The sequence below is a fragment of the Miscanthus floridulus genome, chromosome 16, assembly GCF_019320115.1.
Source record: "Miscanthus floridulus cultivar M001 chromosome 16, ASM1932011v1, whole genome shotgun sequence".
In the NCBI taxonomy this organism is placed as follows: domain Eukaryota; kingdom Viridiplantae; phylum Streptophyta; class Magnoliopsida; order Poales; family Poaceae; genus Miscanthus; species Miscanthus floridulus.
This window is the reverse complement of record NC_089595.1, coordinates 42,922,449-42,994,537: the sequence shown is the minus strand read 5'-3', so window position 1 is coordinate 42,994,537 and position 72,089 is coordinate 42,922,449. Positions and strand designations below refer to the sequence as shown.

Here is a 72,089-nt window from a genome sequence, read left to right as displayed (position 1 = left end):
GACCCCAATGGCTACTTTCTCAGTGGGGCTTATAAATACAACCCCCAATCAGCCATTTGAGAAGTGTGGAGCTGAGGAAACATACCAAGGGTGTTGATACACCATTTTAGTGATCTCCACATGCATAGTGCTTAGTGTTTTATTAGGTGATTAGCATAAGTGCTTTGCGAAGTGCTTAGGTTGATTAGACCACCACTCATGCGCTTGCTCTAGGTGTTTGCCTAGTGTTTAGTGAGGTTTGCATACCTCTTGCCACCCCGTGCTTGCGAGCACAAGTGTTGTACATCGGAGGGGCTTGAAATCTTGCGAGATCACACCAACCGCGTTTGTGGTGTGGCCACCACCGTGTACCGGAGGGAACAAGGCCCACGGTGTTTCGGCCAGAAGCTTGATAGTGAAGACGGCGGGGAGCATCCGGGAGAGGCTTGCCAAGAGGCACATCGGAGACCCACTTGCATGTGGGGAAGGCCCGAGGCTATCCATGGAGTTACCCGACCGGGAGCTTAGCCCTTGCGAGGGATTCCTTGCGAGGGGCTCCAACGAGGACTAGGGGGAAGCTTGCACGCTTCTTGATACCTCAGTAAAAATACCGGAGTCATCGATGGGAGTTTGCATATCTCTACCTTGCTCTTTAGCTTCCGCATTTACATTGATTACTTTACTACGTTTACGGTAGAGATAGCAACATACTAGCAAAACTATAGTTGCACATCTAGATAGCTTATCTATTGCATAGGTTTTGCTAGGGTTAGAAAAGAGGCCATAGTTTAGAGTTATAATTTTAAGTTGCCTAATTCACCCCCCCCCCTCATAGGCGTCACGGTCCCTTCAAATATGACAGCAAATTTTCCAAGTCCCAAAATTAGTGAATTGTTGATTCTTGTGAGCTCAAAATGACTAAGCTAGGCACTGAATTAGCTCATGACCCAAAAATAAAATTTGTTGACCTAATCAAGTACTACAACTTTGCTTAAGGGTGCTTTGCCATGCAAACTCTCTATGACATAGTTCAACCTAAGTCAAACATACCACTTTCAGATGATGACCTACATTACAACTATGACTTAGAGACCAAATTAGCCTTAGTCATGAATACCAAAGTTGTTCATAGTGACATTCTAAACATGTTTAAGGTATTCCTAAGGTCACACAAGCATTTCATACATTGGTTACATATAATACTTCCTAGGTAAACAAGCATATCATCACTTAGGAGCTTAATTAGATAAAGTGATCTACATGAACATTGTTCCATTAGTCATCCTAAGTGTAGCTAAGGTGTTTTAGTGACCAACATCAACCACTTACACTTATTCACACATGATCATAAGCATACACATAAGGAAACATAAAATAACAAGGCATGTTTCACATGCTTCAGTTGTATGTTTCATATGTAAAAGCTTATATATGAATGCTTGATGATTATGCTCATGCAATGCAAGTGAAATTATGCAAGCCTAACACCTAGGGTGTTACAGCCCCTCCCCCTTAAATCCCATCCCGAGATTTGCAAGACCTGTCATTCTTTGAAAAGGCGGGATAAACCTCACGTAAGTAATCCTCCCGTTCCCACGTGGCATCTTGTGTATTGTGGTTATTCCATACCACCTTGTAGAACTTAATGACCTTACTCTATGTTACTCTTTCCATCTCTTCTAACACTCAGATTGGTTTCTCTTCATAGGTCAAATCCGATTGGAGCTCAATGTTGGTGGGTGCAATGGCTTCCTTAGGTATGCGAAGACATCTCTTCAACTGAGAAACATGGAAGACATCGAAAATTGCACTCATCTTTGGAGGAAGTTGTAACTTGTAAGCGACATTCCCTTTCTGTTCAGTAATCTTGTATGGCCCTAAATATCAAGGTACAAGCTTTCTTTTCACTCCAAATCTATGTACTCCTTTCATGAGTGACACTTTTAAGTATACATAGTCTCCCACTTCAAAAGTTAGTGGTCTTCTTCTTTTATCAGCATAACTCTTTTGTCTTGACTGAGCTGCTTTCATATGCTGTTGGATGATGCGCACTTGCTCTTCAGCTTCAGTGACAAAGTCAATGTCAAAGTACCTTCTTTTGCTGGGCTCAATCCAATTCAAAGGAGTTCTACATTTCCTACAGTACAAGGCTTCAAAAGGAGCCATCTTGATGCTTGCTTGATAACTGTTGTTGTAGGAGAACTCAGCTAAAGGTAGCCATTTTTTCCATGAACCCTTGGAAGATATAACACAAGCTCTCAGCAAATCTTCTAAGATCTAGTTTACTCGCTTAGTCTATCTAGAAGTTTGTGGATGGTATGTTGAACTTCTAATTAGTTTAGTCCCTAAGGCTTGGTGCAAGTGTTCCCAGAAATGAGCTATAAACTATGGTTCTAGATCTGAGATTATAGTCCTGGTATTCCATGTAGTCTCATGATCTGAGAAACATATAGTTCAACGTACTTCCCCACGTGATACCTTATGTTCACTGGTATAAAATGTGCTAACTTGGTGAGGCAATCTACAATGACCCATATGGAATCATGACCTTGCTGTGTCATCGAAAGGCTTGTAGTAAAGTCCATACTTATTTCTTTCCATTTCTAGCCTGGAATAGGCAATGGCTAAAGTAATCCGGCAGATTTCAAATGAACGGCCTTTACTCTACTGCAATTATCACACCTAGCGACATAGGCGGTGATCTCTTTTTTCATCTTGGTCCACCAAAAATGGGTTTTCAAATCTTGATACATTTGGCTACTACCCGGACGGATAGACAACTTGGACGAATGAGCTTCATCTAAAATTTGATTTCTAAGCTCACGGTCTTTCGGTACCACAAGTCGGTCCTCAAACCATAACACACCCCTTTCATCTAATCTGAAATGCTTGGTTTCTTGTTCTTGTATCTTTCTCTTGATGTGAAATATACCTACATCTATCTTTTGCAGTTCTATGATTCTACTCTCAAGTGAACAACTATAGTGATATTGTGCAGCACAATCGGATGTAACAAATTAAATCCATCCTCTAACAATACTTCCAAAGTGTTGCAATGAGTCTTCCGACTAAGTGCATCTGCTACAACATTGGCTTTCCTTGGATGATAGTGCACTTCCAAATTGTAGTCCTTGATCAGCTTTAACCATCTTTGTTGTCTCATGTTCAGCTCAGGTTGAGTGAAGATATACTTGAGACTTTTATGGTCCATGTATATGTGACATATGTAGTCCAACAAATAATGTCTCCATATCTTTAACGCATGAACTACTGCTACAAGCTCTAAATCATGCATAGGGTAATTGACTTCATGCTTTCTCAACTACCAAGAAGCATAGGCAATAACTCTTCCTTCTTGCATGAGCACACACCTTAAACCTATACTCGATGCATCACAGAACACATCGAAAGGTTTTTCAATGTCGGGTTGTGCTATAATAGGAGCTATAGTTAACAAGGTCCTTAAGGTATGAAAAGCTGCTTCACACTCTGGTGTCCAACTAAACTTTTCATCTTTCTAAAGTAGTCTAGTCATGGGCTTAGCTATCTTGGAGAAATCCATAATGAAATGACGATAGTAACTTGCTAACCCTAGAAAACTCCAAACTTCATGAACCGAAGTCGGGGCCTTCCAATCCATGACCTCTTGTACTTTAGATGGGTCTATAGATATTCCATCTCTAGATAAGATGTGACCCAAGAAAGGTACTTTGCTCAACCAAAATTCACATTTGCTAAACTTTGCATATAACTTATGTTCCCTTAATCTGGACAAAACAATTCTCAGATGTTCTGCTTCATTCTCTGAGTAAATCAAGATATCATTGATAAACACAACCACGAACTTGTCAAGCTCGGGCATGAATATTGAATTCATCAAGTACATGAAGTAGGCAGGAGCATTCGTCAGCCTGAAAGACATGACCAAATACTCATATAAGTCGTACCTAGTGGAGAATGTTGTTTTAGGTATATCCTTTGGCCTGATCTTTATCTGATAATAGCCTGACCTCAAGTCAATCTTGGAGAATACCTTTGCTTTTGCCAATTGATCGAACAAGATATCAATACGAGGCAAAGGATATTTGTTTTTGATGGTCATAGCATTAAGTGGCCTATAATCCACACACATTCTCAAGGACTTGTCCTTCTTTACAAACAATGCTGGACATCTCCATGGAGACGAACTAGGATGAATGAGACCTTTGTCCAATAGTTCTTGTAACTAAATTTTAAGTTTAGTTAACTCATTTGGTGGCATCCTATAGGGCCTTCTTGAGATAGGTACCGTACCTGTCACTAACTCAATCTTAAATTCCACATCCCTATCAGGTGGTAAACCTGGTAACTCATCTAGGAATACATCAGGAAACTCACAAACCACTAGAATATCAACAAAGGGTAGTGGCTTGGATAGCACAAGACAAGTTTTGGAGTTCAAAATTTTGGGAAAGTGGTACTAGAAAAGCATTACATCCCTTTGGTTCTCTCAACATAATTGTACGAGTACTAGTGTTAATGAGAACTCCATGATCGCTCATCCATTTCATGCCTAAGATCACAACTATAGATAATCTGGGCAATACTATTAGATCCATCGTATACTCCCTCTCTTGTATAGAGATGAGCACATTTCTAACCATCTTATTTGAAGAGATAGTAGCCCTAGCTAAACTTATACTATAACCACCCTTGCTTACCTTAATTACTTTCTGATCATTTTTAGATGCAAATGCTTGGCTCATAAATGAATGAGAAGCTCCAGAATCAAATAAAACAATGGTGGGATGTTTGTTAACAAGAAACATACCAGTGGTGACAACCTCTCCTGCAGGAACCTCTTCAATAGTGGTGTAGTGCAAGTATCCAGGACGTGCTTTAGGATTTGCCTGTCTCTGATTGCTCTGGTTCTGATTGTTGTTCTTCTTAGGATGGGGGCATTCCTTGGCCTAATGACCCACTTGATTATAGTTGAAGCACAGTTGATTGCTCTTGGGTCCTGCTGAGCTTCCTTGCCCTCCATTCCCCTCAGGTAAGGCAATGGTGAACGCCTTATGAAACACCTTCTAAGGTTGGTTGGTCTGAGCTTTTGGTGGAGGAGGCCTGAACTTGGCCGTTGGCGGTCAAAACTATGGTCTAGCTATCACTGGAGCTTTGGACTGAGAAGACCCTAAGGCACCTGCCTTAGCTACCCTCTTGCGGCCTTTTGCTACTGCATGCAGATTGTCGTGGTTCTCCTAAGTCAAGGCATCACTAATGAACTCATTGTATGTGGTGCCCCTTGAGTTGGCCATAGTTTTCATCAGCTTAGTGCCAAGACCTCTCTTGAAGCTTTCGATCTTCTTTTCTTCTGTAACAAAACCTGGGCATAATAGGATAGATTGTTGAAAGCATGCATGTACTCAGTAAGGGTCTTGGTCCCTTATGTGAGTCACATGAACTCACCTGCCTTCATGTGCATTAGCCCTGGGGGAATATGATGTCCCCTAAAGGCTAGCTTGAATTGCTCCCATGTGACCTATGCATTGGTAGGTAAGGAGGACAGGAAATGGATCCACCATATCCCGGCCGGTCCCTGCAGCTGATGGGACACATATTCTACTTTCTAATGTTCCATGACCCTCAGTAGATGGAACTTTTGCTCAATAGTGTTGAGCCATTCATCCGCCTGGAGCGGTTCCTCGGCCACCTTGAAGATAGGAGGCTTGGTGTCCAGGAAATCCTTAAAAGTGTTGTACTAGTTCGGTTCAGGCCCCTGTTGTTGCTGATAGGCGTGAGCCGTGTTTTGTGCAATGAGGCGTAGGGTTTCCTCCATAGTTCTCTGACTTCCTAGGAATTGTGCAAAGAACTCATTAGCAGACGATGGTGACTGTGGTGGTAAGTCACCATCATTGCCCTCTTGGCTGCTGCGTGCTTCAGCACGAGTGCGAGTCATCTGCAAAGTTGCAACATTAAGTGATTATTGGATGATGTCAAGAGATTGTAGATGAATTGTATAATCATGCCAAACTAAAATTATTGGAGAGGATCTTAAATTCATACAATAAAATAGAGGCATAATAATTCATTCTCACAACATGACATCACCAATTTAATCACTAATTGGGCTCACAGCGCGTTAACATACAAGTCATAATCACCAATAAAATGAACTGGAATTGCATTAAAGTTCAACCCAACGTGAAACCATATGTAGAGTGCCAATATTACACAGAAGTCCCAATGCAATTACCAAACTTCAACTACAAGTCCATTACATAAATAGTAGGGATACATCTAGCGCTTTAACTAGTCACTAGGTGATTCTAATCTTCATTATGATCACTGTTGAGGTTAGAGATAGCATCATCCTCATTCTCTGGATCCACTTCTTCTTCATCCCAACCGTCATCTTCAACTAACATTTTTGGATCTTCTTCTTCCTCATCAAGGATCGGGTGCAGTTGGTTGTTTAGATAATGCACCTCATGCTGAAGATCCATCGCTACATGTTGGGTCTGTGCAAGCTGCTGGCGCAAGTCCCTCTCAACATGGTCCTGCTGGATGCTCATGGCATGGGTCCTATCTATTTCTACTTCTATCATAGCTGCATAGTTGTTTGCTAGGATCCACTGGCGCGTAACTACGAATGCCTCAGCACGGGTGGCCTCCAGCTGCTCCCGTAGTCCTGCTAACATTGCTTGATCATCTGCTCTTGCCTCTTGGGCAGCAACTCTTTGTTGATCAACTTGCTCCATTTGGGTGTGGAGATTTCCCAAAGCTACATATGCTTGATCAGTTTCCCATCGAGCCTCACTTGCTGCCTTTTTGTGCTTGCACACATGCTTCTTCAGCTTACGCTATGCGGCTTCAGCTCTCATGAACTTATCCATGCAAGTAGTATAGGACTCCTACCAGAAGTCCTTGGTGTCCTGACGAGTGTAGATCATCTTCATCACTGCAAACATGGCGCTCATGGTGGGACTAGAACTAGCTGCCCACTCATCTCGATCTTGGATCAATGCATTGCAGTTGCGCTATGCCCACACTATTGTGGACGAAACCACCCGAGTAAAAGTACTAGCGGCACTGCCGGTAAGCTCATCCCCATACTACTAACAAATCTGACTAAGTACCTCAAAGACTACTACTTGGGCAGCCTCCCAAGGAGTTCTTCCTTTAGATTCCGCCTTCCATTCCTACTAGAAGGGTGCTTGGGTACGAGCTGGTATGGTCAGCCACACTTCATACCATGGTTGTCCCTCTAGGTATACTTTATTCCAGTAATAGAGGGGTGGTTCGTAATACCCCGCATAGTGCAAGACTCTCCAAAGCAGAGCAGGAGTTCCAAACATCAACAGGAAACTCTCACTTCCAGCGGGTGCTGCCATCTATACCAACAACATATGCAAGTCTCGTGAGACAAAGTCATAATGGATAAGAGTTACATAACCGAGTAAGAGATCTATAAGGGAAGAAACAATGCAAGTATTGAATACTGAGTTATCATGATGCATGCACATTTCGTATGTCCTTACAAACTTAGGAAAAATTATTTCTAATGACATACATGGTGTCATACATATGTTCTCTCATATATAGTGTAGTTAGTCAGGCTACACGTTTCGTTGTTAGTGTACCTGCACAAGAATTTCATTTCAGCCCAACCCACAATTATATGCAGAATGTAAATCTGGGTTCTAGGTTGTAATTTAAATACTTCCATATATATACCCATATATATATATACTTCCGTATCAAAACTACCCGATGACAATTATTTACCCACAATTAAATACACACCATACAAACATGCAAGCATGCATGCATAGCCGTATCAAAGCTAGCTCTCCCCGACCACACGCTCACATCTTGTGGTCATGCCACTCATCAACTTACCTTCTTACCTTGGCGTAGAGGCATTTGACCCATACATTACCACTCAAGTGAATGATATCCATACAATAGCACATCATATGGATGACGAAAGTAAAAACCCCCATGTTAGTACTTAATTAGCCACCTGCAGTCCTTAATTGGGCATAAAGGAAGTGATCACTGACACACTTTAGATTTCAACTCTAGGTTTTAAATAACTATTTATATAGCTATTAGTTGCTAAAAACTGGTTTTGGAAAACAAAAATCTTTGTTTTAAATACACATGTGGTAATTAATGTTGAATCTTGCTCTGATGCCAGCTGTCGCAGAACCGACCAATTTATAAAAGCACAAGTACAATGGCAGCCCGCAAACGGTCGCACTATCATACTTGAGCCCATATAAACCTGGTAGTCCATCGAGTACCACGAAGGGTCTCAGTAAACGATCCACATACAACCAAGATCGTACATGATTCAACATACATGTCACATGTTACATAAAGTTCACAGATATAGTTCATTCATTAGAGTATGAAATAAGGTTATTACAGACCAAGTTTGATAAATAGTAGCAGAAGCAAATTAACATTCGAAACTAACATTTGCCAACTTAGTTCAAATACAGTGCCAACACATGATCACAATCCACAAAAGCATATGCGAAGGATTATTAAAGATGCCTACCCAAGGCTCACTCCTCATCCACGGCGGGATAGAAGCACTTTTATAGAGCGAGGCCTGGCTTGAGTTGAGCTACTCGGCTTCATGGTTGGAATGAGTTATCTGGCCAACTAAGTGATAGACATGCGTTCAATCTTATCAGAAGTGCCAATAATGGTATGGTCCTTAATCGGCATAGACAAAATCACATGAGTCAACCTACACATAGACTCGAGCCGGTCTCCATTTACATTACCCTATGGTTCTTTTCCATGATAGCAAATATAGCCAACCGTACTTCGGTATCCACCTATATCTCGTAGGTGACAGGAAATCACCCGACTTCTACTGGCCTAAGCATGGCTAAGCATATATTTGATCCTAGACCTACACAGGGTTAAAGGTATATATTACATGCATCAAGTGTTTCTAGTCAACTCTTACAATCTAATGCATCAAACATAAAGGACTCAAGTAGTATTTTGTAAAATATGGGAGACTTAGAATGCTCCGGGGCTTGCCTTTTAGGAAAGAGGTGGGTCGGTGATCTAGGCACTCAGGGAGCTCTTCGGGAGTCTTCTCCTCTTCTCCTAGAGCTATGGCTTGAGGAGTCTCTTGCTGATCCCCTTCCTCTTCTTCGTTGAATTCCAGCAACATTATCTCCTCGGTCGATCCTATATGCATGAGCATGGAATAAGATATCATGAATGCATGTATGATGACACATATAATATGATAAAACATGATGAATGCATCTTCGTAAGTATTTTCAATAGCATGGTGTTAAGGTAATAACAAGTGCATCCTATTCTATTGAGTAGGTGCATATCTCTTCTCTATTACGTAAGCAAACACTTCTATAATTTATTTTCTGAACTACAAAACAACATCTACTAGTTTTGACCCTAACCGAAGTTATATACATCTAAATAATATGGTTGTGGACATTCTAGAAATCTTATAAAATTGTCTATAACTTTCTTTTAATACCCTTAAGGTGATTCAATAGTTATCTAGGTCAAACAATTCAGTTAATCAAATCTATTCAGAAAGTAAACCTTTTGGACAGCAACCTTCTAACAGCCAAAACTCTTAAACCCTAAGGCCTATGACTATGAAAATTTAACACAAGGTAGATCAGAAAGTTATATACAACTTTGTTGTTAACAAGTTTTATAGAAAAGGCCCTTATCAACATGAAATCATCAACTCGACCAAAACTATGCATGCTGCCATTTATTTGATTTATAAAGCAATAATTACTTAGTTGCATACAACCAATTGCTTTTAAGGCTTACTATTAATGTCAACAGTTTATATGTATCACAAGTACCATAGAAAACATCATGTTCAAGCACAATTTATTTATTTAAATGCCATTATTAATTTAATTAGATAATTAGGGGAAATAACAAACATATACCAAATGTGCACCATAAATTCTCATAACATTATAGTAGCTTCCAAGTGCTCCCAATAGACTACTGTAAAAATTTCATACCATTTGGACATGTATAACATCTTCTACAAAAATGACAAGCTAGCAAGGTCTATTTTAGTGAAAATAGTTAACCCTATACAAAAGTGTCAAAAAACATATTATATATTTTTCTTAGCTTCCTACTAGGGCCATAATACTGTACAAAAATTTGCAGAGCAAAATGTTACTTATTTTTATCCCTATAATTTTCTTCAGAAAACACCATTTATTAATAGATAAATAGAAAGATCATATTTCAATCAAGTTTACTGCAAGTTTATTATTTTTTCCAGCTAGAGCATGTCAGCACAAGACCAGCAAAGTTAGAATCACAATTTTATCACATTCCTAGCTCAAGTTACACATTTTACAAAATTGTAAACATTCAAAAAGCACTTATCTAGCTATATTTTATTCACCTAGAAAACTACTAGAAACAGTGCATCTCATATTTTTATAAAATACTATACTTCATAAGGAACACAACAAAATTTAGTTCACCAAAATTGGACATTCCTAGCTCTAGATATGATTTCCCAAAGTTAGCACAAAAATGTGTAAAAGAAATAACATAAACCCTAAATCGCAGTCGCTGACGGAGGGGACCCACGGTCAGTGGGGTCCACCGATCAGTGAGCCGAAACAGGGCACGGTGGTCGACCGGTGCTATCTCGCCAACGGCGAGATCTCTGGCGAAACCAACCCCACCTACGGGACCTACTCACTAAGCTACGTCGACTGGTACCCGTGGTGGCAGCATAGATGCAACGGAGCATGCTCGTCGCCGGCCATGGTGGTACGGCACCTGCATGGAGGTGTGCCAACAGTCTCTAGCCATGGCAAGGCCAGGCGAGGAGCACATGAGCATCATGGTGACTACACAGATCCAACAAGACGACCTAGGCTAGGTGGGACATGCCGAAGAGGTCTGCCCACATGCATGGTGATGCGGCGGTGAGAGCGCGGCGGCGCTACGCATCATGTTCCACGCCAGCGAGGCAGCTATTCACAGTAACGTCATGCCATGAGCTAGTACACATCCTAACCAAGCCCTAACATGAGGAAGCAAAAGCAATGTGCATGCGAGTCGAGCAGCGGCGAGCTCACCATGGAGGCGGCCATGGAAGCCGAGCTCTCCAGTGAGGATGGGAACGGCGATTTCTCCCTCACCGTAGCTCGTCTGGCACTGCAAACGCATCGAGGAGGTAGAGGGGAACACGGCAAAGCTGCTAGCTAGATGGAGGCGGCAATGGCATGGTGGAGCAGACGCTAGGCGATGGCGGAGCAGCGTTGTGGCTTGGCGGTGCTCGGTTCTCCGTGGCGAGAGCGAGAGAGGGCAATGGAGAGGGAGAGAGTGAGCGCATGAGTGCGAAATGAGGCATGCGGGTTCTCAGTTAATGTGCGCCAGCACACTGCGGCAAGCGCCCAATGTCGGCCAGCGGTGGCCACATGATGTCTAGATGCTACGCACGATCGGCCATGACACGACGCCACGCGGCAACCATCAGAGTTCGATCTCGTGTCTTACAGCGCGATTTCAAGCCTTCCAATCTCCTAAACCAAAATGAATTTGTGCATGATGCCAAAATAGAAATTGTAGAGATACATACCAGCTACAAAATTTCTTTAGAACTCATCTCCTAATTCACAACAGTTATGGAGTTAAATCATCCCAAAGTCAGACACATCAACACTGTCAGCTCAATATGACAGCAAATTTTCCACGTCCCAAAATCAGTGAAATGTTGATTCTTGTGAGCTCAAAATGACTAAGCTAGGCACTGAATTAGCTCATGACCCAAAAATAAAAGTAGTTGCTCTAATCAAGTACTACAACTTTGCTTAACGGTGCTTTGCCTTGCAAACTCTCTATGACATAGTTCAACCTAGGTCAAACATACCACTTTCAGACGATGACCTACACTACAACTATGACTTAGAGACCAAATTAGCCTTAGTCATGAATACCAAAGTTGTTCATAGTGACATTCTAAACATGTTTAAGTTATTCCTAAGGTCACACAAGCATTTCATACATTGGTTACATATAATACTTCCTAGGTCAACAAGCATATCATCACTTAGGAGCTTAATTAGATAAAGTAATCTACATGAACATTGTTCCATTAGTCATCCTAAGTGTAGCTAAGATGTTTTAGTGACCAACATCAATGACTTACACTTATTCACACATGATCATAAGCATACACATAAGGAAACATAAAATAACAAGGCATGTTTCACATGTTTTAGTTGTACGTTTCATATGTAAAAGCTTATATATGAATGCTTGATGATTATGCTCATGCAATGCAAATGAAATTATACAAGCCTAACACCTAGGGTGTTACAACAACCTATGAATCCAAGCACTACCAGAAGCTTGCTCGTCGCGAGGTCTATACGGCCGAGCCAGCCATGCCTTCCTTCCTTCAATGGTCGGAGTTCACCATAACCTTTGATTGGACCGACCACCCAAAAAGCGTCCCATAGCTAGGAAGATACCCACTCATGGTCGACCCAATCATTGACATGAAGTGACTCACCAAGGTGCTGATGGATGGAGGTTGGAGGCAGTGGCCTCAACATCATGTACGCTGAAATGCTAGATGCCATGGGCATCGATCGATCGCGCATCTGGCTGACCAAGGTGCCTTTCCACATAATTGTGCATGGAAAGTAGGCCATGCCACTAGGGCAGATTGATCTACCCATCACCTTCAGGAATCTGACCAATTATAGAACGGAGACCCTTATCTTCGAGGTGGTTGGGTTCCATGGGACCTACCACACCATCCTAGGATGTCCATGCTATGCGAAGTTCATGGATGTCCCCAACTACACCTATCTGAAGCTGAAGATGCTGGGTCCATGTGGGGTCATCACCATCGGCACCTCCTTCTAGCGCACCTACAAGTGTGAGGTCGAGTGCTACAAATATGCTATGACAATTATCGCCTCTAAAGAGCTTGCGGCCATTGGGGAGGAGGTCATCAAAGAAGCGTCTGACCCCAAGTGGTTGGCCGGGTCTTTTGAGCCTGTAAAGGGTGCCAAGGAGGTCCTAATAGACCCCAGCGGCTCCAAGGGCAAAGTGGTGCGCATCGGCACTATGCTTTCCTCCAAATAGGAAAGTGCGCTCGTCGTCTTCCTCTACGCCAATAGAGACATCTTTGTGTGGAGTCTCTCGGACATCCTAGGAATTCCAAAAGAAGTCACCGAGCATGCCTTGAAGATTAGGCTAGGCTCCAAGCCAGTGAGCCAACGCCTACATCACTTCAACATGGAGAAATATGGGGCCATCGGTGAGGAGATTGCGAAGCTTTTGGTGGCCAGGTTCATCAAGGAAGTATACCACCCTAAGTGGTTAGCTAATCCTGATCTTGTACAAAAAAAGAGTGGGAAATTGAGAATGTTTGTTGACTACACAGGTCTCAACAAAGCATGTACAAAGGATCTGTTTCCTTTGCCATGCATAGACCAAGTAGTCAACTCGACCTCAGGGTGAGAAACCCTTTGCTTCCTTGATGCGTACTCTAGGTACCATCAAATCGTGATGAAAGAGTCCAACCGGCTCGTGATATCTTTCATCACCCCATTCGAATCGTTCTTCTATGTCACAATGTCGTTCGGCCTAAAGAACATGGGGACTAGGTACCAATGCTACATGCTCAAGTGTTTCGGAGATCTCATCGGGCAGACCATCGAGGCCTATGTCGATGACATCGTGGTCAAATCAAAATCGACTAACCAAGTCATAGCCAACCTAGAGCAGACCTTCATGAAACTCTGAGCAAATAGTATCAAACTCAACCCCAAGAAGTGTGTTTTAGGGTCCCAAGAGGTATGCTGTTGGGTTTTATCATCTCCAAGCATGGCATCGAAACCAACCTAGAGAAGATCTCAGCCATCACGAGGATGGACCCGATTTAGAACATAAAGGGGGTACAGCGAGTTACTGGGTGCCTCACCACGCTCAGCCGCTTTATCTCATGCCTCAGTGAATGAGGTCTCCCCCTCTATCGGCTTTTGAAGAAGGCCAACCGCTTCGAATGGATGCCTAAGGCCTAGGAGGCACTTGACAAGGTCAAGTAGCTCCTGATGAAGGCCCCGGTCCTAGTCCCCCAACCGACGGGGAACCGCTTCTGCTCTACATTACGGGCACCACGCAAGTGGTCAGCACCGCCCTGGTGGTAGAGTGAGAAGAAAAGGAACAGGCCCTCAAAGTGCAGCGTCCTGTGTACTTGATTAGCGAGGTCTTGTCTGATTCCAAGACTTGCTACCCCCAAATCTAGAAACTCCTGTACACCATCCTTATCGTGAAGAGGAAGTTGTGTCACTACTTTGAGTCGCATCCAGTGATCATCATGACGTCCTTCCCTCTCAGCAAGGTTGTCCAACACCAGGATGCCACAGGAAGAATCATGAAGTGGGTGCTCAAGCTGATAGGTCAAGGCATTTCATATGCCCCTCGGACAGCCATCAAGTCCCAAGTGCTACCTGATTTTGTTGCGGAGTGGACCGAGATCCAAATGCCGCTAGCAGTCATCGACCAAGAGTACTAGACGATGTACTTCGATGGATAGCTGATGAAGAAAGGTGTCGACATGGGGCTGGTCTTTGTTTTGCCCCTTGGGGTATGCATGAGGTACATGGTTCGCATCCATTTCCCCTCCTCCAATAATGTGGCCGACTATGAGACACTCATCAATAGCCTGCGCATAGCCATCGAGTTGGGTATTCAATGGCTTGATGTCTGGGGTGACTCCCAGCTGGTCATCGACCAAGTCATGAAGGAATCAAGCTACCACAATGCTAAGATGGTTGTGTATTGTTGAGAAGTCTACCAGCTAGAGGACATGTTCGATGGTCTTGAGCTCAATCACATCCCGAGGCATCTCAATGAGGCAGCCGACACACTGGCAAAAATGGCATCTAGCTGAGAGCCGGTGTCGATGGGTGTCTTTGCTAGCAATCAGTACAAGCCCTTGGTCTACTACGAGGAGGCAGAATAGACCAGTGATGGGCCACCTACCCTAGGCTCAGGGGCTAACTAGCCGGTGGCTCCATCTGACCCCAAAGTCATGGATCTTGATGAGGATCTAGCGATAGAGCCTGACCCTCTGGCCGACTAAAGACGCCTTACCTCGACTACCTCCTCCGTGATGCGCTGCTAATGGATAAAATAGAGGCTCGGTAGCTCATGCGTCGCACCAAGTCCTTTGTCATTATTGAGGGCGAGCTCTACAGGTGAAGCCACACCGAGATCCTATAGCACTGCATCCCATTGAACAAGGGAAGCAGTTGCTGAGTGATATCCACGGTGGGGTCTACGGGCACCATGCCACACCTAGGACCCTGGCTGGAAACATGTTCTGACAAGGCTTCTACTGGTCGACCGTAGTAGCCAACGCTGAATAGATTGTGCGCACCTATGAAGGGTGTCAATACTATGCTCGGTAGACCCACCTACCGACCCAAGCGCTCCAAACGATCCCCATCACGTGGTCGTTCGTGGTCTAGGGGCTCGATCTGGTTGGACCTCTCAAGAGGGCACCCGAGGGCTATACGCACTTGCTTATCGTTGTAGACAAGTTTACAAATTGGATAGAGGTTTGATCGATCTCTATGATCAAGTCCAAGCAAGCCATGTTGTTCTTCCTTAACATCGTCCATCGTTTTAGAGTCCCAAACTCCATTATCATGGACAATGGCACATAGTTCACTAGGAAAAAGTTCCTCTGATTCTGTGATGAATACCACATCCGCGTTGATTGGGCCACCGTGGTGCACCCCCGCACGAATGGGCAGTTCAAGTGCACGAATGACATGGTCCTACAAGGCCTCAAGCCTAGGATCTTCAACTAGTTGAACAAGTTTGGCAGACGATGGGTCGCGGAGCTTCCTATGGTGCTCTAGAGGCTAAGGATGACCCCTAGTCGGGCCACTGGCTACATGCCATTCTTCATGGTCTATGGTTGCGAGGCTATCCTCCTGACCGACCTTGATTTTGGAGCGCCAAGGGTTAGGGGCGTATGACGAATAGGGAGCCGAGGCATCCTTGAAGGATGCCATGGACCAACTAGATGAAGCATGTGATGTTGCCCTCCTCTGCTGGGCCAAGTACCTACCAACGTTGCGCTGATACCACAACCATCGAGTGTGGGGTCAGGCCTTCAACGTCGAGGACCTGGTGCTCTGCCTCGTCTAGAGCAACAAGAACCACCACAAACTCTCTTCATCGTGGGAGGGACCATACGTCATCACAGAGGTGCTCAGACCAGGCACCTATAGGATCAAGACCATCGATGGTGAAATCTTCATCAACACCTAGAACATCGAACAACTACATCGCTTTTACTCTTAATCTACGCATGCTTTCTCTTATCAGTTTCGCTATCAACTGCTCGATCTTTAGTGACACCTGACCCCAGCAACGACAAGGGGTCAAGCCTCACTCAGGGGCTGATAAGAGCATATCTATCTAGTAGATATTCTCTATGCCCGACCCTTTCTCACGTTAAGATCTAGAAGCAAGGGTTGCAGAAACAAACGCTGAGTAAACCTGGTCGGACCTCAAGAAACCTACGCCCCAGCGACTATGGCATTTTTGCTCACCAGTGTGATCAGAGTTTTTTGCCCGCACCCTGAGCTTTTTAGCCTTAACTATGGAAAGAGTCAGAACGCATTAAAAAGTATATCTATCCGGTAGACATTCTCTATGCTTGGCCCTTTCTCATGTTAAGATCTAGAAGCAAGGGTTGTGGAAAGAAATGCTAAGCAAAACTAGTTGGACTGCAAGAAACCTATACCCCAGCGGCTATGACATTTTTGCTCACTAGCATGATCAGAGTTTTTTGCCTGCACCCCAAGCTTTTTAGCCTTAACTATGGAAAGAGTCAACACATTAAAGAGTATATCTATCCAGCAAACATTCTCTGTGCCCGACCCTTTCTCATGTTAAGATCTAGAAGCAAGGGTTGTGGAAATGAATGCTGAGTAAAACTGATCGGATTGCAAGAAACCTACGCCCCAGCGGCTATGGTGTTTTTGCTCACCAGCGTGATCAGAGTTTTTTTACCTGCACCCCAAGCTTTATAGCCTTAACGACGGAAAGGGTCAGAATGCATTAACCTTTTTATACAAAAAGGGGAGAAGAGCTAAAAATCTATTTGGCCATAACAAAATTTAAGAGTTTGTCCACTTATTACAAGTTCGCCGCCTGGCTTATCTACCTAACTAATTTCTTGGAGGGATGATCTCATCCTCTATGTCGGTAGGTAAGTCCTCTGATAGAGGGGCCATATCCTTCTCGATGTCGTCTAGCTCGGCATTGGTGTAGATAGGCGCGAGAACCGTCACAGGTAAGAAGGGATACGGAGCTAAAAATGCTCCTACGGCCTATTCAGGCCTAGGAGTTCGAAGATTGGCCCTTCGACGGGTTCACAACCACTCTGGGGCACAGTGAGGGGTGGAAAGAGATGGTCCCACTAGCGGCCAGTACCCGGGCGCATGAGCGACATGGGCATCCCGACCCACGTTCGAGTCTTGGTTGGTTCCCAGTCCATGGTTTTTCCTTGAAGAAAGGCAACGAGCCCTTGGGACCAGTCCAACAGACCTGAGAACTATATGGATTGGCCACTAAGAATCTGGAGTCGGTCACTAGCTGACCCATGCTGGACCCCCATGAACAGGAAGTTGAACCCCACTCAAACTAGCTCGTTAACAGCTAACCGAGCACCATGTTTCGTCCATCAAGGAAAAATGTGGCACGGCTCAGCCCCTCCATTTTATCAAAAAAATGCTTGAGGGATGGTGATCACAAAGGCGAGCTGACCCGTCGACCGAACCCCTACAACATGCGGGGGCTCAAGGGAAGTTAGACTCGTAAGGGGACCGAATGCGTGGTCATAGGACGATAGCTTAGATCCTAGGGAGGGAAAGGTCATGTGCTAGGGGGCCACCTCCTTCTCGATGTCATCCAACTCGATGTCGATATAGACAGGCGTGAAGCCTTGGCTCATCATCGCTAGATCGATGTTCTTGTAATGAGAACGGGCGATTGCGAATCCATGGAGGATGGAGGCGGCTATAGAGAAGCAAAGGCGGCGGTGGAGAAGCAGAAGCTATAGATCTAGGGCTCTGATAGTGGATTAGCAAGCACGGCAGATCCGAACAGTGATGGTGGAGAAACGGAGAAGGTAAGGCTATGGTTTTGGTGTGTAGAAACATGAAGGGGGAGGCCGCTATTTATAGGATGGAGCGAGGTGAGAAGGCGAACCGTCCGCCTAAGTTCACGCGCCTGCTGCGCTGTGTCACATCACCTCTATCCAAAGATCGTGCGCATGCTATCTCTAGCCGCGCCCTCAAAGGACACATTGGATGACGGTTCGCCCGATTGATGGGCCAAGAACCATCATAGGTAAGGAAGGATATAGATCTAAAAATGCTCCTATGGCCCATTCAGGACCAGGAGTTCGAAGGCTATCCCACCGATGAGTTCACAGCCACTCTAGGGCACCCTTAGAGCGAGGGGTCGAAAGGGATGGGCCCACTAGCTCCCTGTACCTAGGCGCACGAGCGCCGTAGGCATCCCGACCCATGTTCAAGTCTTGGTCAGTTCCTAGTCCATGGTTTTTCCTCGAAGAAAGGCAATGAGCCCTTGGGACTGGCCAAACGGACCCAAGAACTATATGGATTGGCTGCCAAGAGTCTGGAGTTGGTCACTAGCTGACCCATGCTGGTGTTCCATGAATGGGAAGCCAGGCCCCACTCAAGTTCGAGTCTGCCTCGGCCTCTAGGACTAGTCCACCTTAAACTGGTCACCCAGAACGCATCCGGGCTCCGTTTTCAACGATCCACATATGGTTGGAAAGCTAATTTGATAAGAAAGCCAATACAAGTGGTCTCACATCAAAAGACCTTTGGAATCAACAAGAATCATCGAAACAAGTCAGCATCCAGAATCTGCCAGGGTGCTGCGACACCGTCTTTTGGTCCGTTGGACCGTGTATCGTGTTTGGGCCCATTAGGGGGCGCGTCCAGGGGGTGACGCCCAAGACTCTATAAATAGCAGCCATCACTCTCCTTAGGGTTTGGGTTTTGTTTAGTTCTTGATTTCCTCATGAAACAGATATCATTTTGCTGCAACTATGTCGCCAAGGCTGCTTGCTATGAATTAGGGCCCCAGTTCTTGATCTTGTTCGCCTATGGCGATTAGTCCTTTCGAATAAAGACTTGAACTCCTTCTTGTTATCATAAGCCTCATATTTATTTGCAATTTCAGATTGCGTTCATCCCGTTCTTGCTTGTGTTCTCGATTCGCTTGCAGAAAAGCCTTCTCAGCGAGGTCAATCGCATTCGCGTGATTGATAACCAACGGAGCAGTGGTGTAACGATTGCAGGGGTCTGAATCAGTCTTGGTTTGAAGCCTAGATCATGAACGTTGAGTCTCCACCAATCGACGCTATCATACCTTTTGGAAGATTGGGCATAGTCTACATCAAGTGGTATCAGAGACCTTGTTGCCTATTAGGTATAACTTTGTTTTTTTCCTTTGGATTGTTAATGTTTTTGCATTACCTATAGTCCAAAAAAAGCCAAAAAAATATATCCACTATCACATATCTCTAGTCCTATAGCCCCGTTGTGCCTTTGCAATTTGTTTAGTTTCAGTTTGCTTTATTGAACTATCGTCCCTCGCATGTGTCTTAGTGTTCGTTGTGTTCTGATCTTGTTCTTGATCTAGTGTCAAGTCTTGTCTTCCAGTGTGGTGATAGTTTGTTCCTTTTTGCCAAATCGTGCATCCTTGTTGGTTGTTATGTGAGCAAATTGAGGGAAAAGAATAAGTCAAGTTGAGAGAGACATATAGTACAAATCTTTATCCTGATCCTTATTTCCACGTTTAAAAAGGATATCTCATCTGATCTCCACGGTTGTACCTGGTGGAATATTCTTGCGCACAGTTAGAAAGAAAGGAAAGCATTAATTGGCAGTTATAGTCTCCTTTGAAAATAATATGCACACAAGATTTTCTACTGTTGGTTAGTTGTGATCCTTGTTGGGCATTTCTTTGGTTTTTCCTTGCGCTTATCCAAAAGGAAAGTTCCTGCCAGGGTGTCCACGCCTAGGCAGTCCTACTGCTGATATTGCTTTGCTAGCCGAGAGTTTAGATATGCTACAGTGCAGCTTCTTGATATTTTTATTAATAATTATTTTTGCAGCACTTTACTGAGTAAAAAAAGAAAGAGTGAAAGGCAAAGAGGTGCAAAAACCAAAAGAAGGGAAAAAAGGCGCACCTAAAAAAAGAGAAAAAAAATAAAGAAGGAAAGAAAAAGAAAGTGAAAAAAAAAGTTCAGAAGTGCTTGCATCCTTTTGAGTCCTTGTGCTGAGTTGTATTGTATTGTTTGCTTGAACTAGGTCTAGGACGAGTTTAGGCCAACAACATAGACTAGCTTGGGACTACTTTTCAATCTTACAATTTCTGAATTAAATTATTGTTATTCCTTGCTACTATATTGTGCCTATCCAAGCTCCACTTTCTTCTAATCAAGTACAGGTTCACCTTGCAACTGTTACACTCAAGCTACAACAGTATCACAATCATCGACCGATTGCACTACCTGTTGCTTTGGTAAGAACACTTGTAAGACCGTGGTAAGACGCTTGAGAGTTGAGTGCCTTGTTTTTCCTTGTCCACAACCTAAGTAGTTGGTAGGGATAATACTTTTGTGTTGTCTTTTGCTGTCTTCTAACAATGACAGGTTGTTCATATCCACCGACTTATGATGGTATGGGTGCTGATGAGTACATGGAGTGGGAAATTACCATAGATAACATATTTGCTACTCGCTTTATGTGTCCAAGGAGGAAGGTAAAAATGCAGCTAGTGTTTTGCGACATTCTGCTTTATCTTGGTGGGAGTCTTTAGATCCTTCTGATAAACCTCAAACTTGGAATGATATGAAACTCCTTATGCGAGAAAAATTTGTTAATCCACCTCCTGTTTTGACTTTATATGATGAGGTGCACCATTTAGAGGAAGGGTCTGTTGTTATTCCTCTTGCTATGCCTAACCTTCTGCAGGATAATGTACATAAGCGAGAGGATGATAGGGAAGAAAATGAGGAGCTCACAACCTCATATGCAAATTCAGAACCATCACTTCATATTGCACCTATTACTCCTGTGAGAACACAGGTAATGCCCATGGTGCTACACTTATTTTAATGTACTAAATTTTTCCACAAACCATGCTATCATAGAGCAATTGTTAGTGGAACCCTCTCTTGATTTATCTTTGTCTCATGATAATTTGCTTGATGTTCCTTATGATAAAGATGAATTGGTTGATGATGCTTCAGTCTTACATGTTTTGGAACTAGTCACTTATGTTAAAAATAAACATGTTATTCATATTACTACTAAAACTGATGAGTTCAAACTGTTGTCTTCTTTACATACTTTGGGTTACATTGAATTTGATGTTTTGTGTAACCTAGATTGTTCGGAGGAGAGCCTTTTTAAATATGCTAATTTACCTTGGTTTTCTAAACACACATATCATGTTATTGGCAAATATAACAACAAGGGACAATATATGATACATCGAGTATACATTCGTAGTAATATAAATTTTCCTTTTGTTGTACAAGATTATGATCGTTTAGAGGGCAGCCATAATAATACAAACATTTTCTCATGTTCCTTAAAGAAACAAGTTCACTTCCAAGAAGGGGAGCATTGTTGGTTGCTACCTATGTCTGCTAGACCATCTATTCCTACGTTGTCTTTGGTTAGTTCTAATCTTTTGCAGGATAGTGTTGACATACATCGTGTGCATTCGGATCATGGAGTCTACATGCTTGCTGAAATTTGTATGCGAGATGACAAGCTAGAAACTTGGAAACATGGTCACGTTCCTTCTAACAATTATTTCAGTTCTCTTTGTCTTTGTAACCCTGTTCTCCTTTGTGTTGTGCAGGATCAGTTTCAAGCACAATCGACACCGAAGACGGCTTTTCGTTAAGAAGGGGAGGATGATGAGGACATGACATCCATGCATATGACCATGTTTGGCACATGGTATGTTGGGGGAGGAGGCCAGCAAGGGTGTCCAAGTCAAGAAGGAGGTCCGAGGCTAATTTGGTTCGAGTCCCCGAGGTGGAGGCCCAAAGCAACTCAAGTTCGAGTCTGCCTCGGCCTCCAGGACCAGTCTGCCTTAAACTGGTCACCCAGGACGCATCCGGACTCCGTTTTCAATGATCCACATATGGATGGAAAAATAATTTGATAAGGAAGCCAATCCAGATGGTATCACATCAAAACCTCTTCGGAATCAATAGGAATCATCGAAACAAGTTAGCGTCCAGAATCTGCCAGGGCGCTGCGACATCGTCTTTTGGTCCGTTGAACCATGTATCGTGTTTGGGCCTATTAGAGGGTGCATCTAGGGGGGTGACGCCTAAGACTCTATAATTAGTAGCCATTGCTCTTCTTAGGGTTTGAGTTTTGTTTAGTTCTTGATTTCCTGGTGAAACAAACATCGTTTTGCTACAACTGTGCCTCCAAGGCTGCTTGCTGTGAACCAAGGCCCCAATTTTTTTTATCTTGTTTGCCTATGGCGATTAGTCCTTTTGAATAAAGACTTGAACTCCTTTTCATTATCATAAGCCTTATATTTATTTGTAATTTTAGATTGTGTTCATCCCGTTCTTGCTTGTGTTCTCGATTTGCTTGCAGGAAAACCTTTTCGACGAGGTCAATTGCGTTCGCGTGGTTGATAACCAACGGAGCAATGGTATAACGGTTGAAGGGGTCCAAATCAGTCTTGGTTCAAAGTCTAGATCGTGAACATCAAGTCTCCACCAATTGACGCTATCATACCTATCAGAAGATCGGGCCTAGTCTACATCACCCAAGATCGTGGGCTCTATCTCGCCTGACCTTGAGGCCACGGGCTCCGTCTCGCCCGACCTCGAGGCCGCAGGCTTCATCTCGCTCGACCCCTTGGGTGAGGGCTCCATCTCGCCCGACCCCAAGGACGCGGGTTTCGTCTCGCATGACCCCAAGGACACGGTTCTATCTTGCCCAAAGTCACGGGCTTTGTCTCGCCCGACCTCGAGGCCACGGGCTTCGTCTTGCCCGACCCCAAGGACGTGGGTTTCATCTCACCCAAGGTCGTGGGCTCCGTCTCGTCCGACCCTAAGGATGCGGGTTCTGTCTCGTCCGATAGGGACCCATACCGCCGCCAACCACTTCAGATCCAAGCATATGGGCCTGGGTCAAAACACTAACGCCAGGGAAGAGGCTGACACGCCTCGATATAACTCGTGGCCATGATGGGCCATACCAGGGGATTCACACCAAAAACAGTGTCAGGTGTGCTGGTGCTGTTCTACCTAATCCTCATACGGGCGCTGACAGGCGCATCAGTTCACCACGACGTCTGTCGGGATGGAGTGGAACGCCATGATCGACAGATGACAGCTACGTATGGCACTAGTGACAAATAGGGCTGCGATATAGAGCCGTCCCTATTAACATCTACAGGATCGGCAGGACCCGTATGAAGGCGAAGAAGGCTCCGGCAACCCTAGAAGCCTTCTTCTCTCTCTCGTTATTCTCCTTTTCCTTCTCTATAACCCACGCTTTCCCTTCATCTATAAAAGGGGAAGCAGGGCGCCCCATGAAAAAGGGAGATCTGGACACAAGAGCATGACATGAGCACACGGCTGAGCGGCAAGCGAGCTCTTAGTCCCTGTTCACTCCTTCCACCAGAGATTTGGGATCCTCTCCCTCTCTCGCCTGTTTGTAACTCCTACTGCAAACCAAGTGTCGGTCACACGAGCAGCAGCGAACTGGACGTAGGGACGTTCCGCCCAAACCAGTATAAACTCTTGTGTACTCCAAGCACACCATCTGAGCTAGACGCGCAAATACAAATTTACTCGTCGGTGGTCCGAAAATACCGACAGATTGGTTATACTGATGCTGGTTACTTATCTGATCCTCATAACGAAAAATCCCAAACATGATTTGTATTCCTATATGGAGGTATAGCTATTTCATGGAAGTCTTCTAAGTAGACTCTAACAGCGACTTCTACTAATCATTCTGAAATTATTGCTCTATACGAGGCATCATGAGAATGTGGATGGCTTCACAGAATGATTAACCACGTACAACAGTCATGTAATATTGGTTCAATTGAATCACCTACAATTATCTATGAAGATAATTTTGCTTGTGTTACACAGATGCAAACAGGTTACATAAAGAGCAATATCACTAAGCATATTGTTTCTAAACTGTTTTATCTCCATGAATTATAAGAAAGCGGAGAAATAAACATCTTGCAAATCAAGTCATATCATAATCTCGCTGACCTATTTACTAAGTCCTTACCAACTTCTGTGTTTCAAAAATTGGTACATGGAATTAGTATGCGGCGACTTCGAGATTTGCCAGAATCAGGAGAAGACATCTCCTAAATGTTGACCTGTACTAGCATCATATTATACTCTTTTCTTTCACAAGTTTTACTCACAAGGTTTCTTGTTAAAATTTTTAATGAGGTAATATTAACATAAGCATGTGTCATATTTTCTATTTTCTCCATTGGGGTTTTTGTGGGAAATATCAAAGACACATATTGCCCCCACAACTCATCCATAGTTTTTCCCTGAAAAGGTTTTTCATGTGTTATCCTAGAGGCAATACCAATAATGTGTCGTCATATTTTCTCCTAATTTTTTCACTGGATTTTTACAGGAGTTTTAGCGGCATATCTCCTTATATTGCTCGTCATATTTTTTCTGAAAAGATTTTTAGGGGAGTTATCTATATGTCGTATCTCTAATATTTTTTCCCCACTTGAGTTTTTAATGAGATACCAATGACATAGTGGTTTATTTAAATCACACAGTCATATGCTATTTTCTCCTTATTTCCTATAAGGTTTAAAGGAGTTTTTATAGCATATCTATACACATAAATTCCTCATATTTTTTCCACGGGGTTTTTCAATGAATCTCAGCTTACAGTTGCATTGATCTCAAGAAAGATTCGATCAAGGAGTGTTGTGAAACAATGCCAGTACACCAATAGGCGTCCTTCTACAGATGATCACATCCGTCCGTACGGATCCGTATGGCGTCCGTACAAGTAGTTAGGATTAGAGATTAGATTTATAGTTAACTGTATCACTGAAGGGGTATGTCTCTTGATGAGGAGATGTAACTTCTTGCATCGGTTGTGTCTTTTGAACATACCCTTATGAATATACCCCTATATATTCTACAAGATCAATGAAACACGATAGGTGTTGTCAAATCTTTATTCATTTACATTCACATTCAACAGGAGCATAGTAACGAGGGCTGCGCGATGCAAAATTGCAAATAGACAGTGCCTTGCCAGCTTGCAACTTTGGCAAGTTAATGGGCAGATTTAGCCACTCCTTAATAATTTATTTATAGAGTTTCTTTATTAACTTGTTGGAGAATCATTTTTTTTTTGCCTAATTTTTTTCCCCACCGTTTTCCACTTTTGGTTGCAACTCTGTTTGCTGGCTTGTTCTCCCGTCCTCTCTTTTGGTTCGGTCCTCGAGGGCTAAGACTATCTCCAACAATAATACCCAACATATAAAGACATTCAATATTTGGGTAGCGCTACAGTCAAAAAATTCAATACTCATTCGATATTTTCTTCAACTACCTATTTTAAATTTAGATGCCCATATAGATCATCTATTAGAGATAGTCTAACACGGGCTCATTAAAGCGGCCTAGTAGCCAGGCCTACTAAGGCCCCCACCATAGTTAAACTAGGCGCCTTCACTTATCCACCCAATTTGGCCAACAAGAGATTGTCCGACCATCATCCTATTCGCTTGATAGTTTCTGTACCTTATAAATCGATTGATGTTGTTTTGCTGTAAAAGAAAAATATTATATCATAGCTGATAAACATAACGAATACGATCAACCATCCATTAGGTACGAATTCTTCAAAAAAAAGATTTATAAAGTTCAAAACGTTAATATGAGTACGAGACAATTGTTAATCAGTATAACAATACACTAAATGACCATCTAATAAGTACACAAATCACACCCGAAAAATAAATAAACGAACTGAACAAATCACACCGGAAAAATAAATAAACGAACTGAACAGAGCATTTGTTCGTAAACAAAAACAAAAACTTGATTTATCGCTTGGTGGATATTTGATCATGCAATTTGTTTCCTACAATCCAAATGGCTTGTATATAGGTCCTAAATACCGACGCAACACAGCGCATGATTTGTCTCCATGAATTTGCATGCTGTCACGAATTTGTATCATGAAAAAAAATCATGCAGACATTACTATATCAGGAAAAAAAATCAAGTCACAGCAAACAATCATCTGCACGAATTTGCTTGTTGTCACGCCGTACCCTTTTCAGGTAAGATCTCGAACGAGCAGGACGAGAACATAATCTCCCAGCTGATTCATTCCCATTATTTTCATTACAAACAAATAATGTACCAAATGCAATGAGCTCAAAAGGACTGAAGCCTGACGGTAAAAATCTGTATAAAATATGGTCCAATTCCATTCAGTGGCATAACTAGGTACTATCCCCCTCTCCTTATGGCTGCATCCCAGCCAACAATAGCATGCCCACCCCCAAAAAAATTCCCATCCAACAACAAATAATTCGATTATTGCAACATAACAATTGGCAAGTAAGCTAAGGTAAAATGGTACCAGACTTGTCTCTATCAAAACCAACTACCATGGTGCGAAAGCAGCTGGAACGTTATTATTCGAGTCAAGCGATAATAGCATAGAGCGGTCAACCCTGTATCGGTTGGTTGGCATTCCTATATGCCAATCTTCTTCTCAAGCTTCTGGATCTGATTCAAGAATATCCAGGTCATCTGCATTCAAATTATCATTGGATGAATATGCTAGAGTTAACAGATTGAAAAATAAGGTAAAAGGTGGACTGTCCAGCAGAGTATAGACAGGTATTATTCTCTATTTACCATGACATGGGGTGCAATCCTAACACAGTACACTGGGAAACCAGTGTAGAACTTGAATGGACCACCGCTCTTGAAGGTCTTCACGGCACAGTCCAAAGACCCTGTGTACGGGTACTTGCCATTCGCATCAGGTTGCATCTTCTGAATCTGTGTCTTCACATAGTCAAAGGGCAAACTGCATGCTGAGGCGAAGAATCCAGAAATAGCACTGGCTCCTGTAATCAAATCGGACGATTGCATCAGGAAACTGACAGCAGGCCTAACATGGCTACATATAGAGATGGACGAAATTAAGCACAATGCCAGTTGCATAAGCTAAGAAAATGGGCATTAGATTTCAATAACACAGCGCAAAATGCACAAGGTTTCTAGGCACTAGAATCTTACCAACAACAGTAGAAATTTCTCCTGCACCAAGTTTGTCCCTAAATAGCTCGATACTCTGGTCATAGGAAGCAAGCATACCCATATTGAGTGCCATAGCTCTCACCACAGTTGGACCCGCACCCTTCCAAAGCGCAAGGACTCCCTCATCAGCAGTGATTCGGTAGAGTGCATGGAAAGCATTCTTATAGTTGCGTCGTTGTGCAGCCGGCAGGGTCGAATCAGCTTGCATTCTAATGAGTGCCAAATCAGCAGGACTACCAACAGAAGCACCAATTGCTCCAGCAGTCAGACCAATAAAAGCTTTCTGAATTAGAGGCAACGGCTTCCCTTCATTCTTTTCAACTGCTTTGTTAGTTAGAACCCTGGAAAAATGTATCCGATGTATTCAATTAAAATTAAATACTAATTATAGTTGGAAACCAAGATAAAATAACTCCAATATTCATTGCTGATTTTCGATCTGCATGCATGACTTTGATAAAAAGAAGTTAATTGGGCATTGCAACATTTCTTCACGCTATATAGTAGTTCACTCCAAGATCATATAGTTCACCTAACACCAAAAATAAAATAAAAATATAAGCCCCTTTGTGGAACAGAATTTTATATTCACATCAAACAAAACTTTTAAGTAGCATCATTCCTTTATGAAAAACTTTGTACAAAAAAAGGTGCAGATAAACGAACAACCATCAACCTCATGGGTCATGGCACTCCAAGGGTGAAGTCATTTTGAAGACAGCACAGCTCATCAAACAAAGTTGTATTTGCAACCATATATTTGATAGGGGCTAACCACTAGCTACCAATATGTAGGTGCAATCTCAACGCTACAAATGGAAACCATATGCTATAACAAGCTGATTCAGATATTTTTGTGCAAGCAAATCAAAAGGTAATGACTGGTCGATTGATCGTAAAACAACACACTATACAAACCTGAAGGATCCAAGACGAGCTGTCGTGTACGTCGCTTGCCTTAGCAAACCGGCAGACAAACCCTGCCAATGAAAAGCGTAGGAGAAATTAAGCTATATGTCAAACCAAGTTACAAATTAATTGCAAATGTCATATGAACACAATTATGCAGGCTTAATGTCATGTAATGTGGAAGCGGGTAAAATTGACATATGCTGGATTGCATAAGGTCAAGCAAATATTGTAGTGTTGCAGTATGCAGCATCATGTGCTAGATTGGAAATATACATATTGCATTAGATAAATATCTAAGAACAAAATAGGCATTCACAAGGTCAAATACTAAAACTTAATTCATGGTTCAGTTTCTCTGGACTAAAATATGTCAATTGCAATAGCATAGGGTCAGTAACAAAGTTACAAGTATTAGAACTTTGTATAAGGAAAAGTTACAGAGCACCAAGGAAAACAAAACAAACCTTGTAGAAGGAGCGGACACCCTCATTTGCAAGCATGTTCCTCGTGACCTGACCAGCAGAGCCCTCACCCAACTGGATCCTCACCTGAAACCAAAACAATAATAGGAATTAGTACAAGATGGGCTCCACGTGCAAAGAGCCCTAGAGTATAAAGCTCCAAAAAGGCATGCCATCAAGACTTCTGACAGTGACATGTACTTAGCAAATTTTCAAGTTGGAACAGAAGTTAAAAGCCTGGTTCCCTTTACCTATGACCTTGGCAAGGGGGCAGGTCACTGAAACAATTCCAACGAGTAGATCCTCACCAACAAATTACAATGGTATTATGATAACATATTTACATTTGCTCGAGTCCACTCATACATAGAGGCAATCAAAGACTAGTTCACAAATTGAAACTATCCTCTCTTCTAAGAGGAAATCATCACAGGGCATATAAAAAACAACCAACTACTACAAATGAAAATGCATTCAATGGTTAGCTAACGACGTCCATAGATACCCAGATCTTACCAAAATAGAACCGAGCACCAGCGCACAGATGGCGACCTCACATCAATTAAAATCACAGCACAGAAACCGATCTCCATGGATCCAAGTAACTACAGCTAGCAAATTGTACCATCCATAACAAACAGATCGCGCGACCAAGAAAACGCACAGCTCCAATTTCCACCAACCCACGCATACATGATCCAGACACGGCAATTCCGACGGATCTAAAGCAAACCGCACCCAAATACCTAACAGCAAGCTCAGTTCCACTACGCCGACCCCAAGGCCACACTCGATTCATCAGAACCGACCAAAAAAGCGTAAACTCCGCGGGTACGCATCCAACCCACTGCTTCGCGTGGCAAGCAACCACCATTCCCGTAGATCTAAGCCCGGCAACCCCGGATCCCGCCACCCCACCCCAGCTCACACATGACACGAGCACTACGAAGGAAGCCGAACGGAGAGGAGTGGCAGAGCGGCGCGGCGGTACGGTACCTTGACCATGTCAATAGGCTGGATGACGCAGGTGGCGAGCATCCCGGAGGCCCCGCCGTTAACGAAGGGCTTGATCGTCTTCCAGACGCCGGTGGTGGCCGCGGCCGCCTGCTGTGGCTGCTGCTTCGCGTCCGCCATCCCCACCTCCGGATCGGGCTGCGCTCTGCTCGGCTCGGCTCGGGGGCGGAGGGGAGCGGAGCGGGGCGGGGCGGAGGCGAAGCGAACGAGGCGGCGAGAGCGAGGGAGATGGAGCAGGAGGCGGCGGCATAGATCGCTGGGTGGCGTCGCGCTTTATTGCGCGATAGAGAAAAAGAAAAAAGAAATGGTTGTTGCAGCCAAGCAAGGTGCGCCGCGGCCTCGTGGGCGACGTCGCGTGCGGGATCGGCGTTTCGGCGCGTGGGCGCGGTGCACGGACGGTGCGGGGTCCAGCGGTGGCCGCGGGTGGGGTCGAGTGCGGAAGGCAAGACCGTAAGAGCCAACCAATAGGTAGGTGTGGTGTACGGGTTGGTGTACGGAGCGAGTGCGGTTAGGGAGAGCCGGAGTGGGCTCCAAGGGCAGAGCCAACTTGCGGCTACGGTTGTCGTAAAAAAAAAAACTTGCGGCTACGGTGGGAGTCGGAGTCGGAGTCGGAGTCGGAGTCGGAGTCGGCTCACGTCCGCGCCCGTGTCCTGTAGTCGCCCTTTTACGCTTCCGTCAAAATGAACTTTTGGTTAAAACATTGTGCGGCTGTGTCTGTGGTTCGTTACTGGCTAAAGTGCTTTGCTTTGCGTCCTATGTTTAAGTTTAGGGCTGGTTAATCAAAGTCATATCCGTACAGCATTGAGGAGGATTGCCCTGTTCGTTTTGTAAAAAAATGACTTATGCTGATGCTTATATTGATTTAGGGTATGTTTGGTTGGTGATCAAAACCTACTCCACTAAAGGTTCATCGTGCCACAGTTTCTTCGGTAGCTGTTTGGTTCACTGCCACATCTATGGCATGCCATACTTTTTTAGGAACCTGCCCCGCATGTCATAGACTCATTTTCCTGCCAAACTTTGCCACAAGTGTGGCTTCGATTTTGGTCGCCATATTTTCTTAGGCAGCCATAATTTGCTGAAGGTTAGGCGTGGCAAGTTTTGGTCACCAACCAAACATGTCCTTATTGTGAAAGAAAAACAATATTCGTTCGCTAAAAAATACTGCTGAAGTAGTGCTGACGAACAGAGGCTATCCTCCCTCCTATTGGGACATAGAGATATGAGTAGCGGAGGCCATTGCATAGCATCAGTTGTTTACATGTGTGATGGTGCACAGGTACACTAGGAGGAGCCTTCGCCACCGACCGCATGCGAGGCGGAGGCCAAGGCACAGGTACACCAGGAGGTGCCTTCGCCACCAACCGTAGATGAGGCAGAGGCCAAGACATAGGAACGCTGAGGAGAGCCTTCGCCTTTGACCCAAGTAAGGCAAAGGCCCAAGCACAACTCGGAGGATGTCAGGATAAGTTTCCTAGCCGAGGTCACGGCGCAGAGACAAAAGCTCAGGTAGCTCGGACGGAGGCCATACGGGCCCTATTCAAGAGAAGAGAGCTCGTTACGGCGCTGCGGCCTAGAGTTGGAGATGGGCTTCTCGTAGGCCGGCGGCTAAGGCCCAAGAAGCAAAGATGATGTAGGAGGAGAAGACCTAAGATGCCCCTGAAGATCAATATTAAGTCTAGGGATATTCTAGGAATGTACCTTAGCTGTCATAGGACAAAGATGTACAATGGAAAAGTAACAAACAATGCCCCAAAAAAGGGGAGCCAGATCCTATGTAAAAGGCAAAGTTGGTGAATCCATTTATGAAACCCTAATTAAGTCTAGTCCCACATACCCACTCACCTTCGACTAGAGTCTTCGCTAGGGCAAAGGCCCTATTATCCATCGTCTATCAAAAAACCTGTTTTTCAACATTGACACCCACCGCGTGTAGGCTAAGCAAAACCCACAATGGCAAGAAAAAGAGCAGCCTCCGCTAGAACACCTCCAGAGCCTACCAGAAGGGGAAGGCCCAGGCATAGTGCCGTAGCACATATGCTACCGCTACTGAAGAGACAGACATAGAAGAAGACGCTGGGGAGGATCAACCCGTGGCGACCGAGGAGCAGCCGGTGCCAGAACCAACTCTAGAACAAGTGCTTCAATAGCTCCAAGCCTAGTTACAGAGCACACAGCAAGAAAGAGATAGGCTAGCAGCAACCTTCGCTACAAACCAGAGGACAGTCCAGGCGTCACTCCATGCAGCGGAGATCAGGCAGCAGTTGGTTGTCTTGCAGGTGGAGATACAAAGCATGCAGTCCAACCAGCCTCTTTCCAACACATCTAACCAACACCACTCAACAAATCAAAGCTAGCCCAACCCTTCGCCAGGTATGGCCACCCAAACAACCTTCGGCACACCCTTCACTTCACCACCAGTCCACAAAACTATAGACTCAAAATCTCCACTATCCGAGGTAATCCAAAGCACACCTTGGCCTTCCTCCTACAAACCCATTACCCTACCCAAATTCAATGGGAGATCAGACCCACGCCAATTCATCATGAGCTTCGAGGTAGCTGTAGCCTCCGTAGGAGGGAACAACACTGTTCTAGCCAAATCATTTGTTATTGCAGCCGAGGGTGACGCATTGGCATGATACTCGATGTTGAGGCCAAGTTCAGTATATTCCTGGGAGGGCCTTTGCGACAAGATTATAGGCAATTTCAAAGAGTTTCCACTGAATTCCTAACCTCAATGGACCTATTCAAGTGCAAGCAAAATCAAGGAGAGGCTCTAAGGGACTATTTTCAAATATTTGTGCAACTAAAAGCGAAGGCACCAAACGTCCCAAAAGACATAGCAATTGAAGCCATAGTTAAAGGTCTCCGCATCGGAGCCTTCGCCGCTCATCTAGCTTGAGAAAAGCCAAGCACAATACAACAACTATACAATGAGTTTGAGAAATATTGTAGGTCAGACAACGACCTTCGTAGAAGACTAGAAGAGCAAAACCAGAACAAATAGTACCAAAGGAGCAGCAGGAATTCCCAAAGGGCCAATAGAAGCCATGGCCAGTCATAGCCTCAGCAAGCGCTAAATCAATAAGTTTTCAATATAGAACAGCAAGGAAGCAGCTAGCAAGGGCAGTAAATGCTGGAGATAGCCCCAAACAAAGCACATCAAAAGTAATATGAAGGCAAGAAATATAACCAAAGGAAGAACTAGAACAAGAACCAAGAACCAAGACAGTGAAGGCAATATTGTTTCTTTCATGGAGAGAACAAAGGACACATTACCAGAGATTGGTCAGATGCGAAGGAAACTCAAGAAAGGATAAAGAACAGGGAAAACCCTCAACCTCTGCCACAACAACCCACAAGACAAGTCAATCATACCTTCATTGCATCTCCTCAATAGCCATACTACCCAATCTACCCAAGCCTTAACTCCAGTCAAATCCATCCATCCACCTTAGTAGCAGCGTACTACCCCAACTTTTTACCCGCATGGCGGCCAAGCACCCTGTAGCAATTTTAGGTCAGTAATCAACGAGCGGAAGCCAATCTCACCTATATAAACCTAAGGCCTCCACACATAATATTCATAGAGACAAGCTAGCTAGCTCAAGTCAAAAATAGACAACTTGAAACATTACCTATGCCACCACCCCACCGCAACTAGCCACGCCCAAAAACGAGCCCAACCCAAAAAACCAGCTTAATCCACATACACCATTACCCACCATTGGCATGATATTGCCAATAGCCAGAGGCTCTGCAATGGAGTTCTAGACAAAGAAGCAGAAGAAAGATCATCTTAGGCTTATCAACAACATAGCAGTCTAGGGTCCAATATGCTATACAGATTGGTCGAAGACACCCATTACGTTCTCCAAAAAAGACCTTCAATTGAAAAGCTATCCCCATACTGATGCCAAGGTGATCAAAGCCAATATAGCAGGCTGAGAAATTAATAGGGTTCTCACATACTCCGAAAGCTCCATAGATATCATCTTTGTTAATGCCTTCAACCAGATGAAATTAAGCAGAAGTCAGTTGCAGCCTTCGAACTCACCACTAATTGGTTTCAGAGGAAAGAAGATTGATGCATTGGGAAAATATCTCTGCCAGTTTCCTTTAGAGACCAGGAAAACGCAAGAACAGAGTATGTGACCTTTGACATAGTAGATCTCTACTATCCATACAATGCCATCTTCGGTAGAGGGTTTGCAAAAAAGTTCAATGCAGCCATCCATATGGGCTACTTGTGTATGAAAATGCTAGCCTTGCATGGCACCATCACACTCCATGATAGTCAGAAAGAGGCAAGAAATATAGAGAGAGCCATCTACAAGTCACAACACAACATTAACTCTATCGAGTTGGCCAAGAGCAATGCACCAGAGCCTCCAAATATGCCAAGGGAAAAAATAGATCTTAAAAATCAAGAAGAAACAAAATCAGTCCCATTGGAGAATGCAGTGCTAGATAGAAAAGTCACTATCGGAAGCATCCTTTCAAATAAAGAAGAAGCAGAGCTCATACACTACTAGAAAATATCCACTTCTATGATGAAAATCTTAATGACGAATCCAAAACTATCATAGAAGATCGCTTTTTATGATGAATATTTCTGTTTTGTCATAGATGTAACCCTCCCTTTCTATGATGAAATTAGGCATAGTCACAAAAAAATGTTATAGAAGAGCGCAGGGTTTCATCATAGATCACACGTGCGGCTCATCTATGATGATCTCCTTTAAAGCTGTGACAAACAGGGCTTCGTCATTGAACTAATTACACATTTGTGACGAACAATATTCGATCTATAACGAACGACTTCAATTCATCCGTGACGTGTATCTATGGGACCTGCAGTTACTCATTTGTGACGTTTGCAATTCATCATAAAAGTCTCCACTCGATACTATCTCCATGCGACGTGTACCTATGGGACCCTTCTCCATTCGACGTGTACATGTGGGACCTCTAGTTACTCATCTATGATGCTTGCAATTTGTCATAAAAGTCTTCGCTCGATCCTTTCTCTGTCCAACATATACCTATGGGACCCTACAACATTCGACCTATGGGACCCGATGGCTTACGTGTCACGTGTACCTATAGGACCTTTCTCCATCTCCATCCGACCTATGGGACCCAACGGCTTGCGTGTCACTTGTACCTTTTGTGCCGCTGGGTCTCATAAATTCAAAAAAACCTCAATACCTAGGAGACGAACCTAGGACCTAGAGGAAGGAATGCATGGTCTTTACTATTGCACTAGATGTCTGGTTGTATTGACATGTCTTTGGAGTCATTATAATATTATATTCTCTGTGTGGATGCCCTGTAGGTTGACCTATATTGGATATTTCCCCTTCAAGTGGAAATAGATCTGTGCCCGTTAGACTAGTGGCAGCGGCGGTGGAGGATCCCTGGTGTGCTATGGTGGTTGCGGCGTCCTTTTAGAGGCTAGGCGGCGGGGCTTGCTGGTGGAGCGCGGTTGCATTGGCATCGGTGTCCATTGTGTGCCGTGGCAGAGGCGACAGATCTGATGCGTAGGTCTCCTTTCTTGCCTTTTTCTGTTCGCTTTCGCTATTTTGGTCCTTACTTGAACATGAGGTATACAAGAAACATTCTTGCATTGGAGATCTGGTTAGGCTAATGATATGATGATGAAAAGAACTAGGTGGTGGCACTGGTTAGTTTTCTATTGTTATCTTGGTTTTCTGCATATGTTCAGTTTGGTTACTATAAATGTCTCCTATGGAAGAAGCTCTAAGCTCGTTTACTGATTATAAGTGTGATGGATCTTTGTTGGATTATTTTCCTCTTCAGTGATCTCATTACTGAGCAAGCTCTCATCCTACTGCACATAGATAAAATAGAGGAGGCTTCCAACAAGAGGAACGCACTGGCCAACCTCATGGACGATGCCATTGTCGAGATCCTCTGCCACCTCCCTACCCATTCCTTGTTCTGCTACAAATGTGTCTTTCACTCTTGGAACCGCTTCATCAAGGACTACAACAACCATAAGGTGCTGCCCTGGACTCTAGCCGACTTCTTCTATGACTTCGACCAAGGCCATCGATGCTACACTAGAGTCACCGGTGAACACCCATCCTTGTCCTTCTTGCCCTTCACCTTGGACAATATAGCTATCTCAGATATCTATAATGGCCTCATCCTATGCTGGTGCTGAGGGGCTGATGGATTATACCGCTATGTCATTTGTAATCTGGCAACCAAGAAGTTCAAGGAACTACCGCCTAGCATCCATTCTGTTGGCGAGGCTTGATTAGGGTTTGATCCGACAGCCTCCTTGTACTTCCATGTGATTGAATATATAGAAGAGGAGTAGGATGATGAGTGTAAGGGTGTGAACATCTACTCATCTAAAACTGCAGCATGGATCTATAAGGAATCTAAATGGGGACAGAATACTTGTGTGACAATTGAGAGATCAGAAGAAATGAGATCATCAGAAACTATGTATCTTAAGGTTTTACCCTCAGATACTTGTTGTGGATATGGAGGGAGAGACATGGAGGAAAATTCCTTGCCTACGTGGTTCTTCACCCTCCATCCATCAAGCTCAGGGTCACTTGTGTGTATATACTATTCATAGTCGCAATATGTCCATACTTTCAATCTGGATCCTTAAAGACTATGGTACTAATAAATAGACATTGAAGCATACTGTCAACATTCTAAAGGTGTTTACATAGACTAGCATTGAATTTAGTTATTACTCGTACTATGATGTTAATGAGTACTACTCAATGGTTCATCCAGAATGGAATTTGCTTCTTTTTGTTGGGGTTGGGGGAAATGACATCATCACATATAACATGGACAACAGAAAAGTTCATGTCATCCCTACACATTACAATCAGTTTTTGAAACGTGGCATCCTACCAGAAATCAATGGTAGACCTTACTATCTTCTCTATGTTCCCTTGTTCTTGGAATTGGAGTCATTAGCAGAGGAGTAAATAAAGTTCCATGATGTATCTCTCTATCATGACATATTTAAATGGATCAATGTTGTTTGATTGTCTTGGATGAATGTTGTCATTATTTTGTAGCAACTTTAACTTATTCATAATGTAAGCTAAGGTCTGTGCAGTGTGTAACTTGAATATTATTAATGGTTGTTAAAGTTGTGTTTTGGTACGAGTTGTGGATTTATAAAATGTACTCAATGCCAATCTCAGCATAGAGGAGGTAAGCTCTGAGCTCGTGTACTGATTGTAAGTGTGATGGTGTCGGGGATCGAATACTGGGGTACCTAAAGAGGATGAGCTAATAACCATTAAACTATTGATGCTTCTAAATAGGCAAGAATGCAACTACACTTCTTGCCCATACGACCGAAGATTGGCTACGCCTCACCTAGCCCCAAAGTGTTGGCTCTGCCATGCCTGACCCCCGAGGGCCGAACTCTACCTCACCCGACATCTAGGCATAGACTCCGCCTCACCCGATGGCTGAGGGCTGGCTCCGCCTCGCCCGATGTCTGAGGGCAGGCTCTACCTTGCCCAATGTCTGAGGGCTAGTAATGGAGACAGGAATCCTGATCTTCCATCAGGTGATGGTAACTATCATCGTGGCGGAGAATGACACACCGATTCGGCTTCAGATCGAAAGATCGAACCCTGCAATCTTAGCACCACAGCTCCTCTGGTTATCAACCGAGTCACGGACCAGGTTGACCTCACCAAGAAGGCTAATCCCTGCCTACGCAATGAAGAACACAAGCAAGAACAAGAAGGAACGCAACCAAATTGCAGATGAATGATTAAACTCACGAAGTTGGGGTCTCATAAACCGATGAACGGCGAAACTATTCTTGATAGATTAATCTAAGCAAAACCCTAACCCTAATGGAGGGGTGGCAGCTATTTATGAAGACTCTAGGGTCGTGCAAGACCCCTGGATGTGCCCCTAATGGGCCCAAACTCGATACATGGTCCAACGGATCAAAAGATGGTGTCGTAGCACCCTGGTAGATTCTGGATGCTAACTTGTTTCGATGATTCCTGTTGATTCCGAATAACTTTTGACATAAAACCACTTGGATTGGCTTCCTTATCAAATTAGCTTTCCATCCATATTTGGATCATCGAAAACGGAGTCCGAATACGTCCTAGGTGACCAGTTTAAGGCAGATTGGTCCTGAAGGCCGAGGCAGACTCGAATTCTTGTTGGACTGGGCCTCCGGCTTGTGTTGGACGTCCTTGCTGGTCATCATCACCTCCACCACTCTCTCTAAGTCCTTCATGACCCTCTCCAATGTTCCTAAGTAAGATAACATCATTAGATAGTAGTCTATTCTCAAAAGTATGAAAAGTATCGCTTAAGAACGGGCTCACCTCTAAATTGAGTTGTCGCTTTTGAGCCCGGGTCATTGGACCTTGCATGACGGTTGGAGGATCAACGGGTACCTCTGAAGAAGTGATGTCCTCATCATCCTCCCCCTCTTGATCTAGAGTCATCCTCGACTCAAGCTCATCTTCTTCTCCCAAATAAGGTTTCAAATCTGCAATGTTAAAGGTGGGACTAACCCCGAACTCGGGTGGCAATTCAAGTTTGTAGGCATTATCATTTATTTTCTCAATGATCTTATAAGGACCAGCTGCTATTGGCATTAATTTAGACTTACACAGCTCAGGGAATCTATCTTTTCTCAAATGTAACCAAACCAAATCATCCGGTTCAAGTTTAATCTCTTTTCTACCTTTACTACCAGCAATTCTATACTTTTCATTCATTCTTTTAATATTTGCTCTAGTTGTTTCATGCAACTTATGAATAAAATCAGCACGCTCTCTAGAATCACTATGTATTCTCTCAGTGGTAGGTAAAGGCAAAAGATCAATAGGAGCACAGGGGTTAAAACCATACACTACCTGAAAAGGACTTACCTTGGTGGTGGAATGTTCTGCCCTGTTATATGCAAACTCCACATGTGGCAAACACTCTTCCCATATCTTCAAATTGTGCTTCAAAATGGCTCTCAACATGGTGGACAATGTTCGATTCACAACCTCAGTTTGTCCATCAGTTTGGGGATGACATGTTGTAGAAAATAGCAGCTTGGTCCCCAATTTATTCCACAACGTACGCCAAAAATGACTCAAGAATTTTGCATCACGATCTAAAACAATAGTAGAAGGCATACCATGCAAGCGAACGATTTCTTGAAAGAAAAGGTCAGCAATATAAACATCATCATCGCTCTTATGACAAGGAATAAAATGTGCCATCTTAGAAAAATGATCAACCATCACAAAAATACTATCACTCCCCCTCTTAGTCCTTGGTAATCCCAACACAAAATCCATAGATATATCTGTCCAAGGAGTAGAAGGAACAGAAAGGTATATACAAACTATGTGGGTTCAACCGCGACTTAGCTTTTTGACATGTGGCACACCAAGCCACGTACCACTCTACATCTCGCCTCATCCTTAGCCAAAAAAAATATGTGGATAGCACCTCTTTCGTCTTCATGGCACCAAAATGTCCCATCAATTCGCCTTCATATGCCTCCTGCAACAACAAAAGACGAACGGAACCAACTAGAATACATAGATGGTTAGCTCTAAACAAAAACCCATCGCTGATCATAAACTTATTCCATGTGCATCCCTCTCTATAATTAAGCAACACATCCTTAAAATCAGGATTAAGCGCATATTATTCTTTAATGGATTGAAGAACAAAAATCTAGCAATCAAGTTGAGACAGCAATGTATATCTTCTAGACAAAGCATCAGCAATCACATTATCCTTCTTTTTCTTGTGTTTGATAATATAAGGAAAAGATTCAATAAATTAAACCCATTTAGCATGCCTACAATTCAGATTATTTTGAGAACGAATGTACTTAAGCGATTCATGATCAGAATGAATAACAAATTCTTTAGGCCACAAATAATGATGCCACGTCTCTAAAGAATGAACAAGTGTATACAATTCTTTATCATATGTGGAATAATTAAGAATAAGACCATGCAATTTTTCACTAAAGTAAGCAACTGGTTTACCATCTTGCATCAAAACACCTCTAATGCCAACTCCACTAGCATCACATTCTAGCTCAAAAGTCTTACCAAAGTTTGGAAGTTGCAGCAATGGTGCATGTGTAAGCTTGTCCTTCAAAGTGTCAAAGAACTCCTCATGTGCCCTTCCCCAATGGAACACCACTCCTTTCTTCGTCAACTCATGCAACGGGGCAGCAATGGTGCTGAAATCTTTGATGAAGCGGTGGTAGAATCCTGCAAGACCAAGAAAACTCCTCACCTGTGTGACGGTTTGGGGAACTAGCCAGCTCTTTATGGCTTCAATTTTCATCTTGTCCACCTCAATTCCCTATGGAGTTACAACATAGCCAAGAAAAGAAACTCGATCCATGCAAAAGATGCACTTCTCAAGGTTACCAAATAGACGTGCATCACGTAAGGCATTAAAAACAGCACGTAAGTGATCCATATGTTTATCAAAAGACTTGCTGTAAATCAATATATCATCAAAGTAAACTACCACAAAATGTCCAATAAAAAGCTCTTAAAACCTCATTCATTAAGCGCATGAAAGTGCTAGGTGCATTTGTCAAACCAAAAGACATTACTAACCACTCATACAACCCGAATTTGGTTTTAAACGCATTTTTCCATTCATCTCCAAGTTTCATTCTAATTTGGTGGTAGCCACTTCGCAAGTCAATCTTAGTGAAAAATATAGAACCACACAACTCATCTAGCATGTCATCTAGCCTAGGAATAGGATGACGATACCAAATAGTAATATTATTGATGGCTCTACAATCAACACACATACACCAAGTTCTATCTTTCTTAGGAACTAAAAGTATAGGAACAACACAAGGATTAAGGCTTTCACGTACATACCCGCGGTCCAAAAGATCTTGGACTTGCTGCTGAATTTCTTTAGTCTCCTCAGGATTGGTTCAATAGGTAGCTTGGTTAGGCAATGTTGCTCCCAAAATCAAATCGATTTGATGCTCTATCCCTCTCATAGGTGGTAGCCCCGGGGGTATCTCAGCTAGAAAAATGTCCTCATACTCCTGCAAAAGGTTAGTGACAGCAAGAGGTACCGAGTTAACAATATCATCAAGCGAAAACATAGCTCATTTGCATACCAAAGCATAGCAAATATCATCATCAGAAATTTTAGCAAAGTCACATTTTGTTGCAAGCATAACACCACCCTTCAATTTAATCCCCTCAGCCTTAGAAATAGATGTACACTTATCCTTTTTAGGTGGGAAAGTAGAATTAGCAACTTGCTGATTTTCAGATTGAACATCATTCAAACTAGCAGCGCTTTCTCTATCAGCTTGTACAATTTAAGCAGGGGTCAAAGGTACCAAAGTAATTTTCTTTCCTTTATGCACAAAAGTGTATTTATTACTTCTACCATGGTGTGTAGCATTATTATCATGTTCCCAAGGATAACCTAATAAAAGTGAACAAGCTTGCATAGGTACCACATCACAATCAATAGAATCAGTATAAGAACCAATGGAAAATGAAACTCTGCAAGTTTGTGTTACTTTTGCTTTACCAGAATCATTTAGCCACTAAATATGGTATGGACGTGGGTGTGGACGTGTGGTCAAGCCAAGCTTCTTGACCAAATTAGAACTCACCAAATTGTTGTAGCTACCTCCATCAATAATGACACGTGCTTAACAGTCACTAATGACGAAAAAAATCTAGAACAAGTTATGGCATTGTAGCTTCTCAGGTTGCTGGATTTGTGAGCTGAACACCCGCTGTACAATGATGCTCCTATAGGACGTCGTGGCCTCATCACCAAGGACTTCGCCATCCTCCTCATCTGCATCTTGGTCTTCTTCATCCTCAATGTTAGAGGTGCTGATGTAACCATCTTCTGTAGCAATATATGTCCGCTGACTTGGGCAGTCCTTCTGCACATGGCCAATGCCATGGCAGCGGTGGCACTGAATACCTAAAGTGCGTCTCGTCGATGCAACGGATGAGGAACTCTTGGTAGGCACCTGCAAAGAATTTTTACCTAAATCTGAAGGTCTTATGGGAGGTGCCTTAGGTGTAGTGGAAACTTCAGAGGTTGCTGGTCGCTTGCTCACTGGTGGAGGCACCCGAAAAGTGGTTGGCTTGGTCAGCCCCGAAGATGGTGCCGAGCATGGCGTGTATGTGCTGGTGCTGACCTTGCTCTTGCCCTGCTGTTTATGCCCCTACAATTCCTTTTCTACAAACATAGCAAACTGAAACAACTGGTTGACAGTGTTAAATTCTTTATAATCAATAATGTCCTAAATCTCATGCCTCAAACCCAAATAAAAACAACAAATAGCATCTTCGTTTCCCTCCACAACACTACAACGCATCAATCCCTTTTGGAGCTCACCATAGTAATCCTATATAGATTTATCTTCTTGCTCTAAATGCATCAATTTCTTACACAAGTCTCTATGATAAGAAGGAGGAACAAAACGATCACGCATAGCTACCTTAAGTTCTTCCCATGTACCAGGTAAAGCATTCTGTGTAGCTAGCCCATTCCACTAAATAATGGCAAAATCCTTAAACTCACTATTAGCTTGTCTAACTCTATGCTGCTCAGGTACAAGGTGGGCACTAAACTTTTGTTCTACCGTCATCTTCCAATCAAGATATCCTTCAGCATCATAATGACCCGAAAAATATGGTATTGTGAACTTAATTTTAGCATAAGAATCATCGGGCACACGGTGATTATTACCTTGATGGTGGTGGTGGTGGACACCACCCATACCTATCATGTTGCGGCGAAGACGTTGTCATAATCTCTCTTGTCGGACAGTTGCTTGACCTATGTTCCCGTTGGCATCATACACCATGTCTTGACCATCGGTGTTGCTGCTGGAGACGTCGTTGTTGCCCACCACAAAGGTTTCCAACTCAGTAACCTTGTTGGTTAGCGTGGAAATTCGCTTGTCCAATCTCTCCATGCTATTGCCAATGTTGAGTTCAATGAGTGCGTCAGTGATGGCCTCATTCATCCTTTTTTGGGCATCCTCTACAATAGCTTGTAGTTGCTCTTGACTAACACATTCATTGAAACCCTTAGGATTATTATCTTCAGTCTGTTCATCTCCTACCATTGAAAACACAAAAATAGGAACAAACGGTAAAAGTTATCCCTACCAAATGACTACGTGGTTACAGTGGTGTCACTTTTCATAGCAAGTGGAAGCATCTTACTAAGCTTTTACAAAGTTCTTACCAACACAAGCAGTGGGCGGTACAACCGGTGGCTGGTTCGTGATACTTGTGAGGCAGTGGTACAGAGATTGCAAGGCCCTTTGTCTATACTGATCTAAAGAGTTTGTGGAGCTTGGAAGGCATACAAAGAGTAATATGTATATCTGGCACACAAGTCAGTAACAGAAAGTAATGCTGAATTATAGTCCAAAGTACTTGTTCTCGTTGCTGGTCTAAAATGTTCCAAGTACCAGGTGTGTGACAAAAGTATGGTGGATAGCAAGATGACAGCTGTGTGAAAACAAATATGATGGATGAAAACAGTAACATAAACAAGGAACCAGACAGCATACGTAAACACAGCTCACTTTGGTCTTCTCTATGTGCTCCTCTAGATATTGTTCCTCTTTTTTTTCTATTTTTTGGATTGTCGTTGTTTTTTTTGGGAAATTTTGACTTTTTTATTTTATTTTTTGATATTTTTTCTTGACTTAGGAGCACAAAAGAAGTAACCACAGAAAATATGAGCTCAAACAAGTATAAGACGTGTCCTGTGGAATTTTCAGAAAATTTGCTCAAAATTGACAAAAAGCTTGTGACCACGAAAAGAGGATCTTGTGACCAGTTTTTGACCAAATTAGAATTTTTTGACCCCAACAAGTCTGGGATGGATAGATCTGAATTTTTTTCTGATCGATTTTGATATATGGAACGTCGAAATCGGAGTCCGTATGCGAAAACTAGACCAGTTTTAAGAATTGGCTCCGAATTAGAGGACAAAACGGAAACAATGTGCGCAAAATTGGTCACAACAGCAAAGATTTGATGGAAACGATGAGAAAAAACATACAAACTGGACTCTAACACGACCTAACCAGCAACAAGACCTCTACCAGGACACAAACTCAACACGACGGACTCTGAAACTGAAATATGCAAAGGCTATGGCGCGGAAGGTTCTAAGACAGGAAAAATAAGTATGGCACTAGACTATGGGACAAATGCGAAACACTCAAAACTAAGGAATAAAAGTAAACCTGATGGTATACCTTAGCTCTGATTACCACTTAATGGAGATGGGGATCCCGATCTTCCATTAGGTGATGGTAACTATCGTTGTGGCGGAGAATGGCACACTGATCCAGCTTCAGATCGAAAAATCAAACCCTATAATCTTAGCACCACAGCTCCTCTGGTTATCAACCAAGTCATGGACCAGGTTGACCTCGCCAAAAAGGCTAATCCTTGCCTGTGCAACGAAGAATACAAGCAAGAACAAGAAAGAACACAACCAAATTGCAGATGAAAGATTATCTCACGAAGTTGGGGTCTCACAAACCGATGAACGGCGAAACTGTTCTTGACAGAATAATCTAAGCAAAACCCGAACCCTAATGAAGGGGCGGCGGCTGTTTATGAAGACTCTAGGGTCGTGCAAGACCCCTGGATGCACCCCTAATAGGCCCAAACTCGATACATGGTCCAACAGACCAAAAGACGGTGTCACAACACCTTGATAGATTCTAGATGCTGACTTGTTTCGATGATTCCCATTGATTCTGAATAGATTTTGATGTGAAACCACTTGGATTGGCTTTCTTATCAAATTAGCTTTTCATCCATATGTGGATCATCGAAAACGGAGTCTAGATGCGTCCTAGACGACCAGTTTAAGGCAGACTGGTCTTGTAGGCCGAGACAGACTCAAATTCTTGTTGGACTGGGCCTCCGGCTTGTGTTGGACGTCCTTGCTGGTCATCATCACCTCCACCACTTCCTCTAAGTCCTTCATGACCCTCTCCAATGTTCCTAAGCAAGATAACATCATTAGGTAGTAGTCTATTCTCAAAAGTATGAAAAGTATCGCTTAAGAACGAGCTCTCCTCTAAATTGAGTTGTCGCTTTCGAGCCCAGGTCATTGGACCTTGCATGATGGTTGGAGGATCAGTGGGTACCTCTGAAGAAGTGATGTCCTCATTAGACGGGGGTAGCAAACTCAACATACTCTATGCTAGCACCCTCAATAGAATGGGTATCCTGCGGAGCAACTTATGCCCTAGTAAGGCGCCATTCTAAGGGATCGCCTTGGGGAAGGAAGCAGTGCCCCTTGGGCGCATCTGACTCAACATCACCTTCGGCCAGCCAAACAACTTCTGCAAGGAGTCACTCACCTTCAAGGTCGTCAACTTTCCTAATGTCTACCATGCCCTTCTTGGTCGACCATGCTTCGCCAAGTTCATGGCCATCCCTAACTACACCTACTTGAAGCTCAAGATGCCCGGCCCAAAGGGAGTCATCACCGTCAAGGGTAGGTTCAAGCAAGCCTACTACTGCAAGTAGGACTATATCACCCAAGCGGTCACGCTCATCGCCCACCACACTCTTGACGGCCCCAACTACGACGTAGGAAGGGCGCTTGCAGAAGGAGCAGCTAAGACGGTGGTGGTGCTTGACCAACCGAGCATCGGCGAGGTGCCCAAGACTCCTGGCAACACTAGTGGCTCAGCTAGCCCCTCCATCTAGGCACATGGCCCCCTAGAAGGGGTCAACCCAATCGAGGTGAGTTTTGACCTTCCCTAAGAGGGAAGGCCATCGTCAAGCCATCCGCCCAGGAGCACCATCTCCTGATCCAAAACCCGCCTACCAACCTCCTTTACCAGCCCACCTCTCCAACAACAAAAACCAAGATAAGACATGTCCACCTGACCTTCTTGCTTCACTTGACTTCACTGTTGTCTCCTTGACCCTAAGTGACTCCAGTAGTAGCTCGGCCATGCCAAAGGATCGACTAAGCTAACCTCTTGTTACCCCACGTGAAGGTGAACCATAGCACAAGGCCCCCGAGCGAAGTAAGGATGGACGAACAGAGCAAGAGAAGCGGGTGAAAGGTCTGCATGGCACTAATAGAATGGCTCTGGCCGCCACATTACCAGCTATGTCCCCTATCCCTTCTCTTATGTTCATTTAGTTCATTTGCAGCTATTTTTGTCTCCCGATCCTTCATCGGATCATGTCTCCTAGCCACACGCTGTCATAGGATCCCTTAGAAGGGGCTTTGCTAAGGGTTCTAGGGCTGGCCCAAGGGGCTTCAAGGCTACTCGAGGCACCCAAAGTGTGAGGGACGCCAGTGGTTAGGCACTAGAGGCCTTAGCCAGACACTCAGAAGCAAAGCCGATCGACCATCATGCGATGTCCAAGTACCGACCTAGAGCCGCTCATGGTGACCCACTAAGGGAGGCAGCGAGCCCCTGAGCACTGATAGATGGGCTCAGGAACTATACGAGTGGCTTGGCCGGGAAGCTGAGGATCTTCCCTCTAGGGGACATGGCCGGGGCATGTAATGACCATAAACACAAGGTTCTCAAGGACTTACCCATTAGTAGAATGGGCGTAGCGATCTTGGCCATCATCATATAGCCCATCCTAACAAGGGACCTAAGTCTCCGAGCATGATTCACGAGTAGTGAGATTACAAATGAAAGTAATTTTATTTCATTAATTGGGAATAGAGAAGGGATCAACACCACTACCACTTGCCCCTGATAGCCAAGCACCCCTATCATACTAAGGGAAAAGGCCCTACGTAGGGCCACATGCTCTTATCAGTAGAAATTGTCTCCGCCATGGCTAGTTTGGTCACTAGAAGATCAAATTCAACCCTTCGTCGCCATCACGAATCAAGCCAAGTTAGGCCACGAAGGGCTTGGGGGCTCCTAACGAGATCCTAACATAAGGGTATGTTAAGCCTCAGGATTAATGGTTCTCAACTAAAGAGACCCCCTAATCGGGGGCTATACCCATTAGGTACGCTTGCGCGCACCCTCTAACTAAGAAACTTGGCTGAGCCTGAGCGCGGTGTAGCCCCCGCATAGGGCTTAGAGGCTTACTCGGGCTTCGGGCTCCCGATTGATGACACGCCCAAGCTCGAGCCTTGGCTCCTACCCCGCTTGCAACGCCAGCCAAGGCCCGAGCACAAGAAGACAAAGCCCCAAGCCATTAAGGCTCGTGGGCTCTAGGACACCGCTCCCTAGGTGTGGCCTTGCTAACCACTTCTATGATAGGGTCATGCATGAGGCGTGACACAAGAAGACAAGCTTCCCACAGCCTCCAGGGGCTGGGCAGCTCCTGGGCCCATGCTTTAGCCCCTAGAACCAACCTCCTTCACCACCAAGAAGACTCCAGAAGGTCCACCTAGGGGAGGCCAGTCCAAGCCAACATAGCCTAACACATAGAGTGTCAGAACAGAGCAGCTGGACAATGCCCAAGGCTTCTTTGGCACCACAACACTGCCATAGTCCATAGAGCACTGCTGCAAGACCCTCCTAGACTCCGGTGCATGTAGACCGTAGACTCATCTCCCCAAACTACCATGTACCCGACCTATCTTATATAAGGGATAAGGTCGAACCTAGAGGGGGGAGGATATCGAAGACAGATCATTCCATTCCACTCCATTCGCTCCTACCTAGCACCAAGGGCAAAGGAACCTAGAGAGAGGGACACCGAGAGCTCCTCCATCGCATCCCGTCGTCTTCCTCCTCTTTGACGAGGGGAAGGCTCCACCGGTGGTGAGGCAACCTAAGGATTAGCACTGAGCTAACACCCTACCAAACTTCTCTTTACACTCTGTTGTAACCCCTTGATTTTGGGTGCTCTTAAGTACAAGGTTCATCAGTTGCTGGACCTAGGGCATTGATTGGCCCAAACTAGGATAAACTGTTGTGTCTTCTCTATGATTCTTGTGTTCTTGAGTCCACCTAAGCCACCAAAGACCCATACTTTGACACTAACTCAAACAACTATGCCTGCCACGGTTCTAACCCCATGACAGCGTCCATCTCCATGTCCTCCTCACAACATGAACCAATAAGAGGTTCCAAATCGTGAGGCCTGGCTACAGGGGGCCTATCCCCAAATGCATCTTTAGACTCCTCAATCAGAGTAGCCTTCATAGGACAACTGCCTTTAGCAGCTACATCCTCTTGGCTCGTAGCAGCACCGCCCTTCGAACTAGATGAGTCATCACCCAGAACATTGGGAATAGGGTCAACCTCAATGGGCTCGATGATGGTGGCATTGTTCAGCCCCCAAAAGGTGGCACTGATAAAGTCATCTCTGCCCAAGTCGGTGGAAGCCAATGACTGCTTGCCCCCTATGCTCAAGGGTGCAGAAGTATAGCCTCTGCTAGCATTCTCCCCTACCTCCTCACTAGTACCATCAGAAGCGGTGGTGGAGGTAGACCTAATTTTCTATTTCTTACTAATGGTCTTCACTCGACCAGAACCCTTCCTCTTCTTTGCCTCTGCAGCAACAATCGCATTCTTCATTGTGGCTTTCCTAACTTTGTCTTTTATGGACTTTAACACCTTTAGGGGAACCTTGTGTTCATTATGGTGTATCCCAAACTCCTTGAACACACAATTTAGGCGATGGATGGTGCCCATAATGGCCCTTCACGCTAGATATTCCTTATCGGACATCTCACCAAGGATCTCACACGCCTCCTCCTCAATGGTAGTGACAAAATCATAGCACTCACATTCTCCGCCCACTTCACATCAAAACAGGGAAATGGGACCCCAACCCTGTCACCAAAAACAGGCAAACTGACCATCTCAATTCTCATTGTTGGTCTGTTCCAACCAAGTGGCCAACACTTGGAAGCTACCATCTCCTCCACTAGATCATGGCCTCTAGAGTAACAATAGGCCAAGGCAAAGGCTTTGTCACAAGCTTCACATCCCTCCACAACCTCCGCACGAGGAGTCCCTTAGGTCAAAGGCTTCATCGGAGTCATAATAGAAGCCAGCAGGTAGCGAGTGTGCTTCTTCCCTTCACTATATGTGGAAGTCATACCACCAGTCCTGACATAGAACCAATACTACATCCAGGCCTTATTCCATTTATTCTTCTGAGTGAAAGAGATTTCCAATCTTTTGCCTTTCTGCTGCCTCTTAGGCATAAAAGCGCAACTCCCATACTAAGCCACAAGATGGTCTTTGCCGATTTCTTAGGCTGACGTTGAAGCTCATAATATTCACAAAACATGCCAATATGCAGCTCTGCGCCATAGGACAGAGAGGCCCAACAAAACTTGCTCAAAGTAAGAATACCATTTGGCATAATATGGTGTAGCTATACCTCAAAAGCTTCCAAAACATGTTAGAGAAACCGCACAGAGGGGAAGCGAAGATCGCATGCAAAAAAGTCACGAAACACAACGGCATCAGCAGCTTGCGATCGGGGAATCATCTCGCCCTGTGGAGGCCTTGCCTTATCCACAGCAAAGCAGCCCTCCTACTCGAGAACCTTGATCATACCCTTGGTCATGAGAGAAGGCCCAAAATCCCACATCCTAGAAGCTCCAGCCATGTCTTCTGCTTCCTCAGCGGTGTTGAGATCGCCAACGGAGACCTCAACGCTAGAAAGATCCTCCTCAAGCTCCTAAGCCACCGCACTAGCAACCATACACTCCTTAAAATGCGCAGACCACCCAATAGACCGAACTCCAAGAAGCTAGGAGTAGGGGCCAAAGAAGGTAGCCCGACGTGGGGGGACTAATAGGTGAAGCCACTTCTGAGAGTTAAGAAGGACAAAAGAAAGCAAAGGCTACCAAAGAGCAAGCGAAGGCCAGAAGCAAGGAAGGAAGAACAAGAAAGTGCTAGCTATGAAAATGATGGCTCGAACACGGGTATGGAAGCCTTCACCTACCGCCCCCTTATATAGGCCACGGGCAGACATTTCAACTTCTATGCCAACGGTCACATCCGTCTAGCAAGGCGTCGGTTCCTGAGCCACTGCAACCAATAAGAAAGAGACACGTCATAGCCACAATGTTCTAATCTGGTCGACCCAGGGGGAAAAGGGGGGAAGTCTCCGCAACTCAATATCAATGGTAAAAATTGAGGGTCATGGTCTGCTCACATCAGACCATGCCCTCAAGGGTGGAACTTTGGGACATAGAGATATGAGTAGCGGAGGCTATTGCAAAATGTTAGTTGTTTACATGTGTGATGGTGCATAGGTGTTGACACTTCTTAACATAGCTACTTGGTTTGTATCCCTAGCAATTACGCCAGAAGTGCTTGTTGATATTACTTAGCAACATCGCTAGTGATCAACAATATCACTAAGTAATAGCCTTGATAGTTCCTTAACAATTTTAGATATTTATCCATAAGCGCACGGAGCTATCATTGTAGCATTTCATCCAGAAGTATTCAAGGTATCATTATTTATATTTCCCAAAGGAAGGCATTTGATTAAGAACCAGTTTGGCAGGGCTCCGCGAATGGCTCCGGCTCCGGCTCCGGCCGAAGCCCTGCCAAACGGGTGACAGGAACAACGGCTCCGCTGCCGAAGCCTGCCAGAGCCGGAGCCCTTTTTCTATTGCGCAGACGGAGCCACAAAACCAGGCTCCTCCTGGCTCCTCCTTCCTCGGGGCGTGAAAGGACGCGGTGGCCCTTCTGCTTGACCGCGTAGTAGCCAGGCCAACTGGTTTCCTTGCGTACGCATGCTTTCCTTTACGTAAAGAAGAGGAGGACCCTGTAGTAAGAATAATAGAAAAAGCAACTATTAGCTTCTCATTACAGGTTCAAAATCGCCTGGTTATTGTAAAATATGTAATAAATCACAAAAATATAAATAAAATGTAAAACCAAGTTAAAGCAAGGGCATTATGGACATTCACCCTATTCCATCCATTCTACAAAAACAGAAGGAGCTATTTTGCCAAACGTTTTCCAGAACGGCTTCAGCTTCTCCAGAGGAGCTGCTCCTTCAGAGGAGCCAGAGTCGGAGCCATTTTCAGAGGAGCCAGAGCCCTACCAAACAGGTCCTAAGAGTCTAGTATGGATATGAACTTGAATAATAATGCTTGCAAGTACACCAATGTTTATAGCAGGGGTAAAAACGGTGATTTCAAGATAGTGGACACACACTTGACATTCCTCAAAAGATAAAATAGAAAAGAAAAAATAAAAAAATAATCCTAAGTCAAGCAGGCATTGGTCTAGTATAGTCATACAAAGATTAGTTAATGATCATATAAGTTACATAATTAGTATTAAGGCTAAGTATGAAGCAGGTTGGGAGGCCACCAAGTACTGGTCTGCCAGCAACCTCATGTGACAATTTAGACCCCTACATCCTAGTCAAACCTAGGGGATTACAAGGGACGGATAGGGCTATCACCACCTGTTGCCTACCCCTCAACCATAGAAAGGGACAATGCATTCACGTGTCTCTCCATACCCAAGCACCACGCTTGCGTATATAAAAACTACCTAAATCCCCCTGACTCCCCAACCTTATGGATCGACAGGTAAAGGACTTGGGCACACCTAACGGCATGATGAACCGCCACCTCAACTTTGCTCTAATTCCGATTATATAAATTATATGAGTGTTTAAGCATAAAGTTAAGTGTGCTACTCTCTTGACACATAAACTATAGACTAGTTCATATATCAAGATTATAACACAAGAACTGTACTCTAGTTCATAAGTATCACTATAAATGTAAGATGAGAGAATAACTTTGGAAGAACTCATAATTCTATTCATACTCAAGAGTCACTTCTTCCAAGGAGCCAAGCTCTCTAAGGTAGCTTTGTCTTGCTCTAATACAACTACTAAAAGGTAAAAGAGAACTAGAGAGAGTGAGGTATTGCTCAAGTGAAGTGTGTGAGTGAGAGGGAGAGGTACCCCTCTATTTATACAGGAGCCTAGGCAGTGCTAGAGGCTATTCTTGGCACGAGGACCGACTCCCACCACCTTAGCATGGAGCCATGCCACTGCCTATCGAAGGAGGGGCTAAGGAGCGCCAGCAAGGGGTTAGGTGCCCCTAGGCATCCCTTGATCGTGGCCTCTCACCACCGCCTTCACATGGCAGGCCATGGGCTAGACATGGACCATTGCTTTGTGGGGTTTTGCCCCATTTGAATTGATTTGATGGGTGTCTCCCTTGTTCCTTTGGGCAAATCAACGTCGAAAAGCGCCTTTCGGTGAATTATTACATGTATTTGTGTTTGTAAGCTGCAAAATAATGTTTTCCAAACACATGTGGAACTTGGTTAATAGTAAATGTATTTGTGTTTAAGATTGCTTATTTCTCCTCTTTTAGTGTCTTAATTGGCGGTCGGATTTGATCAGTAAAGATCGCCAACTATAGGTACTCTAGGAGGAGCCTTCGCCATCGACCACCACAGGCGAGGCGAAGGCCAAGGCAAAGGTACACCAGGAGGAGGCCAAGACGCAGGAATGTTGAGGAGAGCCTTCGCCTTCGACCCAAGTAAGGCGAAGGCCCAAGCACAACTTCGAGGATGTCACGATAAGTTTCCTAGCGGAGGTCACGGCGTGGAGATAGAAGCTCAGGTAGCTCGGGCGGAGGCCATGCAAGCCCTGTTCAAGAGAAGGGAGCTCATTACGGTGCTACGGGCTAGAGTTGGAGATGGGCTTCCCATAGGCTGGCGGCTAAGGCCCAAGAAGCAAAGGCAACGTAGGAGGAGAAGACTGAGATGCCCCTAGAGATCAATATAAAGTCTAGGGATATTATAGGAATGTACCTTAGCTATCATAGGGTAAAGACGTACAATGGAAAAGTAGCAAACAATGCCCTATAAAAGGAGGAGCCAAATCCTATATAAAAGGTAGAGGTTGGTGAATCCATTTATGAAACCCTAATTAAGTTTGGGCCCACATACTCACCCACCTTCGCCTAGAGTCTTCGCCAAGGTGAAGGCCCTATTATCCATCATCTGTTGGAAACCCTATTTTCCATCACCTCCATAAATCAACTTCTACTAAGTTTACTAAATCACACTATTTTAAATTGAGTTAAATGCACCGAAGGCCTTCAAATTTATAAGAGTGTGTCATATAGCTATATCAACTTTGAAAATGCATTTCTATGTCCCTAAATTTGTTAAGTGATGTACCACAAGTCCATGCTAGTCACATGAACATTTCTTGTTGATATAGCATACTAATGTGCCATGTATTTTTATATTTAACCCTTCAAAAAAAATTTCTCTTGAAAATAGACCATGGGCGGCAACGATCCAATGCTAGGAGCCATGTGACCTTCTACAACAACCAGGAAAAGAGAAGCAGGAAAGAGAGGAAGGAGAAGGGACAACCTATTTCCACAGGAAAAATAAACGGTAAAAAATAAGGCTCCGTTTAGCACGACGTCTCCACCGGCTCCTGGAGCTATTTTTGCCAAACAGGATAAACCAAATGGCTTTACCGAACGAGCCCTTAAATCATGCTCTCACAAAGGGTATGTGGAGGGTGAAGCCAAAAATAGTGGCTTCAACCGGCTTCACCTCATCCTAGTGGGCCCTACATGGGTTCTATGAGAGCATATTTTAAGGAGCTATATATGCGAAGTTGTTTTGTCAAATGATTTACCAAAGTAGCTCCAGTTTCATCGATAGAGATATTCATGGAGCTGAAGCAAAAAAATGGCTCCACCAGTTAGTGGAGTCATGCCAAATGGGGCCTAAATGTATGTATGCTATGTTGGCACGCCACATAAACAGGAAATATCCACATGGCTGGCATGGACCTATAGTGCATCATTAAGTTCATCTCTGTAATTACAGAGACCCCCACTAGCAGATTTCTCTGTAATTTAGTGAAGCCACGTCATTAAGTTCATCTCTAGATAGCAGTAGAGGCAACCATACACCAAGATTCTACATATCTTGACTCGGACAACAACAATAAGATTTGTGGCTTGAGGAAAGACCTCACCAAATGATGGTGGAACTCAGATTAGAGGCACCAAGCAATAAAAATGTGTATCTGAAGCTTCACAACCTTGAGGACAAACCCTCCTTGATATATTGCAAGTTCTCCTCTCTAATCTCCTTCTTCGTTTCTTTTTCTTCTCTGGTTTTCTTCCCTTCTAACACGTAAGGAACAAAGGGGCATGTTTCATTCTTCACTCACACACAAGGAGCGGTTGTTCTCTGTCTCACGAAGAGGAAAAACTAAAGTTGTAGTACTATTGTCCAGATGCTTCTTCCTTCTGCTAAAAGCCAAAGAAACAAATGCTAGATGCACACAAGTTGGTCAACTTACTTGAGCTCCACATATGACATGTGGGTTTACTCTCTAGGAGCAATTACTCTCCCCATGGCCCACTCATGAGGAGGATTTCCCAACATATCTCCTCCAACTTATGAGGGGGCACCATCATGCCCGCTACCTCATTGCACACTTATAGCTTCTCTTTTGGTAGAACTTTGGTCATCATATCTAGATTGTTTTGGTTGGTATGAATTTTCTCAAGTTGCAACAACTCGGAACTCATTACTTCTTGAATCCAATGATACTTCACCTCAATGTGCTTGGTTCGAGAATGAAGGCTTGAATTCTTGGCAAGATGAATGGCACTTTGGTTGTCACAAAATAGATTGTACTTCTCTTACTTATGTCCCAACTCTTGCAAGAACTTTTTCATCCACAAGACTTCCTTGCAAGCTTCAACCGCTGCTATGTACTCGGCTTATGTTGTTGATAATGAAATGCACTTCTGCAGCTTTGATTTCCATGACACTTCTCCCCCTGCAAATGTTACCAAGTATCCCGATGTGGACTTCCTTGAGTCCTTATCTCCAACATAAATCTGTATCTATATAGCCCTGCAATACAGGATCACCATTTCCAAAGCATAAACGTATCTTGGAAGTGCCTCTAAGATACCTAAGGATCCACTTTACTGTAGCCCAATGTGCTTCTCCTGAATTGCTCATGAACTGGCTAACAACCCCAAATATCAGGCCTAGTGCACACCATGGCATACATCCAATTGCCCATAGCAGATTGGTAAGGTACTTTCTTTATTGCTTCTTTCTCCTTTTGTGCTTGTAGGACACTGACCTGCACTTAGTTTGTGATGTCCTGCAAGTGGAGAGTTAACTGGTTTTGCACTTTGTATATTAAACCTTTATAGTACCTTCTCAATATATGATTCATGTGATAGCCAAAGCTTCTTGTTTATCATGGGAGATCCTCATGCCAAGTATTTGTTTTGCTGGTTCCAAATCCTTCATGGCAAATGACTTGCTCAATGCCTTTTTCAGGAGAACAATTCCTTTTATGTTAGTTCCTACAATCAATATATCATCAACATAAAGCAAGAGGATTATAAAGCCACCCTCCCCATACCTCTATATAAAAACACAATGATCATCCTATGCTTTGTCATAAAAAAACTCAAACTTTCTTGTATCGTTGTTGAGGAGCTTGCTTCAAGCCTTATAAGCTCTTCTTCAATTTGCAAACCAAGTGTTCTTGGCCAATCCGGAAGTGCAAGGAGGTGAGAGGAATAAAAAATAGAACAAGTTCCCAATATATAAGTATACAAGAGATGAAGGCCATGTTTACTTTTCAGCTGGTTTTTTCAGCCGGAACATTGTTTTTCTCTCACAACAAATCAGCCAGAATAATGTTTCGGCTTGTTTTTTCAGCGAAGCAAACGGGGCCGAAGAAAGTATAAAATCAGTCGGGCTATTTAGAATTAGTCTGAGATTTTTAATATAAAATTGTCTTCTATGTTACCGGAGGAACTCAACAAATATGGTCCTAGTTTTTTTAGCCACATGAAAACTCATGAATTTATTACTAATTTTTTTAAATTATTGGAGATGTACCCCTATTAAATTACTCTATTCTTTTGTCTTTTTTGTTGACGGTGCCGCAAGCAATTCCGTAGTTCCGTTTGTACACGTTGCACTGCTTCTGGACCCGGCTGGCCAGCGAGCCCGCTGCCCACCCCACTGGTGGCTGTCCCCGACCTCGGGTTCCGCGCAGAGGAAATGAATTAGCCATTGCACTTTTCCGCGCAGACCGCAGAGGAAGGTGAGGTGAATCACCCATTCCACTCCCAAACCCCCCGAAAACCCTCGTCGTCTTCCTCCAAATCACTCACTCGCTTGATCTCTCCTCTCCGAACCCGGCAGCCCCTCGAGCTAGGGTTCCAGCGACCCAATGACGGACGGCGGCGACGAGTACAAGCGCGAGGAGTCGGTGACCCTGCTGGTCATCATCTCCCTCGCCGCGCTCTCGCTCCTCTCCCTCATCGCCGCCTTCGCCTACTACTGCTACATTACGCGCAAGGTCTCCCGGCGCCTCCACTCGCTCCATCTCCCCAAGCGTTCCAGCTCCCCTCCTCCGCCTCCTCCCCGGGCCCCGCAGCCGCAGCAGCAGGGGAAGGACAGCCCGTCCAGCAACTCCGCCAGCGACGGGGCCGGGGCGGCGGCGGCGGCGATGTCGGTGGTGGTTGCTGGGGAGAGGGGCGTGCAGGTGTTCAGCTACCGGCAGCTCCACGCGGCCACGGGCGGGTTCGGCCGGATGCACATGGTTGGGCAGGGCAGCTTCGGGGCCGTGTACCGCGGGGTGCTCCCCGACGGGAGGAAGATCGCGGTCAAGCTCATGGACCGCCCAGGGAAGCAGGGCGAAGAGGAGTTCGAGATGGAGGTAAAAACAATTACTGACATTTGTGCATTTTGGATCCTTGCTACTCAGCGCCGAATGCGGGTGTTTCCATGTGCTGGGTTTGGGGCTGGGACAGCATTCACCGCGTCCTGTAGCGTGTTCCTCCTAGTTGGTAACTACTGGATATGGCCAATGCGGCTTGGGCTCGGTGAAGCTCTGCGGTCCAAGCGGAGACATTTGTGGGTTTCGTGAGTGCAAATGGGGTCACTGTGCGTTGGGGGTTTCCGTGGTTGTTTACTTACTTAAAGATCATACCCTCTTTCTAAAAATGGAGCAGTCACTTTGTGTAAAATTTGGTCTCCACAAAATTTCTCGTGTGGAGGTGAGGTGTATGTTTTTAACTTCGGCTGGATTATTTGGGATTTTGTGAGTTTGTGACTATCAGCTCTGTGCGGTGTTTGTTTAGTTGTAGTAATAGTAATGGTTGGTAAGCAACTAAGCATGTATGTGAAGCACTTAGTTCTTATTAGTTCATGGATAACTTTGTAGTCTTTTTCTGGCATGAGGGTAGTGTGACCATTTTCACTTTAGCAAGATGTTGGTCAAATCCAAACAGATTTGGAGTGGAGTGGGTGAAATTTAACTTCCCAGTCCTGCTTCCGTCAATGCTTTGTTGTTGGATGTAACTGCACAGTTATTTCGATATCCTCATGTATGCAGTATGCTAGACAAGTAGACAGCTAGTTACTTATTAAGTGGAAATAGGAAGACAAGCAGCCACTCGGTTCCGCCAATACTTAACATATCCCCAATTTAGCCATGGGGATAGCAACAAATCAACAGCTAGGAAACAATTACCTTGCAATAGGGATAGGGCACACACAGGCTTGGCATCTGATAAGAAATACCAGATTTGGCAACAGGTAGTGTGTTTGAACTCAGTAACCAGCAAGACATGCCGAGCTGTGAGACCAACACAATTTTTGTGTTAGGTTAGCAGCTACTCCTGTGCTGGCTATAGGAATGGAAGTATATGCAGAAAATTGACATAAAGAGCAAATTTATGACTGAACTCTGTTATTTTATCAGACACGCTACGGGCCTGTTGGTTTGAGCTGCAGCTTTTGGGGTTTTGGCTTCTGCTTGTTGATTTCTTGCTATTGACTTTTGTAATAATTGTTTAGCTTCTTAGAACACCAAAAGCCAGAAAAACTCCTCTCAGCATGCTTTTCAGCTTTTAGTTCATTTTCTCATAAGCCAGCTTTTCCAAAGGCAGCTAAATAGCTAGGCTGTTTGTTTCAGCTTCTGGCTGGTAGAAGCCAGCAAAAAGCTGAAACAAACAGTCCCAGGAGCTTCTGGGTATAACTGAAATCTGATTTCATCAATTATTCCATTCTTGATGGTTCACATAGTGTGAATGGACTGAAAATTTCGCCTGCAACTTTTTCATTGTTTCTGAACACTCATGTTTTGTAGGTGAAGTTGCTGAGTAGGCTCCGATCGCCGTATTTATTGGGCCTGATTGGCCATTGTTCGGAAGGTGGACACCGTCTACTGGTATATGAGTTCATGGCCAATGGGGGTCTCCAGGAGCATCTCTATCCAAACAGAGGTATAGGCATTTTGTATTGTCCAAAACTATTGTTTTTGTGCATTTATTTTGTGCATATGTCATTTTTTAGTGTCAACAAGATGGTAAACCCTTCACTGCTTTTCAATCGATGAATGCTCCAGACTTACCTCTGTTAGACTGCTATATTATGGGCTGTAGCTTGGGCTATTAGCATTACTGTATGGGCTGTTACGCCCTGGGCTTGGGGCTGAGTGCGCCTGTAGGCGCCCCTTGGGGTTTTATGGTAGATGATTTTGGTTTAGGCAAGGATCACAGTTGATTGGGTGTTTCTATAAACCCTTGACAATCCTTGCCTATATATATTGTACTCATTTGGTACCTCCATAATCAATCTACCAAGTTTTCCCGAGCCATCTCTTCTTTCATGGGGGAGCCCAGCTGCTGTCCGGCCAGCTGCTGAGTGCCCAGCTGCTGTCCAGCCAGCTGCTGCACCTGCGCCGCTGCCCAAGGGTGCTGTTGCTGTCCCCCCAGTGATCAACCAGCACCCCATGGCCACGCGCGCGAAGACCGGCTTCCGGATTCCTGCTCTCTATCATACTACGCCACTGTCTCCAGTGCCCAAGACCTTCCGCAGTGCACTCGCCGATCAGAATTGGCGTGCTGCTATGGAGGAAGAACATGCTGCTCTTCTCCAAAACCACACATGGGATCTTGTTCCTCGCCCCCCTCGGGCTAATGTGGTCACCGGGAAGTGGATTTTCAAGCACAAGTTCAACGCCGACGGGTCACTTGAGCAGTACAAGGCACGCTGGATCCTTCACGGCTTCACTCAGCGGCCTGGCGTGGATTTTTCTGAGACTTTCAGTCCAGTTGTGAAGCCTGCCACAGTTCGCACCGTGCTTTCTCTGGCTCTGTCTCACCAGTGGCCCATGCACCAGCTCGATGTGAAGAATGCCTTCCTACATGGCAATTTGTCAGAGACAGTGTATTGTGTACATCCGTCTGGTTTTGAGGATCCCACCCACCCGGACTTCGTGTGTCAGCTCAACAAGTCCTTGTATGGGTTGAAGCAGGCTCCTCGCGCTTGGTATAGTCGGTTCGCCACTTTTCTGTTGTCTCTCGGGTTTGTCGAAGCCAAGTCGGACACCTCTCGCTCTTCATCTACCGGCGCGGCTCAGATATTGCATATCTCCTCCTGTATGTGGATGACATCATCCTCACAGCCTCCTCCTCGGGTCTCCTTCGGCGGATCATTTCGGCCCTCCAACCAATGTTTTCAAGGCGTTGCTTTGTCGTCGCTTAAGCGCCAAGGCGCTCCACGCGGGACGCCGCAGCAGATGACTCGCCTTAGATCCATATGGCGTCTGCCTTATGACCGTGGCATCTAGAAATCGTCGATTTGGCGTCCGATTCGCCCAAATCGTGCGTGGCGGGCGCCATATGCGGGAGAATCGGCAGGAGAAAAACGAAAGAGGGCGAGCGCGAGGAAGAAAATGTCGCGCGCAGAGGGAGCGGGCGCGCAGGAGAAACAGAGCAGGTGCGCGGGAGACCAACCAGTGAGCGGGAGAGCGAGAGAGGAATAGGAAGCCGCAGCACGCTCGCCCGCGCCGCTGCATCCCCTCCGCTGCCGTGGGAAGTTGACGCCTACCCGCCCGCAGCCGAGCCATGCGGCCGTGTCCTCTTCCCCCTCAAGAACAGCTTCCCCCTCTGGTCAAGTTTCGCGAGGAGCAGCCGCCTGCCAATCGGCGCTGGCCTGCAGGAGAGAGGGAAGCAAGAGACGGAGAGAGGGATTTGGGAGAGAGTTGCGGCGGTGCTAAGCAGCTGAGTTGCGGTGGCGCTGAGGAGAGAGGGATTAGAGAGAGATGAAGACGTGAGCTCCACATGGGCTGCCTGGTGGGCTGGGCCAGACCACTTACTCCTCCCCTGCTCTTTTTTCGTTTTTCCTTTTCTTTTTTCTTCACCATTTGCTGCTCTGAGCTGTTGTTTTAAACTTTTCTTAAGTTGTTAAGGCGTCGCCTCGCCTTACGCCTTACTCGCTTAAGCGTAAGGCGGTAGTCAGTCGCCACGCCTCGCCTTACCGCCTTAAAAACATTGCCTCCAACAGGAGTTCTCAATGAAGGATCTTGGCAAACTGCATCACTTTCTCGGTATGCATGTTCAGCAGTGTGGTGACGGTCTCTTCCTTTCGCAGCGGCAGTACATGCTGGATATCTTGGACCGTGCTGGGATGGCTGAGTGTAAGCCTTGTTCTACTCCAGTCGACACAAACCCCAAGGTTGCAGCGGCTGATGGCCCTCCTGTGGCTGATGCAACAGATTATCGAAGTCTTGCTGGCGCATTACAGTATCTGACCTTCACCCGGCCGAACATCGCCTATGCTGTCCAGCAAGTCTGCCTTCACATGCATGACCCACGGGAACCACACTTGGCAGCACTCAAGCGCATCCTTCACTATGTTCGGGGCACTCTTCACTTAGGTCTACTGTTGCGGCCATCTCCTGCCACTGATCTTGTGGTCTACACTGACGCTGATTGGGTTGGTTGCCCTGACACGCGCAAGTCCACCTCGGGCTACGCAGTGTTCCTCGGTGATAATCTCGTCTCCTGGTCATCCAAGCGTCAGAATACAGTCTCCAGATCCAGTGCTGAAGCTGAGTACCGCGCGGTGGTCAACGGTGTTGCTGAGGCCTCTTGGTTGCGTCAGCTCTTGCTCGAGCTCCATGCCCCCCTTCGGCGAGCTACTTTGGTCTATTGTGACAACATTAGCGCCGTCTACATGTCCTCCAACCCGGTTCAGCATCAACGCACCAAGCACATCGAGATTGGCCTCCATTTCGTTCGGGAGAAGGTTGCTGCTGGTAATGTTCATGTCCTGCATGTGCCAACCTCGTCCCAATATGCGGACATCTTCACCAAAGGTCTTCCATCTTCGGTCTTCACGGAGTTCAGGTCCAGCCAGAACGTGCGCGGTGGCGACGATCAGACTGCGGGGGCGTGTTAGACTGCTATATTATGGGTTGTAGCTTGGGCTATTAGCATCACTGTATGGGCTGTTACGCCCTAGGCTTGGGGCTGAGTGCGCCTGTAGGCGCCCCTTGGGGTTTTATGGTAGATGATCTTGGTTTAGGTAAGGATCACCGTTGATTGGGTGTTTCTATAAACCCTTGACAATCCTTGCCTATATATATTGTACTCATTTGGTACCTCCATAATCAATCTACCAAGTTTTCCCGAGCCATCTCTTCTTTCAACCTCGTTGATAATGCCCAAAAGCATCAGTGTGTGCTTTAACCGTCTGATAGAAGATATGAGCAATAGAAGGTTATGTACTTTTATTATGTTGATGTGCTTCTTGTTGGTAATTTGCTAATATACAAAGTGAAAATAATTACCAGTGTAGATACTAAGCTTACAGGTAGTTGGCATATTATAAATGTGAATCTGGAGAATTGCCACATTCAATTATGGAAGTAAATAACCTTTTTTAGGTTGATATGTAAACGTGAAGTTGGCTGAAATGTCTTCCTACCACTTAACACAGCGGGTAACTTGGGTATTGACACTATTTCTAAGACATATTGTTTTTGCCAACTGATAGTTCTAAAACATTGTTCTAGGTTCCTGTGGTGGAATCTCAAAATTGGACTGGGACACAAGAATGAGAATTGCACTTGAAGCAGCCAAAGGTTTGGAATATCTTCATGAGCGTGTTAATCCACCTGTTATACACAGAGACTTCAAGAGTAGCAATATTCTCCTGGACAAAGACTTCCATGCAAGAGTTTCAGACTTTGGTCTAGCCAAACTTGGATCTGATAGAGCTGGTGGTCATGTCTCAACTCGAGTTTTGGGCACACAAGGCTATGTTGCACCAGAGTAAGATCAGGCTAATGTTCATTTATTACTTTTTATAGACTTAACTACTTACTAAATCCATTGTGAAAGGTCATAAGTTTGATATTGGCCTGTCATTTGCTCAATCACTTTTGTGCTCTAAAGAACTGATTATACTGTCTCTAATATGATGCACATACTACAAATCTGTGTAGATATGCATTGACTGGGCATTTGACTACCAAATCAGATGTGTACAGTTACGGTGTTGTGCTTTTGGAATTGCTTACTGGCAGAGTACCAGTTGATATGAAGAGGCCTCCTGGAGAAGGTGTTTTAGTTAACTGGGTAAGTCAAAAGTTACTGATTAATATAGCTTTGCTTTGAGCTGTTTCCTTCTGCCACCATGAATCATAATAACGTTAATGGATCTGTTTAGTTGTTAATATAAAATTAGTATTGACTATACAACAGTGTCTCCTTAAACTGCAAAAAGTTTAGGTGATAACCGCAAAAAGTTTAGGTGATTATGATGAGCAAATTGGATATTTGCATGTTCTTCAGCTCTTCAATGAGAACATGTACTTCAGTTCCTTGCTGTCGTAGAACTTCAATTGTCTTTGCTCCTATGCTTTGATTTTTCATGTACAAAGTCATGACATGTATTAATTAGAATAAACCTGCTTCTCTTCCTTGTACTTGGTTAGAAAACATCAGCTTGTGTCGTGATAGTTGAACATTCATCATATATATAACCTGTCGCTTGTTGAATTACTGCAGGCATTACCTATGCTCACTGACCGAGAAAAAGTTGTGCGGATCTTGGATCCAGCATTGGAAGGTCAATATTCCTTGAAAGATGCTGTCCAAGTGGCTGCTATTGCTGCCATGTGTGTTCAACCAGAGGCTGACTATAGGCCATTAATGGCTGATGTTGTCCAATCGCTGGTTCCACTTGTCAAGAACCGTTCTAATCAGAAAGCTTGCAACCCCAACGTGCAATCATCGAAGCCACTCGACTAGGAAAGCATGTGTTTGATCTGCAGTTCGTGCTTGGCTTTCTGGAACCCTTCTCGTCTCTAACTAACTACTGCTGAGTGTTGAGACAAAGATATTCACACGCTTCTTAACAATGATTTCGCCAGCTGGTGCTCTCCTGATTTTGTAGGGTGCGTTGTGAGCAGGTAGGTTGCAAATTCAAAGGGAATCTGGTTGAACGGTGCTGAGCTTATTTGAGTTTGAAGGGAAGTTTCTGTCATGTACAATTAGCTGCTATGGTGTGATGGTGGGTAGTTGCCTAGTTGGGATTAGTACTTGTGGGGAGTTCATCATTAGATGGTAGGTTTGGTATGAGCTGGCAGAACTGTTTGTAGAGTACTGCACTAATTTCCTTTTGGCTTATTTATGTTAGGGAAGTAGCTTAGAAGATCATTGTGCACGTAGGGTATTAACTGTTAAGCTGCTAAGTGTTGTGTATCCTTGTCAGTAGCTGAGTGTTGCCCTTGTCTTTTAGTATTACTAATGTATAGCATGTTTCTGAATTGGTTTTGATTTCGTTGCTGTCTGAGCAACATACCTTCTTTCTATCTTGTTCTGTTGATTTTTGTTAATCTTTCAACCCAAGCTCTAGTAAAAGAGGAAGGTTGTGATAGGCGTGGCGAGCCAATATTAAATCTAGCCTTTCTAATGGAGATGGAACCTGAAAGAAAACCGTTGTGGCGTAATCCTCTTAGCCACGCGTCATATCGGAACCTGGGTATGGTGTTAAATGGGCAAGGGTAGGGTTGGCACCCCCTTGGTGACGCGTTGGGTTGCGATCTGGGCATGGTGTCAAGTGAGCAAGGATCAAGTCGTCGCTTCCTTAGCGGCGTGCTATATCAGCGCTCAGGTGTAATAAAAAATGAGCGGGTCTTAACATCTTAGTCGACGGGTGTGAAGGGTAAGGAAGCTAGTCGAATCAACTAGGATCCGTTTAGGTAGTTGGAATGAGGGTCACTTATAGGTAAGTTAAGAGAATTAGTTGATACCGCGACTAGGAGGCGTGTAAATATATTGTGTTCAAGAGACTAAATGCAAGGGTCAGAAGGCGAAGAAGATAGACAATACAGGTTTTAAGCTTTGGTACACAGTGACAGTCGCGAATAGAAATAGAGTAGGAGTTTTGATTAATAAGAGCTTTAAGAATGGTGTGGTGAGAGTGAGAAGGCAAGGAGATAGGATTATCTTAGTCAAGCTTGTCATTGGTAATATGGTCTTGAACGTAATTAGTGCGTATGTCCTCAAGTAGGCTTCGATGAGAGTGCTAAGACACAGTTTTGGGAAGATCTAGATGACCTGATTAAAGCTATACCTAGTAGTGAGAAGTTTTTTATAGGAGGAGATCTTAATGGGCATGTAGATACTACAAGCGCAGGTTTCGAGGCAGTTCATGGAGGTTTTAGGTATGGTAGTAGGAATCGGGAGGGGAGGGAAGTTCTGGACTTCGCGGTAGCTTTTGACCTGATAATAGCCAACACTTTCTTTAGAAAGAGATAATCTCATCTAGCGACCTTCAGTAGTGGACATCACTCTAACTAGATTGACTTTGTCCTCATAAGAAGAAAGGATAAACGAGCATGCTTGGGTTGCAAGGTGATACCAGGGGAGTGTGTTGTTTCTCAACATAAGCTTTTAGTGGTAGACTTTTATTTTTAGGTGCATGCCTGTAGGGATAAACAAGCTAAGATTGAAAAAACAAAGTGGTGGAAACTGAAAGGGGAGACATCAGAGGTATTTAGGAAAAGGGTTATCAAAGAGGGCTCTCGGAAGGAAGAAGAGGACATAAACAATACGTGGGAGAAGATGGCAACCAACATTCGGAAGGTGGCCTCAGAGGTGTGAGTAACCAAAGGAAGTAGATGCGAGGCTAAAGATACTTGGTGGTAGAACGAGGAAGTCCAAAGGGCTATTAAGGAGAAGAAAGAATGCTATAGACGCTTGTACCATAATAGGAGTGTGGACAACATAGAGAAGTACAAGGTGGCAAAGAAGACTACAAAGCGAGCTGTAAGTGTGGCAAAGGGTAGAGCATACGAGGATCTTTACTAATATTTGAGTACGAAGGAAGGAGAGAAGGACATTTATAGGATGGCTAGGGTTCATGAGAGAAAGACATGAGACTTCAACTAAGTTAAGTGCATTAAGGATGAAAGGGAGCATCTCTTGGTGAAGGATGAGATCCGACATCGATGGCAAGAGTATTTTGACAAATTGTTCAATGGTGAGAATACGAAAACAACCTTTTAGTTGGATGACTCTTTTGATGATGCCAATAGGTGCTTTGCGTAGATAATCCAAGAATCTGATGTCAAAGAGGCGTTGAAAAGGATAAAAGAAGGTAAGGCGATGGGACCGGATGGTATCCCAATTGAGGTGTGGAGATGCATCGATGACATAGCTATAGTATGGCTAACCAAGATGTTCAACCATATTTTTTGATCGAACAAGATGTCTGACGAGTGGAGAAGTATATTGGTACCGATCTACAAGAATAAAGAGGATATTCAAAGTTGTACTAATTACCGGGGAATTAAGTTGATTAGCCTGTTTACACCAAAATTTAGGAAGAAGAGCACGGGAACTCGAAGCTCCCAAGATCGCGTCATCAAGGAATCGGTTGCATAAGGGTCGATATCAGCTGATTAAAATGCAGCACTGGAATCGGCTCTCTTCATATAACGCCAACAGATAACGACAATAAGCTACGGTTGGCATCGGGAAAGACATGTCGGACTCTATAAAAAGGAAAAGATTAGGGTCCAAGTTATCTTAAATTAGGAATATTTTCTCTTATGCCAAAGATTGTAATGAGTTATAACTAAGTAGGATTCATACTTAGGTTCTGGGTATAAATATTGGACCCTGGCTACTGTGAAAAGGGCATCCAATCAATCAATACAAATTATTTTTTTTTGCTCCGTGCCAACCCTTAGGAGTAGGAGTAGTGTAGATCTCAACGAGTTCTTCAACAAGCAGGGCTGCATCGGTCCAGCCGATCTTCGGCTTGTCTGTAAGTACCGTCATGGCTTATACTTTGGCTTGTAAGGCTGCATCGGTTAAGTTCAACCTCCACTGCGAGCTCTAGTATAAGCTAGTTATTGATCTTTATCTAGTTCAAGTACGGTTGCATCGGTTAAGTTGGACCTCCACTGCTCGAATTAGATTAAGGTCAAGTTATCGGCTCTACCTAAGTTTGGCGTCCTTCGGGTAGATTCATTAAGTTATCGATCTTGCTAATGTTTTTACTGTCAATAGTTTTTCAGCAACATCAACCTGTCCGATCAAGATCGAACTAGATCGGCCTCATATCCTTTTAGTCCGTTGTTTGCTTTGTGACAATACGATATTTCTTACTCTGAGTGACGGGTTTCGTTTTATTGGCTGTTCTACCTCGATCTTGATCATGCATAGTACGTGGTTAAGGCACGTATGATCTTGAAGAGGTTTGCTGGCTAGTTAAATCTGGTCTATAGTTCGCTATTATGGCTGCAACAATCCAGTCGATCTCCACTGATGACACTTTAGATTGGAGGATGCTAGTTGGTAGATTTGTTCCCGATCAGGTGTGACCTTAGCTGTTTGCTATGCCTGCATCGGCTAAATAGCCGATCGCCTGTACTTTAATGCTCATAGTATGTCTTCATGATCCTGTTAAATATGAGTAGATCTATTTTATTTAAAGATTTAATCTGTTATCTTTATTATGGCTGCCATCGATCCGGTCAAACCCCACTGTTAAAGATGATAGGTTAGGTTTGAGGAGTTGATAGGTCTGCTCGTATTGAATAGTCGATTGTTTACATGGTGTGACCCCTTTTCTACCGAAATCAGCTCTTTTAGCCGATTTGCCTACGCCTTCACAGATATAGCATGTCTTTCAGAAAAATCATCAAGGTATGGATGGTTTTGTGAATTCTTTGGTTTTAGTTTGTTGTTATCATCATAGCTGTATCGATCCGGTCGAACCTCACTGTTGATGATAGCAGATTAGATTCAGAGCGTTTGTAGAACTGTTCGTATTAGACAGTCGATTTGTTTATATGTTATATCCTTTCTCGTCAGACTCATCGGCTCAATGCTTCATACTGGTTATATTTTGTCTAGCTGATGATTTTACTTACATCTATGTGCACCATATTTGTCATTATAAAAATAATCACAACTTGCGAGTGTTACAGTCCTTAACAACCGATTTTCTTCTCGTGTCAGCTATTTGATTGATTTTTCTCTTCTCGTGTCGGCTATTCAATCGATTTTTCCCATCTGGTTGTTGGCCCACTAGATCACCGGTGTTGTCGACCACTCACTAGCGCTGCCGACCATGACTAACGTTGTTTGATCACACACTATGACTAGAGGGAGGACAACGATAGTCCGTGGTCGGCATCACTAGTGCGTGCTCAGCAACATTAGTGAGTGATCGGACATCTCCGTGCTGAAGATCCAGTGGGCTAACACTGGCTGCTCCCGAAGCGGCACACTTGGAACTGTCTGGGTAAGACCGGCATGTTTCACCTTAAATTACTGAGAAACTTTCTCTCTTTGTCAATTGCAGGTCAAATTGACTAGTATGCCCTCGGGAGGAATTCGTAGGGTCGACCGGTCCTGCGTTGAAGCCAAGCGAATCTCCAACCTTGCTCCATCAAGCAGATCCTTTCGGCTTGCTATGTGCTCAGCGCATCGACATGTTTTTTGCGCCGATAGAGCCATACTATGAAGCTATGTGAGAGAGTTATGGAGCATCGCTTGAGAGTAATAACGTGGGTCTCTATGAACCAATTTGGTTTCATGCCCGAAAGGTCAACCATGGAAGCCATTTTCTTAATAAAACAAGTTATGGAGCGGTATAGGGAGAAGAAGAAGGACCTACACATGATTTTTATTGACTTGGAAAAGGCTTATGATAAAATACCAAGGAATGTTATGTGGTGGGCTTTGGACAAACATAAAGTCCCAACAAAGTACGTCGGGCTCATTAAGGACATGTACAATAATATTGTGACTAGTGTTCAAACAAGTGATGGAGACACGGATGACTTCCCGATTAGGATAGGACTACATCAAGGGTCAGCTTTGAGCCCTTATCTATTTGCCTTAGTGATGGATGAGGTCACAAGGGACATACAAGGGGACATCCCTTGGTGTATGCTTTTTGCAGACGATGTAGTGCTGTTGATGAAAGTCGGACAAGACTGAATTAGAAACTGAAGTTATAGTAGGAGACTTTAGAGTCTAAAGGTTTTAGACTCAGTAGAATTAAAACTAAGTATATGAGATGTGACTTTGGCACTACTACTCAGGAGGAGGAAGACATTAGTTTGGAAGGTCAAGTAGTGCCTAGGAAGAATACCTTTCGATATTTAGGATCAATACTATAGAGAGACGGGGATATTGATGAAGATGTTAGCCATAGAATCAAAGTAGGGTGGATGAAGTGGCGCCAAGCATCTAATGTCCTATGTGACAAAAGGGTACCACAGAAGCTAAAAGGCAAGTTTTATAGGACAGCGATTAGACCTGCTATGTTGTATGGTGCAGAATATTGGCCTACGAAAAGATGACATGTTCAACAGATAAGTGTCGCGGAAATGCATATGTTGCGTTGGATTTGTGGTCATACAAGAAGGGATCGAGTTTGGGACGATGATATAAGTGATAGATTAGGGGTAACACCAATTGAAGAAAAGCTTGTCCAACACCGGTTGAGAAGGTTTGGACATGTCCAATGGAGACCTCTAGAGGCACCAGTGCGTAGTGGAATCCTAAGCCAGGATAGTAATGTGAAGAGAGGCAGAGGAAGACCGAAGTTGACTTAGGTAGAGGTAATAAAAGGATACTTGAAAGGATGGAATATACCCAAATACTTAACCTTAGATAGGAGTGCTTGGAAAATAGCTATTCACGTAAATGAACCTTGATTGCTTCTGCTGGGTTTCAACTCTAGCCTGACTTTGGTCAAGTCTGGCTAAAGCATCTACAAGGGAAGCCATTAGATAAAGATTATGTGGTGCAAGATGGTTATCTCTTTAAGAATAATCAACTATGTATTCCAAGAAGTTCTCTATGTGACAAACTAATTAGAGAACTGCATTCAAGTGATCTTAGTGGCCATGTTGGGCGTGACAAGACCATAGCCAACTTGTAAGAATGTTATTATTGGTCACAACTCAAAAGAGATGCTGGAAAGTTTGTGCAAAGGTGTCCAGTATGCCATACATATAAAGGCCAAGTCCAGAACACCAGATTATATTCCATTAGAAACCCCAAGTGCACCATGGGAGGATCTCTCAATGGACTTTATACTTGGTGTAAGGTCGAGATGGCGACTAGAGGAGGGTAAATAGTCATTACTAAAATTAATCGTGTCAGCTAACCGAAACAAGTACAGAATTAAAACAATCGGTCTAGCCAAGACTACACCCCTCTATCTATGTTCTCTAGCACCTTGCAAAGATCCTAATTAGGCAACAAAGGTGTCGGGCTAGCTAGAGCTCACCTATCCAATTCTAGGTGCAAGATCACACAAACCTATGTCACTAGTATTTTACACACCGAGGAGCTCCTACACAATTATAGTAAGCAAAAGCACGAAGCTCCTAAGCTCACTAGCAATGCTCAATAACAAGACAACTAATGCCAAATTAGAGAGCGTAATTACTTAGCTACACAAACTAAGCAATGTGACTAAGAAGATTACACAAACCTAATTAACCATGCAAGAGAGCTACTTCTATGCTACACAAGCAAGAAGGTAACTAGTAAGATACACAAGCTAACTAATTACAAGAGCAACTACACAAGCACAATGTATATGAAATGTAAATACAAGCTTGTGAAAAGGGATTGTAAACCAATAGGAAAAACCAAGTTGACACAGTGATTTTTCTTCCGAGGTTCACGTGCTTGGCAACATGCTAGTCCACGTTGTGCCAACTGCTCACTTGGTGGTTCGGCGGCTAATTGGCATCACCCACCAAGCCCGCACGTCGGGCACCACAAGAACCTACCCTGAAAGTGAGGGTAGCTCAATGACACGCTCAACTAGAGTTGCTTTTTGTGGCTTCCGCAGGGTGAGCACAATGCCCCTCACATAGCTCTTTTTCGGAGCACCGCACACGCTTCTTGTAGGCTTCGACGGAGACCACCACCAAGCCATCTAGGAGGTGGCAACCTCCAAGACTAACAAGCACCACCGGCTTGTAAGACAACCACCTAGTGCCACTCGATGCAACTTCATGATACAATCGTACTAGATTTGCTCTCTCACTCGATCGGATGAACACTATCAAGCTCAAGTGAGTTAGAGGGCTTCCAAGCACTACCACATAAGCCACAATGGCTCTAGTGTGCTCAGCTCTACCAAGCTTGTAGCCAAAGGCCGACCACCACTTCTATTTATAGCCCCATGGGATAAAATAGCCGCTGCCCCTTCACTAGGCGTTTTTCGGGATGACTAGACGCGCAGGTCATGTGCACCGGACGCGTCCGGTCGCCTACGTCCGGTCGCTACCTAACTGCCACGTGTCCCATTCAAACTAGCCGTTGCCGCCAACGGCTCTCTCTGACATGTCAGATCGGACGCATCCGGTGTGTCGACCGAACACAGGAGATCCAGTGTCCGGTCGAGTCCAGAGAGCTCCTAGAGCTGCTCAACCACGACCAGATGCGTCCAGTGTGACCGACCGAACGTAGGACGGACAACGTCCGATCGAGTCTAGAGAGCTCCTAGAGCTACTCAACTCCGACCGGACGCATCCAGTGTGGCTGACATGATGCGCCCCTACGTCCGATCCACTCTGGACCAACACCAGCGCTCCACGTCACCACGACCGGACCCAGCACAGTGATTGCTCAGCGTCCGGTCACTGCTATGAGTCAGAGTCCGGTCATTAATACCGAACGCGTCTGGTCACTTTGTGATCAACGTGACTAACTCCTTTTCTTCACCAACTTCTTCACCTTTACAAATGTGCCAACACCACCAAGTGTACACCACCATGTGTATGTGTGTTAGCTTTCCATAAACATTTTCCAAAGGATTTGCCACTCAACTTGCCACGCCACTCGATCCTAGCAACGATGCAAAGTTAGATCACTCGAGTGGCACTAGATGACCGATATGCAAACAAGTTTGCCCCTCTTGATAGTACGGCCATCTATCCTAAACCCGGTCATCAACTTTTCTACACACCTATGACGGGTGAAATGAAATGCCCTAGGTTATACCTTTGCCTTGCGCATTCCATTCCATCTCCTCCAATGTCGATGTAACACATGCACCAACACGATCAACAATGATATGATCCACTTCATATCATCACGTGATCATATTGGTTCATCGATCTTGACTTCACTTGCTTTTCACTGTTGCCTTCGTCCATCGGTGCCAAGTCTTACTCAAGCATGACCGTCACGCGGTCCATCACTCCAAAGCCTCCAACTTGCCCTTCACACTTGCAACCAGTCCATCAAGCCAAGTCATGTCTTGATCTTCTCCACCTTGATCACATGACTCAATGTCATGTCTCATGTGCAATGAGCTCCTTAATCATCACATGTGTGAGCTTTGCAACATCTCTGAGCCATTTCCACCTCTATGGCATTTGTTGCTCACATAGATGTACCTATGGGCTAATCACCTGTGTATCTCATATAAACACAATTAGTCCACCTAGGTTGTCACTCAATTACCAAAACCACACAATGACCTTTCAATCTCCCCCTTTTGGTAATTGATGATAACTCTACAAAGATATGAAAATTAAGCTCTGTTGGATTCATGTTGCTTGCCCAAGCACTTTTACCATGTGTAAATGATTTTGGACAAGTATCACAAACCCGAAATGGTAGTATTAGCTCCCCCTACATATGTGCTATAGTGTTTGATTTGAAGCTTGCACATATGCATAGATTGAAATTCTGGGAGAGTAATTACTACCGAATAATGCTAAGGTGTATAGAGTAAACCTTTGAAGCTTGATACCAATCGGAGTTGCCCTTTTAAGTTCATCCTTAGCACCATGATTAGCTAGATATCACTTGGAAATAAAAGCACTAGATACCTCATGAGATCAACATTAAAAGCAAGGTACCAGCATTACTTGAAAAGCATACCAAGTGTCTAGCTATCATCCTATGCA

At 44.4% G+C, this 72,089-nt stretch overlaps 2 protein-coding genes across 2 annotated transcripts; one reads left to right on the top strand and one right to left on the bottom strand.

Moving 5' to 3' along the window:
* Positions 1-26,454: 26,454 nt before the first annotated feature.
* On the bottom strand, positions 26,455-30,114 carry LOC136512167 (mitochondrial dicarboxylate/tricarboxylate transporter DTC-like). Its single transcript, XM_066506148.1, has 6 exons — positions 29,794-30,114; positions 28,801-28,884; positions 28,343-28,404; positions 27,404-27,765; positions 27,017-27,231; positions 26,455-26,908 (listed from the first exon to the last, which is right to left on the bottom strand). Exons 1-6 carry the CDS (start codon positions 29,929-29,931, stop codon positions 26,852-26,854), a joined length of 918 nt encoding a protein of 305 aa, XP_066362245.1. The 5' UTR covers positions 29,932-30,114; the 3' UTR covers positions 26,455-26,851.
* Positions 30,115-55,916: 25,802 nt separating this feature from the next.
* Positions 55,917-63,435, top strand: LOC136513118 (probable serine/threonine-protein kinase PBL7). The gene is made up of 5 exons (XM_066507111.1): positions 55,917-56,546; positions 57,981-58,116; positions 61,695-61,953; positions 62,127-62,259; positions 62,692-63,435. Exons 1-5 carry the CDS (start codon positions 56,058-56,060, stop codon positions 62,932-62,934), a joined length of 1,260 nt encoding a protein of 419 aa, XP_066363208.1. The 5' UTR covers positions 55,917-56,057; the 3' UTR covers positions 62,935-63,435.
* The last annotated feature ends 8,654 nt before the right edge of the window (positions 63,436-72,089 follow it).

What these genes read in the sequence shown, in the direction of transcription:
- LOC136513118 (XM_066507111.1), top strand. Translation starts at nt 56,058, where the DNA reads ATGACGGACGGCGGCGACGAGTACAAGCGCGAGGAGTCGGTGACCCTG. An exon ending in CAAGGCTATGTTGCACCAGA is followed by an intron (nt 61,954 to 62,126) that starts GTAAGATCAGGC and finishes AAATCTGTGTAG; the next exon opens with ATATGCATTGACTGGGCATT. An exon ending in AAGGTGTTTTAGTTAACTGG is followed by an intron (nt 62,260 to 62,691) that starts GTAAGTCAAAAG and finishes GAATTACTGCAG; the next exon opens with GCATTACCTATGCTCACTGA.
- LOC136512167 (XM_066506148.1), bottom strand. Translation starts at nt 29,931, where the DNA reads ATGGCGGACGCGAAGCAGCAGCCACAGCAGGCGGCCGCGGCCACCACC. An exon ending in GTGTCCGCTCCTTCTACAAG is followed by an intron (nt 28,405 to 28,800) that starts GTTTGTTTTGTT and finishes TTTCATTGGCAG; the next exon opens with GGTTTGTCTGCCGGTTTGCT. An exon ending in AGAAATTTCTACTGTTGTTG is followed by an intron (nt 27,232 to 27,403) that starts GTAAGATTCTAG and finishes ATTTGATTACAG; the next exon opens with GAGCCAGTGCTATTTCTGGA.